A 58609-nucleotide genomic window follows, 5' to 3' on the forward strand; every position below is an offset into this window, starting at 1 on the left:
ACCTGAAGGAGGATCGTATAGTGAATTTTGGGAATCCTTGAGTTGGTCTCAAGGCGTGGACGTAGGCTAGGTGCCAAACCACGTTAATATCGCCGTGTTAAGTTTCTTTTCTCTCATCTCTCTTTTATACTGCTCATTCATTACTATTTGCTGCATTTTTGTATTGTGATTTTATGTGCTTGTTCTTGGCAAGATTTTTGTGTTTGTAAAAAATTTGCATATCTGCGAAGAACGTCTATTCACCCCCCCTTTAGATGCTCAACTGGGCCAACAAAAATGATGAATCAATTTGAGGTCATGTGACATAATATTTTTTCATCAAATAGTTTCTAGTAATTTTATAATCAATTCATGTACTTCTAATGAAGTAATTAAGGATCATTTACTTGCTAAAAAATTATTTTTTTTAATTTTTTAGTTTTTTGAAGAATTAATTTTAAAAAATATCGTACTCTTACTTCCTTCGCTTTTTCTATATAAATTTATAAAAAAAATAATAATAAGATAATTTTATTGTTAGTTAAAAAATGTTAAATAAGAAAAAACAAAAAAAGTTTAACATACCCCAAAACTTCTAAAACTTTATTTCATGCATTCAAAATATATTTTGAGAGGTACTATTCACACTCTCAAAAATACCACTAATACTTTATTTATTTCATATAATAAAATCACAACTTTTCTTTTAGTGTTTTCACTTGTAAGAAAAAATTAATACCTCCCTAAAGTTTCAAAAATGCTATAGACCTCCCATGAGATTTCAAAAATGGTATAAACTTTTCATGAGATTTGCCAAAAAGATACATAAATTTTCTTAAAAAAAGTTATCTTTATTCAAAATAAAATGAGAGGTTTGTGTCTTTTTGACAAATTTCAAGAGAGACCTCTGAAATTCTTGAAATATTAAGCAAGGTTCCTAAAATTTTTGAAACCTCTGGAAATGTTAATGTTTTTTGCCCTTTTAAAAATTCAATTGACCTTCCCCAGGGTTTGAAAATTACCACAACTTTCTTTGAGATTGATTAAAAAAACACAAACATCTTCTCAAAAAACTTATTTTTTTATAAAATACAAGGGAAGATTTATGTTTTTTAAAAAACTTAAGGAGAGGTCTCTGTAATTCTTGAACCCTTAAGAGAGATTCTTAGGTAGTGTTTGGGAGCACGGATTCCGGGTCTTGAATTTAAATTTGGGTGAATTTATATAAATTTTAATACAATTTATACTACATTTTATTCAAATCTAACACAACTCTAAATCTAAAGCCTTTCAAAATATAGGGTTAGAATTTTTGAAACCTTAAGAAATGTCAGTATTTTTTTTGTCAAATTTCAAAGGTCAATGTTTTCTTGTCTTTTTTTTTTTTTTAAATGCAAGTCATGTAATAACAAAAAAAAAAAAAAAAAAGAGAAGAAAATAACAAGTTAACAACCTAACTTTGGCAACTTATTAGCCACTCAACGAGTTTTTTACGTAATTATTAAGAAAAAAACACAAATATATAAGTGTGGGCAAATATTACAGTAATGTATCCAAATCGACTTTTCAAAAGTCAGCTTGGTATTAAAAAAAATAATAGTAAAAAACTTGCGCAACAGTCAGGGTACAAAAACCAAAAATAAATTGAAAAGGGAGAGAACTTATGTTGGCACCTGCAGCGGATAAGACGCATGGATAGAGCATAGAAAAGTTAAAAAAAAAAAAAGAAACATTAAAGTAACCAAATTGACTTTTCAAAAGTTGGTTTCTGTGATGTTAGCGTGCAGTTTACGTACATAGACCAGGATTTGGACAAGTAGGGGAAAATTGACTTTTGCAAAGTCGATTTTCTCAATTTTTTAACTTTTTATTTTTATTATTTTTTGCTCTGAATTTTCATGATATCAGCGTGCAATCTGTGCATAGTTACACTAGGCAGAAAATTGACTTTTCAAAAGTCGATTTTCACACTTTTTTCTTTTGTTTTCTGTGCATTGATTGACGCATTGTCATTCAACCATCTCGTCGCCTAACACCTACGCCGATACGTAGGTTTTTAATTTTTTTTAATAGATAATCGAATTTTCAAAAGTTGATTCGATAAATTTTTGTATTTTTTATCCCTATCTTACATATTTATGTTTTTTTTTTTCCTTAATAATTTCGTAAAAAACTGGCCACTCAACTGTCACATTTTTTTAAAGAAAAAAGCAATTGTAATTGAGTCAGAGTTCACTTGCCCAGCAGGGAGTGTAAAAATAAATAAATAAAAAAGGCACGTGTGAGCACGTGGGGTTAGTGTAAAGGATTTTGGAGGCGAGTCAGGAGAGTACGCATCATCGCCCTGATCAAAAGCACACAGCTAAGTGGTCCGATCAACAATTTTAGTACTTTACAGTTTACAAACCCCCAAAAATCCCTAACTTTTCATTGAAGGCCTCGCCATTTTCCGCCGGACCACTCTAATCTAATGGCCTCTCACCACCACCATTACCACCACCACAACCAGAACACCCATTCCTCCTCCGCCTCCGCCGCCGTATGCTGCTCTGGCTGCGGCTGCGGCTGCGGCTGCGCAGCCCCTCTGCAGTCCCCCCCAACAGAGCCTCTTCTCCAAGCCCTCGCCGCTTACCTCCTCCAGCAACAAGTCCAACCTCCTCCGCCTCAACCCCACCTTTACTCTCACTGCCTTAAACCCCAAACCCACGCTCACCATCAGTATCAACATCAACATCAACATCAACATCAACAAAAGCATCGTTTTCACCGAGAAGACCCCCAACACGCCCATTCTTCCCTTGTCGCCGCCCTCGCCCGCCGCATCGACTCCCTCGAAGCCTCTCTCCGCCATCTCTCTTCTTCTCCCTCTCCTCCTTCTCCTTCGTCTTCTTCTTCTGCTTCTTCTTCTTCTTCTTCTTCTTCCGGTTTATGTTATCGACCGTCGTATTCTCTCCGAGATGCGGCAGCTCGGACGATACAGACCCACTTCCGAGCCTTCCTTGTTCGCAGATCGAGAGCTCTCAGGCAGCTCAAAGACCTTGCCTTCATCAAGTCTACTCTCAACGCTCTCAAATCTTCTGTTTCGGATCAGACTCACCTCGATTCATCAGCTCTTAAGCACAAGGCCATGGATTTGCTCCTCCAACTCGACTCTATTCAGGTAAAATCACTTCGCCTGTCCTTTTTGTTTCAGAGTAATCTGATCTTAATAAAGAGATTTGTTTTTCTTGTTTCTTCTTTTTTATCTTAATTTTTGCCTTTTGGGTTTGTTTGTAGGGCGGGGATCCGATGATCAGGGATGGGAAAAGGTCGATTAGTAGAGAACTGGTTCGGTTTTTGGAGTTAGTTGATGGGGTTTCTGTGAAAAGACGCGAACTTCCCGCCAAAGTTGTGAAGAACATGAGATTGGCTCAAAACGGCAGGAAATCTAGGGTTTTGGTGGAGAAATTAAGGGAACCAAGCAAACAGATTCGAGGATTTTCTAGGGTTTGTGAAAATGATGATGAAGATGTGGAGCTCGAAGGGTTTCACCATGCAAGTGATGACGAAGAAAACCCTGGCGTTGTCGTTAACAGAACGCATGGGACTCTGGTAAAAAGATCACGGCTTCAAGCCAAGGTAAAGAAAACTGTGAGCTTCGCAGAGAATGGGGATCTCTGTAGGGTTTTAACTAGCACTTATGAGCCAATTTCAAGTGGGGATGTTGCCGGCATTGATGATGAGAGAGAGCTTGCAGAAAATCTTTGCAGGGAGTTGGAAGAAACTACGGCTGTTTCAAGAGGTTCGGAGGATGATGAGGAAGCTCCCCAGAGCAGTGATGGTGAAAGAAACCGTAGAAGAAATCTGAGAAGTGGAAGCAATTATGAAATTAGAGGGCATTATCAGGGTCCAAAAGAGAATTTTGTGTTTTCTGCTCCTCTGCCTGTGAAGATGGAGGAGTCCAGTGCTGATTCGATCAATAATAAGAGAATAGCTCTGAAGATGCGACAAGAAGGTGCCATTAACCCTGTTTGAATTTTTGTTCTGCAAATTTTTATGGGTAGTGGATGGAAATTGAGTTTTCTGTTCCTCAATTTTTTTTTTCTTTTCTTTCTTTCTCTCTCTTTGGGCGTCTGAGAATAAGGTTTTGTTTGATGTAGATGTGTTTGTGAACTGAGAGAGGGGGAACGAGGAAGATGGGGGATTATGAGTGTTGTGATTCTTGTGAATGCAGTCTTCCCCTTGAATTTGTAAGGCTATTTATGGCCATTGAATGATAAGTCACAACAATGAACATTGTTATCAATTTCATCCCTAAATTAGAAGGGGATGTTGGTTGAAGGATGCTCCTTAATTTCTTAGCAGAGTTAGATGGGAGTCTCGATCTGGTGCAAGAGAGAATTTTTGGGAATAGGAGTTGGGAATCTCCAGGCTCTTGGTTTGGTTAATTCAAAATTTTACTAAAGGAGCATTTAAGAATTATGATAACCCAATATGCTCACAAAAATTATTTATTTTATTTGAATTCTTATGAGAATGACATTCTATTTTCAATGAATTGATATTTAAAATCAGAAGAAGATAGAAGATAGATACATAAGAGTATATATATATCAAAATTAAATTAGACAATCATAATTGTTTTTTATATAAATTATAAAATCATTTTGGTTCTGAAATACATATTTGATACGTTTAATAATTTCTCCACTGTTGAGTCAGGATGTTTTGAACAGAACATTTCAAACCTAACCCACCTTATTTAATTTGCCAATCAGGCTTGGAGTGAAATGGTCTGATCATATATATTGGCGGAAAAGGATTCATACAGCGGATCTCAGGACTAAAGTTTGATTTTGTTGTTATTATTCTTGTAGGCTTGATTTTGTTGTTATTATTCTTGTAGGCTTGGAGTGAAATTAAATTTAAGGAATGAAATTGTGTTTTTGGTTTGGTTTGCAAAATGAAAAGATAAAATCGTATTGAAATACGATTCTTGTGAGCAGAGGAATCATGAATCTAATCCAAATGGACCAGACCTGATTTCAGTCAATGAAATAATAGGAAGAGAGTAAGGGAAGACGGCTCTCTTAACTGTCCGCCATTCTCATCGAATCAAATTCATTTTATAATAAAATAATAATGATAAATGCTCTGATAATAACAAGAATAATATTAATAATAAAAAAGGCTAAAATAATTGTTACTATTATTTTAAAGATAATAATTATTATAAAAGTAATTAAAAATAACAATAACTAAAGATAACTACAATAAAATTTATTATTGTAAAATAATTCTTGCTGTCAAAATTTGTCCACTAGAATTTGGATCAATAATGACTTTGATCACTTGCCGAAAATGACAGAAAAAATGGCTTGAATGACTTGTGATGTACCTCAGGGAATCACTATGATGTTTAAGTCAAAAAATTTGTGAGAATTATATTATTGCAATGGTAAAGAAGTGAGTGCGAATGGGATGAGATGTTTTACTTTCCTAATGAGGGATTTTTTTTTCTTTTTTTTCTTTTTTATTTTTTATAAGCATTTTAGATATTTCGTTATTGATTTCCATACTAATAAATATTTATTTAGATCGTAAGTGTTAGACCAAATAGTCAAAGGTCTTTCATTCCTACTATGTTTTGATGTTATCAACCCATTAGTTGCTCTCAAAGTCACTAACGTTTCTCTAAGATATGTTTCAGGTATACAGGATGGCATCTGAACCAACAAGTAGTCAAAATAACTTATATCATGACCAGAAGCACAAGTCTCTTGAAGCATTCACGAACAATACAACAAATGTGCAAAAGTCATTTGAAAAATGAGTGTGTAAAATAAGAGAGATTTTATCTTGTAAATATCTTGTACATAAAGTGAAACTCAATACAAAGAGCAAGAAAAGGGAAGTATCATACACGCACAACAAAATACTAGATAAGCCATTTTTTAAGTATATAAAGAAAACTCTCAAAATAGACAAAAACCTTCTTAGAAACTTAAAAGGATAAAAATTGGAGAAGGAGGAACTCGTCGACGAACACAGGGTTTTGTCGACGATTTTAGTGCAAACTTCGTCGACGAACACAGGTTTCTCGTCGACGAAAAGATACCGAGGGGCATCTGAATTCAGAATCACAACTCGTCGACAAACACAGAGCGTCGTCGATGAATTAAATGAAGGCCTCGTTGACGAACACAGGTTGTCGTCGATGAAAATATACCAAGGGACATATGAATTCAGAATCAGCAACTCGTCAACAAGCACAAGTCTTCGTCGACGAAATTGTTGAAGAGCCCATCGACAAACACAGGGCTTCGTCGATGAACGTTGGGCAGCAGCGAACATTAAATGCTGTGAATGGCTATTTTTGAATCTTGTCTTATGTTCATAAATGCCCAACGGCTCTCCAGCGTTGCCCTCATCCATTCAATGTATAAATAGGAGTAAAAGGCATTTTACAAAATACCTTGAGAAATCATATTGAAAGAAGAACATTGATTGGTGTTGTTATCTCTAGGATTTACACACAAACTCACTTTCCCTCTTCTTGCTACTCTTAGTATTGCATTCACTCTATTGACAGATGATCTTGAGTAAGGAGTTTATTGGTTTAACTACCTCAAGGGAGTATTCAAGCTTACACTTAATCTTCATTTACCATTTTGTAAACAAAGGCTCTTTGTGGGCTGTTTTGGGTGTCTCTAAGTGAGCACCTTGTTGAAGCTCTTTGTGAGCTAGTGTGTATTGGCTTCTTCGCCTGAAGGAGGATTTTAATGGATTTTGGGAATCCTTGAGTTGGCCTCAAGGCGTGGATGTAGGTGGGGTGCCGAACCACGTAAATATCAATGTGTTAAGCTTTTCTTCTCTGTTATCTCATTCGTATTGTTATTGTGATTTGCTACATTTCCTTTCACTCAACAATTTTATGCACTTGCTCTTGGTAAGATTTTTGTGTTTGTAGAAAGTAATCTCAACACCGAAGAAAGTCTATTCACCCCCCCCCCCTTTAGACATACTACCAGGCCAACAGCAAGGATTACATTTTGATTTTGTGTATGTTACTAGTGAGTAAATATTGATGTATTAATCCCTACTTTAATTAGTGGGCGTTACCTCCTTTCCATTAATCTCTTGATGTCTTTTCTTTTTTTGATCTTTCATAAATTAATGCTGAGTTTGTCAAGGTCTCTTTTAGATTATATAAATCATAATAACAAGAAGAACAATAATAATGAATAAAGGCAAAAATAATAACAATGACTATTTGGAAGATAATAATTATTATAAAAAATAGTAATAACAACAATAAAAAATGATAATTACACTATATTATAAAAAAAATTGTAATAAAACAAAAATAACAACAAATAATAATAATCGTTGTTATTATTATTATTATTGTTGACTTTTTGTGTCATGCCCCGAACCTTGAAATGAGACTTAGGGATGAAAATGTAACATAACTTGTCCTTGTATCACACAAATCATCACAGATACAATACTAAGGATGAGGGTTCGACCCCGTAGGGTTCCCAGGCACCCTAAACACATCTAAATATAATCACGTACGCAGCGAAAAAAAGGTCATCTATACACACATATGTAGTACCATACCAGAGCCTAAATAAGAGCAGAACATGACTCTATCAAAACGTACAAATGGGTGCCCAAATACATCTCAAAATAGCAAACCACTAAAAATACAGTCCTAGCACTTACCCAAACGCTAAACGCAGTACACCGACCACTGCGCTCCCTACACCGGGACGCTAGTTTCTGTTACTTGAATGACCTGTAAAAATGTACGTACAACAGGAGTGAGACACCTCTCAGTAAGGAAGAACACATGCTATATCAGTGTGTGACATTTGAGTGTTATCATGATACAACATACACACAGTTAAATGCAGTATAGTGCTAGTTTACACAGTGCATACATGCACACATACACATACACATGATCAGCAATCCTAGTGTCGTCACACCCTTCGGCCCAAAGCCGGTCTGCGACAATCCAGCGTTGGCCCGTAGCCAACCCGCGAAGCACGGTGCCACCAGCACATGGCTAGTCCTCGACTCCTATGGCATCGTACCGGTGCATAATTGGTGGATCCACATCCTTCGGTTTGATCTGCCAGAATAGGCTCACGCCCTCGGATATAAAGCCCGACACTCTTGCCTACATTGTAGGCAATAAACACACGCCCTCGGATATAGAGCCGGACACTCTTACCCACATAGCAGGCGGTAAAATACACTCTCGGATATAGAGTCGGAAACTCTTGGCTACATGGCAAGTGATAAACACATGCCCTCGAATATAGAACCGGACACTCTCAGTACCTAGAACAATTTCAGAACCGCGTTCCTACTAGCATTTCAACATATCACACACACATGTATGCTCATATAACCAAAAAAACCACACCCATTTGGTAATCTAAATCATGGTTTTTCAAATAAATACAGTTCACACAAGTCAAGGCACGGTCATCCCAATATCACAGTATAAATCACACGTATTCTCGGTTTTCAACAAAACCAGGGATGTAGCCCATTGCCCCTTTTTTTCCAAAACTGTAATAATGAAAAACTCATAATTTTCCCCATTAGATCCCCCCAAGTGAGTAGCCAAAACGCACACAGTACCGTGAACTACAGTTCCACCGAGTCTGATTTCAAAAATAACCAATATAAACATAGTTCTCCTTACCTTTTTCCCGAATAGCCAATCCCAAACTCCAAGGTCCCTAAATAGTGAATCGAGTTTCAAAACCTACAATCGACAGTATAGAATATACTCAAAACATAGTCTCCTACAAAACTATTGGATCAGAATTGAAAACCGAGCCTTACCTCGATTTTACACCGAAACTCAAAAATCTCCGAAACGAGATTCCGATCCGTAGAAATTGTAGAGAATCCTTCCATGATCCTCGTGGTAACTTCAGATTTTCGATTCCAGCAACGATCGGCGAAGAAATCTAGAGAGAGAGAGAGAGAGAGAGAGTAGGGAGAGGTTTAGATAGAGAGAGAGAGAGAGAGATAAGGTTGAGTTTTCTTAGCTTGGAAGAAATGAAAAATCCTATTTATAGCCCTTTGACCCGACCCAATTCATCGACGAAATGGTGTTCTCGTTGACGAATCTTTCACTAAATTTGTCGACGAATTTGTGGCCTCGTCGATGAATCTGGGATCTCCGGTTTTTCCGAGAATTCTCAGCTTCTCCTTGTCGACGAGCCCCTGAATTTCGTCGACGAGAAGAACAAAGGCTTCGTCGATGAAATCTGACTTTGTCAACGAAATATGCCAACTCCTAATTTGCCCCTCTCTTATTTATTTTACCCATTTATCACGGTTCAAATTCTTACATTTGAGTCTGATTCCGTTTTGATCATGACAAATCACTTGTATCTTATGTGTGTATTTAGTACTTGAACATGTTTATAATTCTTCTATACACACATAAGGGAAAGGAAAAATGGAAGCCAAGAGAGACTTAATGTTGGAATTGGTGTATTCCCAAGATGGGGGGTGAATTGGAGATTTAAAAATTCTAGGTCAAATATTTTGCAATCAGTATATCACAACCTAGAGTCTGTCTAGAACAAGTATTGAATTTACAGATAAATGAAGAAGCAGTTGATTTGCACAAGCATATGCTTCCAGTATTTCCAAACAATCACAAATAAAAATTTAACATTTTAATGCATTAAATTTAGCACATAAATATCACTAAGCAAATACCCCGAAAGTAAAGCAGATAAAGTAAGAGATAACACCAGATATGTTATCGGAGTTCGGTCGCTCAAGCTACACCACTTATGAGGATTTCACTAAATCTTGGCCACTTACAGGTGGAGCGGCACCAATTACACTATCCTCTCCCTACTGGGTGAGAAAATACCCCAGGTCACATTCATATGGCTGACCCTAACCTTTACAATCCACTCCTTCACAGGGCAGAGTACACCCTCTTCAGGCCACGCCTGAAATACAACAATCAGTACAAATTTGTGTACAATACAAGTGTTTCTATACTAAGCAGATATGTACCACAATATAACCAATGCACTCTTGTATGATAGAGATTTATGCTCAATGGAGATTATATACTTAATCTCTTAAAAAGATATGCCAATCAAGTAGTATAAGAGATGATGTTAAGATTGATCTTTGAATCAAATAGATATAAGTCAATAATGGTATTTCAAAGATCTATACTTCAAATAACTTTATCTCCACAAAATATTTTCCAGTAATAAAATCAAGAGATAATAAAGATTAGCTTCTCAAAAATATTTTTGCAATAAACACAAAGCCTAACCTCTGAATCTTACAACAAAGATGCAAAGATTCTCAAGCTGAAGAGTTATCCCAAGATAATATTTATCAATGAAATAATTTGGGATCGACTCAAGCTAACTCTAAAAAAAAATAATTTCAACAATAATGAATGAGAGAGTATACTAGCTTTGAGGTATATGTATGAAGCTCACAAATATACTCACTCTTCAAATTGCAACAATAATACAAATAAAGAGGATGAAATAAATGCTCTCTTATCAAAGATGATTTTGCAAAGAAGAATCAAAGAGAGTGTGTATATTATGCTTGAAGAATCTAAGTATATAGGCAATAAAAGATCAAAAATTTCAGAGAGAATTTTTGCTTAATCAAATTGCTAATCTCTAACTAATCAGGGCAAATGAAGGGGTATTTATAAGTTTCCTAAAATTTATTACCATTAGGGATAATACCGGTATTTTGGAAAAAATTAATTAAGAATTAACCCCTATTTTGTGTGGTAAAAATAAGCAAACTCGAGAGGTTCGGTCGCCCGAAGCTATGGACGGTCACCCGAATAGACAGTGAATTTGGAAAAATACGAGGGTTCGCCGTGCAAGGTGTTAGTTGGCCGAGCCACGGTGATTTTCCAAACCTTCGTAGGTTCAGTCGCCTGGCCTTAAGGCTGGTTTGTGACTCATAAGGTTTGGTCAACTGTGGTCATTTTGAATTAAAAGACCGATCAGCTGAGGGCAGTGGAAAGGTCAATTTTAAAGGCCGGTCGATCATGGAAGTCACGTTCAAACTGGGTCGATTGACTGAACCTTGGTCAACAAGTTGACTCCGGGCAAACAGTGCTTTGGTCAACCAATGGATTATAACACAAGATTGGGCGGTCAACCAAGGGCATTAAAAAGATACTATTTTGCCCTTAATTTGATCCAAAAAATCCAACGTCGGTCTACCAAAGCAATTTTGAAAAAGATTTTAGGTGAAAGGTCTTGTCCTTATGGTCAGTCTATGGCCTTTGAGCATTAAAGTCCTATCTTGCATGAGATGCAGTTATTACAAACCATAATAATTATTACAGACCCAAAAATATAATTGCAATTACAATAAAGAAAAGTTGCCTTAATTCCCTTTTGCTCTTCATGTAATGACCTGTTTATTTTACCCTTTTTTTTTTCCATGATAGTAAAAACCGATATACTAAACCTAGCAGATCATAATCAACTTGAATCCGTGTGTACCAGGATACATCAGAAATACAACATGGAAGCCTAAGCAGCAAGAAACATAAAATCATATACATCTCATAATACCATTCAACATAGTACCAGAGTTTACTATATCCATTGTATACATAACAAAACAATCAAAACTAGTCCTAAGGTCATCACCCAAAAATCCATTTGACCCTAGCAAAAGACTTACCCTTCAGATAGGGTAGGACCAACGAACTCTAGCGTTGTGGAGCTTTATCCGCTCTCTAATCTGGTGCTCCTGAAATGTTCATATAATTTGGAGTGAGACACCTCTCAGTAAGGGAAATAAACTAATATTAGTATGTGACAACATGAATGTTTTCGTGTTGTACGTATAATAGTATATGAGCATACTTGATAAAAACCATATGTATCATATCTGGGAAAACATATATAAACATAACAAGGTATAACATACTGAATTTCCATACGTATAAATCATCTCATAATATTGTATGTAGAAAATATCTTGGATGGTTAGCTGACTGTTGTCATGTCTTACCCCCACATGACTGAGTTATGTGACCCAAAGGCGGGACCTGACAATGGCTGGCCGACCACTACCAAGTCAAAAGCAAAAGTCTATAAGTACGATGGGTCTGCCAGACCTAGTTCGTACACCAGGGGCGCCAACACTACAATAAACCACATCAACTATCCATCCTCCTGCTGCGTCGTACGACAATGGTAACACTAACATCATAATGATCATGATCACATAGCTATGGTACCGTGCCCGTGAAAGCCTAAATCAAGCCAATCAGGTTCTGATAACATATAACATATATTCAAATGGTGATACATGGTTATTTCATAATAATAATTGCCAAGTTAATATCATCATATCATTTTGAATACATAACGTGAAAATCATTGGCCTTTGCGCTGACATTTTGTATTTTATCAATCATGGTCCGTACACCGTATTACATATCAGATAAAATTCTCGGCTCGTACGCCGACATATCATATAAAAGGCTCGGCCCATACGCCGGCATATCATGTAAGAACATCTTTGGCCCGTATGCCTGTATATCATATAAAACTCATGGTCCGTACGCCAATATACCATACAAAAACTCTTGGCCCATATGCCGGTATATCATAGTAAAATTTTGTATCATTTAATATTTTCCCAGAAAACAATAATTCATAATAAATTCTACTCATGCCACACAAAATGGGTATTACACATATTTAAAACATATAATCATTTACAGCAGTATTTTCCCAAACATAATGCTAATATAAATTTATTTTCTTGAAATTAAGTGTTGTAAAATTATACATATATTTTCTATGAAAACAACTGACTTAGTTTATCCCCTTACCTGATTCCTGAAAAGCTCTTAAAATAAACTAGTCCCGCACCCGCAGGGTTCCCCGTTCAATACCCTGTAAACAACATTTCTCAGAACTAAATTTCAGTATTTTTCCATATACAACATTTCCTTATAACTACAGAAAGACCAAATTTTAAATAAAAAGTCTTACCTTGAATTTGGGATGAATTTCAAGGTAGCCCCACCAACGATTCACTCCAGTAGATTTGTAGACAACTTTTCCAGGAGTGTCGTGGTGGCTTCAGATTGTCGAACCGGCGAGAATTCGGCCAAAAATCTTAGAGAGAAGGGAGGAGGGACGAATTGAGGAGAGAGAGAGAGAGAGAGAGAGAGGAATTTTTGCAGGATTTTTGGCCAAAAATGAGGATTAGGCTTATTTATACACTAGCCTTCGTTGACGAGGTCAAGAAGGAAGTTCGTCGACGAATGCTCACTCTTTGTCGATGAAATTCAGAACCATGGTATATCCTCTCGGTATCTTCTCGTCGACGAGACGAGCCCCTTATGTGTGCTCGTCGACGAATTCCCTATGTTCGTCGACGAGACTTTGTATAATTTTCTTCTTTAATTCCTTCTTCCATTATTTAAATACCATAATTTCTCCGGGTCAATACACTTCAAGTGTCATCTTGTGGTGTGAGCATTTGGTTCTTTATGGCATGAACCGTATCTTTACCATCCATACGTGCTAAGGTTAATCCTGTACAAAATCTCAAGGCATAGATAAAATATAAAGAGATTTGTCATTATCAAAACAGGAAATGACTCATAGAGTCAACACTTAAAGATCATATCGTCTGGCGTATTCTATGGAAAATTGAAAAGCAAAAGAAGTGAAGACATTTAGTTTTAAGATTGTATTGTATTTATTTTTCATTTGTATTTGCATGTCTTGTTTGGTATTATAAAAAGTTCAATGATGACCGTAGATCGACCTTAGGTACATAAACTTTTCATGAAAACATTTGTCCAAAACAAGTCTTTCAAAAACCCCTTCATGTTCCTTCCATCTCATTGATGAGCAATTTTCTCAATCAATCACTCATTATCTTAAAAAGTGTCCAACATAAAAGTTGTGGGATTTTATTTTAGCTTTCTGTTGATACTAAGAGCATTTGATTTGGAGTTGCATAGAAAACTTTATATGTAAAAAACTAAAAGGTCTCCGCACAGAAAGCCCAAACCACTCATCGACCAATGGTGGTCACTAGTTTACTAGAGAGGTTGACTAGTCAACTAGTGTTGTTGACTAGTCGACTAGTAAATCTAGTAGCTAAATATATTTCTCAGCCCAAGTCACTAGTCAACTAGTGAAGAGCACTAGTCGACTAGTCGTGTCACAGAACTGATGCCAACAGTTAGAAAACGACTAGTTTTCAAAGAAAATCACTTTTAAATGAGCCAAACAGTCATATAACGACTACTTGGGGATTTTGCCTACAAATACCATGCCCACAAGACTTAAAATGATTTTTGTGCATATTGATTCGTACACTCATACACTTGGGCATATTTTTCATCGTTCTTTCAAAAATCAAAGAGCAAATACTCTCTCTTACTCTCTTCTCTTACAAATTCCTTTTGAGAGAAATTATTTTGGTTCTCTTACACTCTTTTTTTTTTAAGGTCATATTTGAAGAACATCTTTTAACTCTTGGAGCTTTTATTTTCATATCTACCCTCATATTTTTTTTTTTGCAAAAATATTTTTGAGAGGCAAACCCTAACTTCTCCTATATTCATTTTGAAAAATAATTTTGGAGAAATATATAGTTGGGTTTAAATCTTTGAAATTCTTATCATATATTTTGCTCGGAAGCATTTGGGTATTTGAATTTAAAAAGGTCAATCATGTTAGAAAAGAAAATCATTTTCCATACTCTCATTGCTTTACTTGGAAACTGTTTTTTTTTTTTAGATAAAAACACATATACTCTATTGAACTTTACATTTTATCTTGTGAGAGTGTTTAAGGATTTCATTGAACACATTAGCTTATTTGAGAAACATCTTGTTGTACGCAAAAATATTTTTTTCATATCTCTTTGTATTTACGGTTCAGGTACAGAACCAGGATCAGGTGTGGGGTATCGCCTGAAGAGAAGGACTCCATCATATTGAAGGAGTGGTTGTAAAAGGGGATTCCACCATGTAAGGAGAATTTTTAAGTGACTTTACTCCACTTGGTTGAGTGACCTAAATAGTGAATCTTCAAGTGGGTTGGCTTGAGATGAGAACATAGGCAGGGTTTGTTCAACTTCGTAAAAACCTGTGTTTGCATCTTCTTTCCCTACTCGCTTTAATTTTCAGCACTTGCATGTTTATATTCATTTGTTGAGATTGTTATTTATATGTGTTAAATAGTGTATTGTGATTGATTGAGAAATAATGAGATTGCTATACTTGTTTTAAATATTTGCACACTTATATATCTGCTAAATTGGTGATTGATTAAAAAGACCCTAAGTTGTGTTATATTGGCTGCGATTTTAGAATAGAACACACTTGACCTAAAAATTTTAAAATATCCAATTTACCCCCCCCTTCTTGGGAATACACCATAAATCACAATTATTATTATAAAAACAATAAAACTAATAATAATTGCAATAACACTAATAATAAATGAAACAAATAATTATCATTATTTTAAGGACAACAAATATTTCAAAATTATAATAACTATAAATAATTACTATTGCAATAGTAATTATTATTATAAAATAATAACAAAAAGAACAATAATAATAAAAAGGAAAAAATAAAAACTATTATTTTAAGGATAATAATTAGTATAAAAATAAAAAATAATAATAGCAAAAATTTAAAAATATCAAAACTAATAAAACCATTATTATAATATAAAATAATAAATAATACAAAATTAAATTATTATGCATTAGAAATTTTTAATAAAAAAATATTATTTTTAATTTCATAACAGAATCCATTGAAGAATACAAAATATGTTAGAAAGAAATTGAATTTGAATTCATATCCTCGTTAGAATTAATACTATTTCTACCTCGAATCCATTCCTCATTTGATTCCTCTCATGCTTCAATTTCATTTAGCAAACCAAACAGGATTAAATGTTTCAACATAAGACTCAGCAGCAATAAGTTCGAATCCCAAGTTGAATTTTGCTTGGATTTTTTTTTTTTTTAAAAGATGGTGGCAGATCTCAAATTGCGTATTAATTAATGGTGCGATGCAGATAAGATGACACAGAAAAGTGAACTGTTATTTATATGATATATACACGAACAAAGGAATCTTTGCAAAAGCCAAACCTCTCCCATACGTTTTGTAGAGTGGACCTCTCAGCAGGCACTCAACAACAAATTCGCTGAAGAGATTCCATGCTTGACATGCTCACATGCTTGACAAAAAATTAATATATAAAACAAGTAATCTCTTTGATAATAGGTCTGAAAAACTCCCAATCTGCTCCGGCCTAGCAATCACCGTCTACAAAGATGCTATAATCCAGGACTGAAAGAAATATCATCACAAAAGTAGTAACCTTAAAATATCATTAAATTTTGTAAAGATAGGGTAACAGGGCATCAAGCCCAACTTAAGTAACCCTCAAAGCAAATCACCTCCGCTAACATGGCAAAACCACTTCACAATCTCTGAGAATCTCTCTCTCTCTCTCTCTCTCTCTCTCTCCACAAAATCAGTAAGAGGCCGAGATATATACAACATATATCTGAATTCTGAAGAGAACACATCTTCAATTTGAACTTTGAAATATGCTCCACATGAGCTTAGAGAGGACAGAAATTCTAATCTACATGCTCACTCGTTAAAAAAAAAAAAAAAAACTGTATATATGGTGTCTGGGTCTGAATCCTTCACCCACCAGCAAGGACAACTATCATGTCCAGGGCACTTGCATTTTAGTGCATAACCTAATTCTCTTTGATGACTGCTCCAATATGTATTTGGATTCATATAGGTTCTCAGGAGAAGATTTTCAAATTTTAGTTTTCTCATGATCAAGAGGAATCAATTGAGCATGCCAGTCTCAAGTTATGGGGCATTTATAGCATTTTTCTTTGCTCCAATAATTTTAATCCTAGCTTCCCTTAAAGCACTTAGTGCAACTTTAAAACTATGGTCAGATGCCATTCCTTCCTCTGCACATTTTATAGCTTCCTGATACAAAATATTGTACTGAGAGTTCTTGCCCTTATGAGAATTACCTTGCATGTTAGCACATGGCAACACGTCCAGCATGACCTCATCCTTCGCATTTCTTGTCCATCGCTTCAGGATATAATGTTCCGGAAGCATAAAGACATTTGTTGCTTTAAATACTGCAAGTACATGTCTGCATACGATCCCTTCAAACTCAAACATCTTACAACTACAACTTGCTCTTTGTTCAGAAATATTAGAAGCCACAAAGTATGCTTTATGATGTTCATCAAATCTGGCAACTTCATAGGTGGTGATTGCTCCTTCATCCCCACTTTTTTTCACAGCCAGAATCAGAGATTCAAAAACTTCATCCTGAAACATAGCAAACATCTTTCTCGTGTAAACCTCTGCAGCTTGTTTTTCCATTGGAAGTGGCGTCTTTAGAACTGGTTTAGCGTAAAATGTTTCAAACTCTGCCATTGCTTCTTTTTCGTATCGATCATCCAAAGCCTTCTCATACTGTTCTGCAAAATCTTGTAAGGTAGTTCTTGCATTCACGTAACCATCAAAAAGTGAGTTTACCCTTCCACTTCTTTGTGTAGCATACATACCAGCAAAGAAAGTATCTTTCATGTAAGTTGGGACCCATTCCCTGCGATCAATATAAAGCGATTGAAGCCATTCATTTCCTCTAAGGTTGTATTTATCTAGAAGTGACTCCCAAGAAGATTCAAATTCTTCAGGGGTCTCACTCTTATTAATGCTTTTATCCAATTCCACTAGAAACGTCTTTGGAAGTGCACTGTATGCATGTCCCATTTCTTGTGGCATTTTGCTCGTGATGTGCCACTTGCAATATCGATGGCTTGATTCCGGGAAAACCCTTTCAACTGCCTTACCAATGGCTGAATCATAATCAGTAATTATTAAGCCTGGCTGCCGTCCAGACATTGCTTCTAGCCAAGTTGTAAAAAGCCAAATGAATGTGGATTCTGTCTCATCCGCAAGCAGGGCACAACCAAATAACACCGACTGTTTATGATGATTTACTCCAGTAAATGGCGCAAAAGGCATTTTATATTGATTCACTTGGTAAGACGTATCAAAAGCTACGACGTCATAGAAACAATTGTAAGCTACTCTTGACCTTGTGTCAACCCAAAAAACACTGCTCAACCGGTCTTCTTCATCCACCTGTATTGCATAATAAAATGCAGGATCCTTTGCTTGCATAATCTTGAAAAACCCCAGGAGACCTTGAGCATCTATCCCAAAGTTACTTAATCGCCCTCTTCCAATATAATTAACGTGATCCTGTGCAGGAAACACCATCCTGCCAAGGCTGTTACAATCTTCATTTGAGACAGTCATAGGAACAGCGTTTGTACCCATCCCAGATGAACCATTAAGATTACTCCAACTATTTTTTGGATCATATTCTTGTCTATGAGAGCGAAGAAAATGACGCATTGCCGGAGTCACTAGCTCATGATTATGGTTCTTCTCTAACTTTGCTACATACCATTTCGCATTGTTTCGCCTCCTGACAGTCATCAGTGCCTTGCAGCCTTCCCTTGTAATTGGCCGGGTGCGCCGCCTCTTCATTTCATCCCCTGAGTCCATCTTTTTTGCACGTTTCTCTCGGCGAAAGCCTTCTTTTGAGCAACAGAACTCTCTAGAAATTATTGAGTTATCTTTCTTTGACCGGTAATATGAATTCACACGGATGCTAAATCCTGTCTGCTTAGCATATGCATTGTAAAAATTCCTTGCATCCTCTTCAGAAGTGAACTCCATATCCAAGCTTGGCTCTAAAACTCCACCTGTTATATATTGATTGAACTCAGAGTCCTCCTTCTTTGCATCATCCAACACCATAGGAGCTTCAATATCCTCGATAACACAATCCAACACCATAGGAGCTTCAACATCCTCGATAACACAACATTCATCGCCTTCATCTTCCAAAGCCACATAAGATGCCACAAGGTCTTTTGCATCGTCAGTGGAAGGCTCCTCTTCCATATTATTTTATCAATCCTATAGTGCATCGAATAATGAAAATATCCAAAAATGCTTAAGATTTAGCCCTAATATTCATAAATGACCATCACTTCAAAATTCAAAAACAAATAAATGGTGCAAACAATATAAACATTAAAATAATTCATTAGAATTCCCTCCCAATGCCCAAAGACAGAGAATCGAGAACAATCAAGCTACTTAAAAAACAATTTTGGTCCATTGGACAAACGAATAGTGATCCCCTATCATATCAACCAACCTAATGGGCAGCCCAGAAACACGAACACTCTCACAATGAACAAATCTCATCCAAAGTTCTTCGAATCAGTGAGTTTCTACGCTAGATATCCAGAAAACACCCAGGAAATGTTGGACCCAGAAAGCCAAATCAAAAAGCAACATCGAGTATGAGCAAAACCCAGTTCTCCCTATAACTTTCCTCCAAATCAATCATTTTACTAGGAGAAAATGGTTCACCTGCCACACATTAACAGATTAACTTGCTCCACAAACCTCTACCATCAAATAAACAAAAACCCAGAAAATTTTAAAAAGAAACGCGCAAAAAAATTAGGATAAAAAACCCAAAAAAAAAAAAAAAAAAAGACACAAACTAAATTAGAAGGGGCTCAACCAGGAAAAAAAAAAAACACAAAAAAGCATTTGTCAACAACTAGAAAACTAGGGTTTGAGTGGGTGGCGGAAGCTAGAGAAGTCCGTATGGGAGTGGAGCGTTGATTACCTTAAAATCCTTAATGTTGATTTTAGTCTTTTAGATGGAACGGCGCGGAGGAGGATGGTAGGCCGAGGACAGAAAGAACGATCTGCTTTCTCTATGATGGACGGGAATAGGAATCCGAAAAAGCGAATGGTAGCCGTTTAAATTTAAGATCCACCGAAGGTACAAAGGCTAGGCTTGTAGTCTGAAGTTATCTCCTACAGCATTAACTTATCCTTAGCTCATCGTACACATGGGTGCATAAAAGGGTGAGCTCTTTATAAGCCTCCAAGCTCTGAATTCTTAGAATTTTTGAGTCTTTGAATTTTTAATCTAAATTTTGATTGGTTAAAATATTTTATTTTCAAATGTTATTTGTCACCTATTGATAAAATACATTTTAAAAATTTAATAAAACAATTTATAATTATATCTTGTTAATTTTACTTGTCTCATTTATTAATTTTTCAATGTCAGTGAGTCTTTTTTAAGAAATATAAGACATATACCTTGATTGGTTATGCATACTAAGCTTCCCTAAAGCTTCTATCATGAGTTACAGTATGGTGCCGCACTAGGGAGAGAACGCTAATCCGTAGGTTTGTTGTCGTATCAAGAGATTTGAAGGGCTTATTGGTGGCTGTGATTCCTATGTAAAAAAACAAAAAGATCATATGCTTAAAATTTGTGCAAAATATTGTTTGTAAATATTTCATCTTCCTTTTACGGTGATACTTTATTTTTATTTTTTTTTTGGATTCTATGTTGCTTCAAGAATACGTATTTTATTTTTCATTTTAATATTTAGTTGAAAAGTTCAACTGAGTTAAGATCGTTAACTGTGTAAAAATTTTTGGTTTTTTGTATTTAAAATTTTGATTTTTTTTTCTCTGTTAGTATGAACGAAGTGAGGCTAATAAGGCAAAGAGTTGGGAATTGAATTCTATTGGCAAACAAGGTAGAGCGTTTCACACATATTTTTTTTTACTTTACATGATTTTGTAATTTTTTTTCTTTATCCTATTTAGTTGAAAAAGTCAATCAATGTTAAAGTTGAATTAAGATAAATATTTGATCTTTAAATTTTTTTCATCCAATTGAAAATATAAGGAACTTGAATTTCAAATTAATTAGAATATCAATTTTTCGATATTATTTGGAACTATTTAGTTGCTTATAAAACTTTTGGATGAAAGACTAATAATTTTCTTTTAATGTAATCTACACATTTGATTCAGTTTCTCTCTTATTTCTCTATTTTTTGATGGGTAGAAGGGATTTACTCAATCACTGGTTGTGATTGAACTCAGTGAGGAATTGTAGTGACCCGAAGAATAATAACATTTTAATAATAAGGGGGAGAGAAAATAGATACAGAAACAGAAGGAGGCAGTAGGCTTCGTCGACGAACACAGGGTTTCGTCGATGAAGGCTTTAAGGATTTCGTCGACGAATACAGGACTTCGTTGATGAGAAAGTACCGAGAGGGGTTCTAAGGCAGCTTGAATTTCGTCAACGAATACAGGGCTTCGTCAATGAATTTAATGAAGGATTCGTCAACGAAGTGACGTGTCTCATCGACGAATCTAGCAGTATAAATATTTGAAAACCGGGATTTTATCTCATTTCTAGCGCCTCTCTCTCTCTCTCTCTCCTACGACTCTCTCTCCCTTATCTCTTCGTTTTCGGCCCCACCAATCGCCGGATCGACAATCCGAAGCTACCATGACGCTCCTAGTGGAATTTTCTACAAGTTTGCCGGAGCGGATCGTCGAGAAAACGAAGTTGGATTTCATCCTAAATTCAAGGTAAGGTCTTTTATTGAATTTTTGACTTTATGGCAGTTATAAGAAATGTTGTAGACTAAGAAATACTGATGCTTTGTTCTGGGACATTATGTTTTCAGGATGTTGAATTAGGAATCCTGCGGGTATAGAGCCAGATTTTTATAGGGGCTTTTCAAAATTGAGGTAAGGGAAATATGTTATGTTATGAATTTTTATAAAGTTATTAGAGAATTTATAAACATATATTCATATCAGTTTATTATATAGTTTATACATAATATGAGTTAAATGCTTGTGTGGCCTAAAGTAGATTTTCATGAGATAAAGAATTTATATAGTCTTGTGATGTATCATACTATACTGAATACACAATTATTGACAGTACATACAATTTATATAGTTTTTCCAGTATATGGGTTTACACAGAATATATAGATATAGATTTATATTTACAGAGAAATGTACATGCTTAAACAGCTTTTATAAGAATAGTTTCTTGAACAGACACGCACACACACACGCACACACACACACACACACACACACACACACATATATATATATATATATATATATACATATACATGCATACATTATTATTTAGATTGGTATTTATACGACAGCTTTATACAGAATTTAGTATGTCATGTTTCCTATTACCGTAATATACAGACAGAGATACAAAGGTAGCATCAAGATGCTACAGATGCAGTATACAGTTTTACAATATATATATATATATATATATATATATATATAGTACATAAAGATAGCGTTACAATAATTTTGGAAACATGATGAAAACAATAAAAGAGTATATATGTATATATGTATATAGTATCAGATCGCTGAGGAAAGATACACAGACAGATACAGATTACAGAGCATGGTACCGTTGCTAGATACAGATAGAGTGCAACCACATATCTTAGATAGTATGTGGGTACCGTCAGCCGTGCTCGGAGAGTATGCAGCTCCCCAATACACTAGGTTGAGAGGGCCGGTTTGACGAGGTAGTAGCCAGTCCCGAGCTTAGGAGAGGATGCAGTTTGGCCAGGCTGAGGTAGTGTAGAGTATGATGACTTATCTGGAGGGCCGACCAGATAGAGTCCCTCCTACGGGTTGCACAACCCTGTCATGAGGGATCAAATCATGACGTACAGAGTCCCAGGGATAAAAGCACAGTTTTATATATATATATATATATATATATATATATATATATATATGTTTATAGTTTTACAGTATATGATGAGTATAGTATGATATTACCAGTATGAAAAGTAGAAAAAAACAAACAATACAATATGTTTTAAATTGTGAAAGAAAGATATGTTTTACAGATGATTTATTTCATTGCAGTTCAGTTATTATTTTTAAAAGTATCCTTAACTTAGTTGCCACACACTAGTGATAGCATATTTCCACTTACTGAGCGTCGACTCACCCCATTACTTTAACATTTTTCAGGTGAGCCAGTGAGGCGAGCAGATCAGGCTCGCGAATAGAGTGTAGCTCAGATCACCCTGGTTATAGGGTGAGTTTTTTTCAGAGTGGTGTATGTTTTTGGATAGATGACACTAAAGGGATATTTTTGTATGGCTTGTATATTCTGGATTCTGGTATTGTACAGTTTATGTATAAATGGTTTTATGATTTGTGTTTCTGCTGCGTAGGAATGTTTATTGTATATATATATATAAAAGATAAGAATTTTGAGGTCGTTACAATTTGGTATCAGAGCCTAGGTTGCTAGGTTCTGTAGACTCTAAAGTGCAGCAGAAAGCAATACTAGAATATAGGAAAGAGATTTGAGGTTTTGACCTGTGATCTGGATACAGGATTTCGTGGTTGTTTATGTGTTTTTCCTAGGGTGACGATTCCAGGAAAATCATAGTAAACTGTCGACGAGTCATGAGTTTAGGTTACAGGAGTGGATTTTGGGGCTAGAAGTAGAAGGGATAGTTAATAGAGGATTTGGAGTTTTAGTTGAGTAAGTTGGGTCTGTAGGAAAATAGAATTTTGAAACTGTGTTCTATGTGTTTGCAGGATGGACCCAGGGGACAATAGTGCTCACGCCAGTGGGAATGATGGAGCGGGTCCTTCTGGTGCAGTTGGTGGAGATTCAGATGCTGTGCTACGCAATGTAGCTCAGCAAGTTATAGCTGAGATAGCGCAGAGCTCTAAAGAGCAGGGAGGTCCATCCTCAGCTCAGGGATGTACCATAAAGAAATTCATGAAGATGAATCCGCCGTGTTTTTCTGGAGTGACTGACCCTGCAATTGCTGAGAATTGGATGCAGGAAATGGAGAAGATCCTAACAGTACTTCACTGCACTGACAAGCAGAGAGTTATGTACGCTACATATAAGCTGGCAGGGGAGGCTGAGAGATGGTGGACAACCACCAAGTCGTTGAAGGAGCAAAGAGCTATACCAGTGCAGATGACCTGGGCCCGAATCAGGGACATGTTCTTTGATAGATATTATCCTGTTTCGATCAAAGAGGCTCGAGTACAGGAGTTTCTGAGTCTGTCCTAGGGGTCGTTGACTGTCCCATAGTATGCGGCGAGATTTATTGAGTTCTCTCGCTTCTACCTTTATATTGTCCCAGATGAAGCAAAGAAGGCTAGAATGTTTGAGAGAAATTTGAGGCAGGATATTTACAGGCAGGTGGCAGTACTGAGGATCCAGGATTTCTCAGAGTTGGTTGACAGGGCCACTATCGCGGAGGAGAGTCTATCTGGAGAGACAGAGGCACAGAGTCAGAAGAAGAGGGCTGCGCCCTCGAGTTATCAAGTGGGTCCAGCCGAGGCCCTTGGAGAGGAGGTAGATCTGGTGGAGGCCAGAGACAGATGGTAGAGCACAGGGGATTCCAAAGCGGTCAGCCTCCCGCCACTTGTGCCAGGTGTGGCCGAAGACACCCGGGTGAATGTCGATTTGGGGAGAATGTTTACTATCGCTGTGGGAGACCCGGTCACATGACACGAGCATGTTAGATGCCGTTGGGTTATGAACCGGCTCCCAGACCATTTCGGGGTGGATATCAGGGGCCCCGCGGTGGTCAGCAGAGCAACACTGCACCGGCGAGGGTTTATGCGTTGACACCAGGAGACGCTGAGATGGCTGGGGACGTTGTCACAGGTACTTTTACTGCTTTACCATATAGCATGATTGTTTTGTTTGATACAGGTGCCACACACTCTTTTATATTGGTGGGATATGTGAAAATAGTTGGAATAAAGACCCAACCATTAGATGTAGAATTGTCAGTGGGCACGCCGATGGGATCTGTGATTAGATGCAGGAGGGTACTTTGGAATTTTCCAGTAAGTATTAAGGAGAGAGTGCTGCTAGCCGAACTTGTGGTCCTAGATATGCAGGGGTTAGATGTGATACTGGGCATGGATTGGTTAGCCATTTATCACGCTAACATAGATTGCCATCGAAAAGAAGTAATTTTTTAGACCCCCAGGCGAGTCAGAGTTTAGATTTACGGGTTCGTGTGTGCGTTGTTGACCTTATAGGTCACACCCTGGTTTTGATAATGACAAATACAATTGTATTTAATAAATATCTAGTTCATGTGCAGGTTTATATTAGCATATCTTCAGTGGCACGTGAAAGCTCAAAGCTTGAAGACAATTTCATTCTCTTAATTGTAATCATTTTCAGTGAAATTTGTTTGTAATAGTAATTAGGGTTCTTCGGTTTGTAATAAGCTCACACACACATCACATGCATGATTTAATTTGTAAGCTCAAATCGAACCATAGAAAGACCTTAGGGTGAACCTTCGGTCGACTGACACCGGACTTTTTCGGTGTTTTCAAATTGGACCCCAAGTGACCCCAGAACACACACATATTCACATATATTTGTTAGGCACTTAAATAGGGCTTTATTATGTTAAGACGGGATCGAAATGCACACTTGGTGCACTTTCGGTCGACCGGACGAAATAGTTCATTCTTGGCCTGGTCGACCGAACCATTCTGGTCGACCGAACCATCCCTGGGTCAACCGTTGACCTAGGTCCTGGTCGACCGAGACCATGTAGTTCATTTGACCCCGGTCGACCGAACCACCTGGGAGTCAACAGTTTGACCTCCCGATCGACCGACCAGATTTGTACTTCAACTACCTGGTCGACCGAGGGGTCTTGGAAGGATTCCCAACGGTCTGGTCGACCGAGCCATGTAGTTCAAAAAGGGCTGGTCGACCGAACCTTGGAATTTTGGAAAATCGCCTTCCTCAGTTGACTGGCCACTTAGTTCAAAATAGCCCTGGTCGACCGAGCCATTTGAGTCCTGGTCGACCGAACCATTTCTGGTCGACCGGACCTCTCAGGTTGCTCCTATTTTTACCGCTGTTAATAATTTTTTAAACAGGGTTAAAATGTATTAAACGTCATTTAACTTTTCTAATAATACCCAATAGGTCCCCAACGGTCATATTTTCTCCCTTGCCTATATATATATATGAGTTCATTTGGGATAATTAGCCATGGGATTAAAAATATTGATTAAGAGAAATTCTCTGAAAATCCCAAATCCTATAATACTCATATCCAATCCCCATTCACTCATGCTTACCTTCTTCAATCTCTTAAATCCTCTGTAAGTCGATTAAGTGTTTATATTTAATAGGTTTGCTCTCCCATTCATATTTGATTGATTTATTTTCATTGAGAGCTAAACCTAAGTATTCTTAGGAGACTTTGTTAATAAGTCTACCCTAAGAAGACTTTGATAGATCTTCTAAGATTTGCACCTTCATTGCAACATCTTAAGAAGATTGTATTTGTTTTTGGTTGCAAAACATTTTCAAAATACATTCAAATATCTAGTGTGCTTTGTCTTGATAAATCTTTAAAGAGATATTTGTTTGTGTGAGAAAAATCTTTGTTGCAATATTCATTGATTTATATCCATAGTTGAATACAAAGATTAAACTCTTTTTGCAAACAAAACTTATACATAGCTAGAGCTTCATATACATATATATATTGAGAAAACTTGTTGATTGAAATATATGAAGTTTGGATAATATCTTTGTTTGAGCACTTAGATTGAATAGCCTGTGATACAAAGATCATTTAGGTTTGCACTCTCACGTACTCATTACAACGATAGTAAATCTATTTGAGAGTTGACATCTTAGACCACATTGAGCTTACATATTGAATCATACTGTGGTGTTTGTAATTGCGAGTATTTGGATACACATCCGCTTTACTTGAAAGCCTATTCATTGTACTATTTGATTGTATTTCAAATACTGTTGTATTTCCAGGCACGGGCCTGAAGAGGGAGACTAGCCCTGGAATAGTCCCGGATTGGCTTAGACCCGGTTAGGAAAGCTAGGTGCGTCGCCCTGTTAAGGCGTGTAGGTTGAGGTCAGCCCCGCTAATTGACCTGGTTAAGGTTGAGGTCAGCCCTGTGTTAATTCGACCTGGTTGTAAACGGTGCCGCTCCACCCTTAAGTGAGCTATTAGTGGAATCCTCTAACTTGGGAGCTTGAGGCGGGGACGTAGGCACGGTTGGCCGAACCCCGATAACATATCGTGTGTTTATTTATATTTCCGCACTTTATATTTACTGCACATGTATGTTATGGGTGAATGATGCGTATGACTTAAATTTCACATTATATTTATCTACGCATTTGGAAATTGAATAGATAGACCCTAGGTTGTGTATATACTGTTGTAGGATAGATTAACCTAGGAGAAAAAGTTTTAAATTCCAATTCACCCCCCCTCTTGGGAATACACCAATTCTAACATGCGTGCTTTGCCACAGATGGTGTAAGTTATTCAAGTGAGGAGACTGTTACAGGAAGGTTGCCAGGGGTATGTTGCATACATAAAAGAATTTCCAAAAGAAGTTTTGAGACAAGATGACATACCAGTAGTGAGGGAATTCCCAGATGTATTTCTAGAAGAATTTCCTAGTTTGTCGCCAGGCCGTGAGATTGAGTTTATTATAGATTTGTTGCTGGGGTCCGCACCAGTATCTAAACGCCGTACCGTATGGCCCCAATCGAGTTAAAAGAATTGAAAGACCAGCTACAGGAGTTACTGGATAAAGGTTTCATCAGGCCTAGTGTGTCACCTTGGGGTGCGCCAATATTATTCGTGAAAAAGAAAGATGGAACCATGAGGTTATGCATTGATTATAGGGAGATAAACAAATTGACAGTCAAGAATAAATACCCTCTCCCTAGGATCGATGATTTATTTGATCAGCTCCAGGGGACCCAGGTTTATTCTAAGATTGATCTGCAGTCAGGCTACCATCAGGTGAAAGTCAAGGCAGAGGACATTTCGAAGACTACTTTTCATACCCGATATGGGCATTACGAGTTCTTAGTGATGCCATTTGGGTTGACTAATGCACTAGCGGTTTTTATGGATTTAATGAATCGGGTATTCCACCAGTATTTGGACCAGTTTGTGGTTGTGTTCATTGACGATATACTGGTCTACTCGAGGAGTTCTGAGGAGCACGAGTATCATTTGAGGCTGGTGTTGCAGGTATTGAAAGAAAGGAAATTATATGCAAAGTTCAAGAAATGTGAGTTCTAGTTAAGGCAGGTTACTTTTCTCGACCATGTGATCTCAGAAGCAAGAGTATCAGTTGATCCGAGCAAGATAGAGGCAGTGGTGAATTGGGGGAGGCCAGGAAATGTTTAGGAAGTCAGGAGTTTTCTGGGGTTGGCAGGTTATTACCGACGCTTTGTGGAGGGTTTTTCTAGGCTATCAGGTCTATTGACACGACTTACGAGGAAAAATGTAAAATTTGAATGGACTGATGACTATGAGCAGTGCTTTCAAGAGTTAAAGCAACGGTTAGTTTCAGCTCCAGTACTAGCTATTCCATCAGGAGAGGATGGTTATGTGATATACAGTGATGCTTCTTTGAAGGGTCTTGGGTGTGTGTTGATGTAGAACGGCAGGGTTATTGCATATGCGACTAGACAGCTCAAAGAATATGAGAAAAATTACCTTGTCCATGACTTAGAGCTTGCTGCAGTAGTTTATGCTCTCAAAATCTGGAGGCATTATTTAAATGGTGGGAAATGCGAGATTTTCACAGATCACAAGAGCTTGAAATATTTTTTCACTCAGAAAGAATTAAATATGAGACAAAGAAGGTGGCTAGAACTTATTAAAGACTATGACTGCACGATTAGCTACCACCCAGGAAAAGCGAATGTAGTGGCAGATGCTTTGAGCAAGAAATCAGGGGGACCATGCTGGCAGCTATGGAGATTCAGCACTCGATTCTAGTGGACTTGGAGAGGCTCAGTATAGAATTGGTGGAGGAGAGTCCTTAGGCAGTTTATGCCAGTTTGGTGGTTCAGCCTACACTTTACGAGAGGATTAAGGCAGCTCAGGGTGATGATGCAGAGTTGGCAGCAGTGATGGCTAGAGTACGTGATGGTCAGGCTGAGGAGTTCAGCATATCAGATGACGGAGCTCTGCAATTTCGTTCTAGGCTATATGTTCCTACATATACCGAGATCAGGAGGACTATATTGGAGGAGGCTTACAGATCCCTATACATGATCCATCCCGGCAGTACTAAAATGTATAGGGATCTGCGAGAGTATTTCTGGTGGAGTGGATTGAAGAGGGAGATAGCTGAATTTGTTCAGCAGTGCTTGACGTGCCAGTAGGTTCAAGCTGAGCACCAGAGTCCAGTAGGAAAGTTGCAGCCATTGTTTATTCCAGAGTGGAAGTGGGACCACGTTTTGATGGATTTTGTTACGGGATTACCACCGATGCGGCAGGGATTGAATGCAATTTGGGTAGTTGTTGATCGTTTGACGAAGACTGATCATTTCATCTCTATTAAAATTGGTTATTCCATGGACAGATTGGCAAAGATATATGTTCAAGAGATAGTTCGTATTCATGGAGTACCAGTATCCATAGTCTCAGACCGAGACCCTCGGTTTACTTGACGATTCTGGAAAAGTTTTCAGTAGGCTATGAGTACACAGTTAGCTTTTAGCACTGCTTTTCATCCCTAGACTGATGGTCAAACTGAGAGGACCATTCAGATATTAGAGGATATGCTTCGTGCTTGTGTGCTTGATTTTGGGGGCAATTGGATCCAGTACATGCCGTTAGTGGAGTTTGCTTATCAGGCTAGTATCGGCTTGGCTCCATATGAAGCATTGTATGACAGGAGATGTCGTTCTCCTCTTTTCTGAGATGAAGTAGGTGAAAGGCAAGTTTTGGGTCTAGATATAGTACAACAGGTGTCCGACAAAGTTCGATTAATTAGAGAAAGAATTAAAACAACACAGAGTCGGCAAAAAAGTTATGCAGACACTCGCCGTAGAGAATTGGAATTTGATGTGGGAGATCGAGTATTTTTGAAGATAGCTCCTTTGAAAGGAGTTATGAGGTTTGGAAAGAAGGGCAAGTTGAGCCTTAGGTTTATTGGCCCTTTTGAGATACTTGAGAGAATAGGGTCAGTTGCCTACAGGCTAGCTTTGCCACCAGCTTTGGCTCGTATTCATGACGTGTTTCATGTTGCCATGTTACGGAAATACGTCCTAGACCCATCCCACATTATCAGTTATGCAGAGATAGAGCTTAAGGATTCGTTGGCATATGAAGAAGTACTAGTACAGATTTTGGACAGGAAGGTTCAGACTTTACGTACTAAAGAAATACAGTTGGTAAAAGTTTTGTGGAGGAACCACGCTATAGAGGAAGCTTCTTGGGAGCTCGAGGAGCATATTAAACATAAATACTCGCAGTTGTTCCAAAAGGTATAGAGGTGCTCAGGTAAAGCATGATAGTTAGATAGACTTCCTTTTGCAGGTACATGTATAAGATTTTAGCTAGTAGATAGTTTTTAGTTTTATATGTGTAATCTCCCAGAACATAATATGTAACCACAGTATTCCTCCGCCACAAGTGAGGGCAGGTAATAAAATAAGTAAACCCCTTTTCTTCCGTAGAATGATGAAGTGTATGAATGGGATCCAGCGAGTAAATTTCGAGGACGAAATTTTATAAGGAGGGGAGAATGTAGTGACTCGAAGAATAATAACATTTCAATAATAAGAGGGAGAGAAAATAGATACAGAAACAGAAGGAGACAGTAGGCTTCGTCGATGACATTGCATTTTGAAGATAATATTAAATAATCATAGTTGCGGGGAATTGCCAAGCTTTGTCGACAAACACAGGGTTTCGTCGACGAACACAGGGTTTCTTCGACGAAAGGATTTCGTCGACGAATACAAGGCTTCGTTGACGAGAAAGTACCAAGAGGGGTTCTAAGGCAGCCTAAATTTCGTCGACGAATACAGGGCTTCGTCGATGAATTTAATGAAGGATTCGTCAACGAAGTGACATGTCTCATCGACGAATCTAGCAGTATAAATATTTGAAAACCGGGATTTTATCTCATTTCCAGTGTCTCTCTCTCTCTCCTACGACTCTCTCTCCCTTCTTTCTTCGTTTTCGGCCCCACCAGTCGCCGGATCGATGATCCGAAGCTACCACGACGCTCTTGGTGGAATTCTCTACAAGTTTGCCAGAGCGGATCGTCGAGAAAACGAAGTTGGATTTCATCCTAAATTCAGGGTAAGGTCTTTTATTGAGTTTTTGACTTTATGGTAGTTATAAGAAATGTTGTAGACTAAGAAATACTGATGTTTTGTTCTGGGACATTGTGTTTTCAGGATGTTGAGTTAGGAATCCTACGGGTATAGAGCCAGATTTTTATAGGGGCTTTTCAAAGTTGAGGTAAGGGAAATATACTATACTATGAATTTTTATAAAGTTATTAGAGAATTTATAAACATATATTCATATCAGTTTATTATATAGTTTATACAGAATATGAGTTAAATGCTTGTGTGGCCTGAGTAGATTTTCATGAGATAAAGAATTTATATAGTCTTGTGATGTATCATACTATACTGAATACACAGTTATTGATAGTACATACAATTTACATAGTTTTTCCAGTATATGGGTTTACACAGAATATATAGATATAGATTTATATTCACAGAGAAATGTACGTGCTTAAACAGCTTTTATAAGAATAGTTTCTTGAACAGAGACATACACACACACACACACACACACACACACACACACACACACACACACACACACGGATATATATATATATATATATATATATATATATATATATATATATATACATATACATGTATACAGTATTATTTAGATCGGTATTTATACCACAGCTTTATACAGAATTTAGTATGCCATGTTTCCTATTACCGTAATATACAGATAGAGATACAAAGGTAGCATCAAGATGCTACAGATGCAGTATACAGTTTTACAGTATATATATATATATATATATAGTACATAAAGATAGCGTTACAGTAATTTTGGAAACATGATGAAAACAGTAAAAGAGTATATATGTATATATGTATGTAGTATCAGATCCCTAAGGAAAGATACACAGACAGATACAGATTACAGAGCACGGTACCGTTGCTAGATACAGATATACTGCAACCACATATCTCAGAGCGTATGTGGGTACCATCAGCTGTGCTCGGAGAGTATGCAGCTCTCCGGTACACTGTGTTGAGGGGGCCTATTTGACGAGGTAATAGCCAGTCCTGAGCTTAGGAGAGGATGCAGTTTCGAGCTAAGGTAATGTAGAGTATGATGACTTATCTGGAGGGCCGACCAGATAGAGTCCCGCCTACGGGCTGCATAATCCTGTCATGAGGGGTCAAATCATGACGTACAGAGTCCCAGGGATAAAAGCACAGTTATATATATATATATATATATATATATATGTTTATAGTTTTACAGTATATGATGAGTATAGTATGATATTACCAGTATGAAATGTAGAAAAAAACAGACAATACAATATGTTTTAAATTGTGAAATAAAGATATGTTTTACAGATGATTTATTTCATTACAGTTCAGTTATTATTTTTAAAAGTATCCTTAACTTAGTTGTCACACACTAGTGATAGAATATTTCCACTTACTGAGCGTCGACTCACCCCATTACTCTAACATTTTTCAGGTGAGCCAGTGAGGCGAGCAGATCAGGCTCGTGAATAGAGTGTAGCTCAGATCACCCTGGTTATAGGGTGAGTTTTTTTCAGAGTGGTGTATGTTTTTGGTTAGATGACACTGGAGGGATATTTTTGTATGGTCTGTGTATTCTAGATTCTAGTATTGTACAGTTTATGTATAAATGGTTTTATGATTTGTGTTTTCGCTGCATAGGAATGTTTATTGTAATCATCAGTGTAGGTGAGGAAGTATTAGTTCTGTCCATTTGAAAATGGCCTCAATAGACCACACACGTCTATGTGTATTAGCTTGAGTTGCGTGGTAGATCTCTAGTCGGTATGCTTTTCGAAGCTATTTTTGTGTTACTTGCTCAAAACACAACTTTCACATATCACATTTGGATGCTGGATGTTGGGTAAGCCTTTCACCATCTTCTTGCTTCCCAACTATTTCAAACTTTCAAAGTTCAGATGTCCGTACCTGAGATGCCATAGCCAGTCTTTGTCTTTAATGATAGCGCTTGAACACCTTAGTGCATCATGTTGAATGGCGAGCAAATACATTCGATTCCTTGCCATTGGTACTCGAGTAACTAGCTTTCCTTGAGTGTCTTTTATCACCATCTTCTTATCTCTAAGGCTAATTTGGTAGCCTTTGTAAGAACTCGAACCGTGATAAGTGGGTTTAAATAATAAGAGAGGGGTAAAATTGGTATTTGAATAGGTTTTGTCGATGAAACCAGAGTTCGTTGACAAAGTCTTTGTTCTTCTCATCGACGAAATTCAGAGACTCATCGACGAGGAGAAGCCGAGGAGTATCAGAAAAACTAGAAATCCCAGACTCGTTGACGAGGCCACCAATTAGTCGACGAAGGCAATGGAAAATTCGTCGACGAGTGCGCCATTTCGTTGATGAAGTTGCCCGGGTCAAAGGGTTATAAATATCAAATTTCATTACTTCTTCATTAAGAAACTTCAAATATCTCTCTCTCTCTCTCTAGAATTCTCCCTACCCTCTCTCTCTCTCTCTAGATTTCTTCGCCGATCGTTGCTGGAATCGTGAATCTGAAGTTACCATGAGGATTGTGGAAGAATTCTCTACAAGTTTTATGGATCGGAATCTCGTTTCGGAGATTTTTGGGTTTCGACGTAAAATCGAGGTAAGGCTCGGTTTTCAATTCTGATCCAGTAGTTTTGTAGGTAACAGTCTCGTGAGTATATTCTGTATTGTGATTTGTAGGTTTTCGAACTCGGTTCGCTGTTTAGGGGCCTTGGAGTTTGGGATTTGCTATTCGGGGAAAAGGTAAGGGGAACTGAGTTTATATCGATTATTTTTGAAATCAGACTCGGTGGAACTGTGGTTCACGATCTTGTGTATGTTTTGGCTACTCATTTGGGGGGATCTAATAGGAAAAACTATGGGTTTTTCATTACTATAGTTTTGGGAAAAAGGGGGCGACGGGTTGCATCCCTGGTTTTGTTGAAAATTGAGGGTATATGTTGATTTATACTATGATATTGGGATGGTCATGCCTTGACTTGTTTAAACTGTATTTGTTTGGAAAACCATAATTTAGATTACCAAATTGGTGTGATTTGTTTGGTTATATGAGCATGCATGTCTGTGTGATATGTTGAAATGCTAGTAGGAGCGCGGTTCCGAAATTGTTCCAGGTACTGAGAGTGTTCGGCTCTATATCTGAGGGCGTGTATTTATCGCCTACCATGTAGACAAGAGTGTTCAGCTCTATATCTGAGGGCATGAGCCTATACCGGTAGATCATGCTGAAGGGTGTGAATCTACTAGTTAGCGTTGGTATGATGCCATGGGAGTCAGGTACCAGCCATGTGTCGGTGGCGCCGTGCTTCGCGGGTTGGCTACAGGCCAACACTGAATTGTCACAGACCGGCTTCGGGCCGAAGGGTGTGACGACACCAGGATTACTGATCATGTGTATGTGTATGTGTGCGTGTATGCACTGTGTAAACTAGTATTGGAATGCATTTAACTGCGTGTATGTTGTATCATGATAACACTCAAATGCTACACACCGATATAACCTGTGTTCTTCCTTATTGAGATGTGTCTCACCCTTACTGTATGTACATTTTTTACAGGTCCTTCGAGTAACCGAAACTAGCGTCCTGGTGTAGGGAGCGTAGTGGCCGGTGTACTGCAGTTAGCACTTGGGTAAGTGCTAGGATCATATTTTTGGTGGGTTGCCATTTTGAGATGTATTTGGGCACCTGTTTGTACGTTTTTTATGGAGCTGTGTTTTGCTCTTGTATAGACTCTGGTATGGTACTGTATATGTTTATATAGAATGACATTTTTCCGCTGCATATATGATTGTGTTTGGATGTGTTTAGGGTGTGTGGGAACCCCACGGGGTCGGACCCTTATCCATTGTACTGTATCTTGGGATGTTTTATTGTATATAGGGACAGGTTAGATTACATTTTCACCCTTAGGTCCCATTTCAGAGTTCTAGGCGTGACAGCTTGGTATCAAAGTTAACCAGGTTACTAGATCTTGTAGACTTGGTTAGGCGTAGTTGTGAGTACATACTAGAGTATAGGATGTGGATATGGGTAGAGTTGATTGAGGGTTGTTTGGTTGCTAGACCGAGATTTGTTGACGGTATTCCATGTTTTTCCTGGGAGGACGATTCCAGTAAAAGCAGGGCAGATCATTGATGACTTTCGTGTCGGTGTGATAGGACAGACCTAGACCTGGCAGGGAGTAGTTAACACGATTAGTGTAGATCATGGTATTAACTGTATGTGTTGTAGGGATACTGATAGATTCCTATTGTGTTGCAGAATGGAGCCCAAGGATAATAACCTCGGAAGTGGCTCCGAGGAGACAATGAGTGATGAGTCCCCTTCGGTGCCTCAAGGTTTGACGAGGCAGGTATTACGGGAGATCAGGCGGAGTGTGAGGAGACGTGAGCATTCTCCTATTGCTACGGGGTGCACCATTAAGAGGTTCACACGCATGCATCCTCCGACGTTCTCTGGAGGACCTTTCCCAATGACAATAGAGGACTAGATAGAGAAAACTAAGAGGATTCTGGAAGGCCTGCACTGCACGGATAGGCAGTGAGTCCTCTATGCTACTTTCCAGCTGTCTAGGGAGGCGGGTCGATGGTGAACTGCGGTTAGTCTGCTGGAGAAGCAGAGAGCCAGTCCTGAGGAGATGACGTGGAGCCATTTCAAGGAGGTGTTCTTTGACAGATACTTTCTAGCTTTCGTACGTGATGTGAAGGCAGGTGAGTTTTCTGCTCTGACTCAAGGGAGTATGACGGTGCAGGGGTATACGGCTCGGTACATAGAGCTGTCCCACTTTGCACCATATTTGATTTCGAGCGAGTATGAAAAGACTCGGAGGTTCGAGAAGGGCTTGAGGAAGGATATCGGCGAACTAGTGGGTATGCTTTAGATCCGCGAGTTCTCGGTGTTGGTGGATAAAGCCACAGTGATCGAGACAGGTATCCGAGAGGACGAGGTGGTTCAGGAATCAAGGAAAAGCACAGTACCTTTTGGTTCTCAGATAGGATCTCGTTAGGCATCATGGAAGAAGAGGAACAAGGGCTCGGGTTATCGCCAGAATACCGAGCGCCAGGATACTCAGGGGAGTTAGACTAGTGGTCGTTGTACCAAGTGCCTTAGATGGCACGAGGGTGAGTGTCGGTCTTTTGATGGTAACCGCTATAATTGTGGTCGACCTGGTCACATGGCTCGTGATTGTCATGCACCGAAGCGAGATGTACTTGCATTTAGTGGGGACCGAGGGAGCAGTTAGATACCTTGGGGAACCATTCAGATGAATACAGTTTCGGCCAGAGTATACTCTCTTACTCCATCGAACGCTGAGCATGCAAGGAACGTGGTGACAGGTACTTTATTGTTACTTTCAAATAAGGCTTCTATTTTGTTTGATTCGTGTGCAACCCATTCTTTTGTATCTGTGAGTTTTATTGGACGGTGCGGGACTGAAACCCAAGACATGAATGAGGTGTTATATGTTACTACGCCATCTAGAAGTGTATCTTTCTGTAGGAAGATGTTGGTAGGCTGCCAAGTGGAAATTCAGGGAAAGCTGCTACCGGTAAATCTTATGGTATATGACATGTCGGGATTCAATGTCATTCTGGGGATGGATTGGTTGTACTCCAGTTATGTTGTGATCGACTGTCGTAGGAAGGTGGTAGTTTTCAAACCTCTTGGGGAGTAGGAGTACGAATTCGTGGGATCATGTGTGCGTCTAGCACCACAAATTCTGTCGGCTTTACAGGCAAGGAGGCTACTTTTGGACGGATGTCAGGGGTACCTAGCTTGTATAAAGGAGCCGCCACGGGATGAGTTGAGGCACGAGGACATTCGGATAGTCAGCGAGTTCCCGGATGTGTTTCCAGATGATTTACCTAGTTTACCTCCAGATCGTGAGGTGGAGTTTACGATAAAGTGGCTGCCTGGTAAGGCACCGATCTCTAAAGCTCCATATCGGATGGCTCCAGCAGAACTTCGGGAGTTGAAGGAATAGTTACAGGAGTTACTGGACAGGGGTTTCATTCGACCTAGTGTTTCGCCCTGGGGAGCTCCAGTATTATTTGTAAAGAAGAAGGATGGGTTGATGCGGATGTGCATTGATTACCGTGAGATTAACAAGGTGACTGTGAAAAATCGCTATCCTTTACTTTTAGATAACCTCTTTAACCAATTGCAGGGGATGCGGGTCTTTTCAAAAATTGACTTGTGGTCAGGATATCATCAGGTGAGGGTCAAATCGGAGGATGAAGCAAAAACAGCTTTCCGAACCAAATATGGCCATTACGAGTTCTTAGTCATGCCTTTTGGGTTGACGAATCCTCCGACGGTGTTCAAGAATCTGATGAACAGGGTTTTCCATGAATACCTGGATCGATTCATGGTGGTGTTCATTGATGACATTCTGGTATACTCAAGGAGTACGGAAAAGCACGTGGAACATTTGAGGTTAGTATTACAGGTTCTGCGGGAGAAGAAGTTGTATGCTAAATTGAAGAAGTGTGAATTCTGGTTGACTTAGATTGCGTTCTTAGGCCATGTGTTTACTAGGGATGGTATATCAATGGATCCTAGCAAGATTGAAGTTGTGGTGAACTGGGTAAGGCCGAAGAATATGCAGAAGGTTCAGAGTTTTCTAGGACTGGCGGGTTACTATCGTCAGTTCATAGAGGGTTTCTCTAAACTGTCTGGACCTGTAACATGATTGACTAGGAAAGGAGTACAGTTTGAGTGGACCAGTGATTGCGAATAGTGCTTTCAGGAGTTGAAGCACCGGCTGGTTACTACTCCAGTGTGAGATCTTCACTGACCATAAGAGCCTCAGGTATTTCTTCACACAGAAGGAGTTGAACATGAGGCAGAGGCAGTGGCTAGAGTTGATTAAGGACTACGATTGCACGATTAGTTATAACCCGGAGAAGGCTAATGTGGTAGCTGATACGTTGAGTCGGAAGTCAGGGCCTATGGCTGTATGTGCGGTTGTAACTTAATGTCACATCAGATGGGATTTGGAAAGCTTAGGTATAAAGTTGGTGGTTGGTGATCATCAGGCTTATCTTGCTAGTTTGGTGATCCAACCAACTTTGTTTAAGCGTATGAAGGCCGCGCAGGCTAGTGATGCAGAGTTGTTAGAAGTTATGGAAAAAATATAGCAGGGACTGGCTACAGAGTTTAACATCTCTGAAGGGGGTGTGTTGAGGTTTAGGGCCAGACTGTGTGTTCCAAACGATGACGAGGTTAGAAAGACGATTCTAGAGGAGGTGCATTGTTCTATGTATACGGTACATCCTGGTAGTACAAAGATGTATTGGGACTTACGTGAGACCTTCTGGTGGTCTGGTATGAAGAGGCAGATTGCTCAGTTCGTGGAGCAGTGTCTGATGTGTCAGTAGGTGAAAGCTGAACATCAGAGGCCAGCAAGGCCGTTGTAGCCTTTGCCTATTCCGGTGTGGAAATGGGAGCATATTTCCATGGATTTTGTGACCGGTTTGCCACTAGCGCTTCATGGGCAGAATGTTATTTGGGTGATCGTGGATAGATTGACGAAATCTGCTCATTTCATACTGATGAAAGCTGGTTATCCTTTGAGTAGGCTAGAAGATTTGTATGTGCATAAGATTGTGAGAATGCACGGCGTACCGGTGTCCATAGTATCGGATTGGGATCTGAGGTTTACTTCTCAATTCTGGATGAGCTTGCAAGAGGCATTGGGGACGAAGCTTACTTTCAGTACAGTGTTCCACCCCCAAACTAATGGATAGTCGGAAAGGACGATACAAATATTAGAAGATATGTTGCGAGCGTGTGTATTAGACTTTCGTGGTAGCTGGATGCAGTTTATGCCACTTGTGGAGTTCGCTTATAATAACAGCTTCCAGTCTAGTATCGGTATGGCACCGTTCGAGGCTTTGTATGGTCAGAGGTGTCGATCTCCTTTGTGTTGGGATGAGGTTGGTGAACGTCAGGTGTTGGGACCTGAACTCGTGCAGTGGACGTCTGAGAAGGTGTGTTTGATCCGGGAGAGAATTATAGCAGCTCAGAGTCGGCAGAAGAATTATGCGGATGTTCGCCGCTGTGAGTTAGAGTTCGAAGTGGGAGGTAAGGTATTTCTGCATATTGCTCCGATGAAAGGGGTGATGAGATTTGGGAGAAAGGGCAAGCTGAGCCCAAGGTTTATCGGACCATTCAAGGTACTTGAGCGAGTGGGTCCAATAGCCTATAGGATTGCATTACCTCCAACACTTTCAAGGGTCCATGATGTGTTTCACGTATCCATGTTGAGGAGGTACGTGTTGGATCCTTCACATGTTATTAGTTATGATGAGTTGGAAATTGGGGTTACTTTAGCATATGAGGAGATACCTGTTCAAGTTCTGGACCTTAAAGTTCAGAAGTTTCGTACCAAAGAGATACCGTTAGTGAAGGTATTTTGGTGAAACCATGAGATTGAGGAAGCTTCTAGGGAACTGAAAATGAAAATACGCCGGAAGTATCCACGGTTGTTTTGAGCACTTGTAAATGATCCTACTGTGGGTTGGGATAGGCGGTTAGTCGTCGGGAGTGCATGTGTATTGTGAACTCCTGAGACAGTTGTATATGTAACCACGGTATTCCTCCGCCATAAGTGAGGGTATGTATGTGTATGTGTATGATGGGGCTACGCTATAGTGGTCGCCAGTTTTTCTCTAGAGTGGTATATATGTGTTTGATTGTATGTATGAGTCTGTGAATGAGAGATGGCAAATTTCGAGGACAAAATTTTTGTAAAAAGGGGAGATTGTAAGAACCCAAACCGTGATAAGTGGGTTTAAAAAATAAGAGAGGGGTAAAATTGGTATTTGAACAGGTTTCATCGACAAAGCCAGAGTTCGTTGACGAAGTCTTTGTTCTTCTCGTCGACGAAATTCAGAGACTCGTCAACGAGGAGAAGCCGAGGAGTCTCAGAAAAATTGGAGATCCCAGACTTGTCGACAAGGCCACCGATTCATCGACGAAGGCAATGGAAGATTCATCGACGAGTGCGTCATTTCATCAACAAAGTTGACCGGGTCAAAGGGCTATAAATATCAAATTTCATTACTTCTTCATTAAGAAACTTCAAATCTCTCTCTCTCTCTCTCTCTCTCTCTCTCTCTAGAATTCTCCCTACTCTCTCTCTCTCTCTAGATTTCTTCACCGATCGTTGCTGGAATCGTGAATTTGAAGTTACCATGAGGATCATGGAAGAATTCTCTACAAGTTCTATAGATCGGAATCTCGTTTCAGAGATTTTTGGGTTTCGGCATAAAATTGAGGCAAGGCTCGATTCTAAATTCTGATCCAATAGTTTTGTAGGTAACAGTCTCGTGAGTATATTCTATATTGTGATTTGTAGGTTTTGGAACTCGGTTCCGTGTTTAAGGGCCTTGGAGTTCAGGATTTGCTATTCGGGAAAAAGGTAAGGGGAACTGAGTTTATATCAGTTATTTTTTAAATCGAACTCGGTGGAACTGTGGTTCACGGTCCTGTGTATGTTTTGGCTACTCATTTGGGGGATCTAATAGGGAAAATTATGGGTTTTTCATTACTACAGTTTTTGGGAGAAAAGGGGCGATGGGCTGCATCCCTGGTTTTGTTGAAAACCGAGGGTATATGTTGATTTATACTTTGATATTGGGATGGTCATGCCTTGACTTGTTTAAACTGTATTTCTTTGGAAAACCATAATTTAGATTACCAAATGGGTGTGGTTTGTTTGGTTATATGAGCATGCATGTGTGTGTGATATGTTGAAATGCTAGTAGGAACGCGGTTCCGAAATTGTTCCAGGTACTGAGAGTGTCCGACTCTATATCTGAGGGCGTGTGTTTATCACCTGCCACGTAGGTAAGAGTGTCCAGCTTTATATCCGAGGGCGTGAGCCTATACTGGCAAATCATGCCGAAGGGTTTGGATCCACCAGTTAGCACCGGTACGATGCCATGGGAGTCAGGGACTAGCCATGTGCCGATGGCGCCGTGCTTCGCGGGTTGGCTACGGGCCAACATCGGATTGTCGCAGACCGGCTTCGGGCCGAAGGATGTGATGACACCAAGATTGCTGATCATGTTTATGTGTATGTGTGCGTGTATGCACTATGTAAACTAGTACTGGAATGCACTTAACTGCGTGTATGTTGTATCATGATAACACTCAAATGCCACACACGGATATAACCTGTATTCTTCCTTACTGAGAGGTGTCTCACCCCTATTGTACGTACATTTTTAACAGGTCCTTTGAATAACCGGAACTAGCATCCTGGTGTAGGGAGCGTAGTGGCCGGTGTACTGCGGTTAGCGCTTGGGTAAGTGTTAGAACTGTATTTTTGGTGGGTTACCATTTTGAGATGTATTTAGGCACCCGTTTGTACGTTTTTTATGGAGCTGTGTTCTGCTCTTATATAGACTCTGGTACGGTACTGTATATGTTCATATAGAATGACCTTTTTCATTGTACTGTATCTTGGGATGTTTTATCGGATACAGGGACAAGTTAGATTACATTTTCACCCTTGGGTCCCATTTCAGGGTTCGGAGCGTGACAGCCTTTCTCCATAAACTGTTTGAGACTAAGTATACTAGTTTTCATGGCTGACACATAGTACACGTTGGAGATAAAAGCATGATCTCCATTCTTCCATTTGATTAGGACATTTCCTCTTTCTCGAACTGGGATTTTGGAGAGATCACCAAAAAAGATCTCCCCCTGAACTTTCTCATCAAGTTCAATAAATAGATTCTTTCTGCCAATCATATCTTTGTTGGCTCCAGATTCGAGGTAGTAAACACTTTGGTCTTGGGTTGATGTAACGCCCCGACCCGTTACGTGGCCCGGTTGCTATTTTAGTGACGTCTGTGTACCTTATACCTTATTCCTCATATATGAAACACATATACGCAGCGGAAATAAAATACAAAATTCTCAAATTATATTACCAGAGTTCTAACTATCTTTATACACAAATATCTCCATTTTCACATAATTACATCCTATAAAACTATACAAAAATAAAATCTCTGTCTATACATACCACCTACAAAAATTTAAACCACTAGCTCGGCTCCTCTAGCCTGCTAGACCCGATCCTTAAGATTTCTTGAAAAAGATAGTTTGTAAAGTAGGGGCGAGACACAGTTCAGTGAGGGAAAAACTAAGTTAATGTTAGTGTGTGGCCAGCATGCATTTAGTGTACATAAAATAACCAGTTCACTAGGTAGATAAACACATTTATAAAAGCATTCTTCTTTTACACTCACACAAACAATTAGCCGAGGATAGGGAAAATTACCTGCCCATACAAGTAACTTCCCTTTGCTCTAATACCATTATTGCTACTGGGGCGCTCACCTTTCTCTGCAAGCCCTCGTAGTTATCTTATTAATTATTTGTATTCATATAAATTAACAGATATGAATATAAGACACTCCTTATGACAAAACGTCATTTACTTCCCCTATGGCACGGGTTGTGCGACTCGAAGGATGGACTAATGTCTTGGGGATCCACCCAGACAATAGTCTTCTGTACTCTCTGCTAACAAACTCCGCAAGTATATGCAGCTCTAGCTGCTAGTCTAATTGCCCCTACCCACGGGGGTACATTCACCTCGCGTAGGCAAATCGGACAAGGCCACCCTACACCTCTCAACACAGGTGTGGGTGCACACGACCACATAACAAATCCCTAGTAATGGTACTGTACCCACATACACTGGTCCTGGGAATTCCTAAAATATATCATGCAATTTAGATAATAGAAATCACCATTTAAAACATCAATTCACATATGTTTCCTGTTATTCCAAAAACCTGGCCCCAGGCCACAAAATACAACTCGGCGTATAGGCGTCAATTAAAACTCGATCATCGGCCATCAAATAACAATCCTGGACCTTGGCCAATTAAACAATATCTGACCATTGGCCGTTATTTCAAATTCCTGCATTTCATAAACAGTTCTAGTATTTTCGCAAGCGTTTCCAATATTTCTCAAACAATTCAGTATTTTATAATTTCCAACCCATTCAGATCATATGCCACACAATTTCACATTTCAATGCACTCATATATATATTCAATTGTACATCGTTCATTTTATACAAAATTACATATCATATATCCTAATTTTGTAAAATGAATTAATCCGAACGGGGTTTTTCGAAAATAACTTCTGAATTCTCAAATCAAGGTATATATATAAACATAACAATTAAATTAGTTCAAATTCCATAAAATTACTAACTTAACTTAATCCCCTTACCTGACACCTAAGAAGTCTGGTAAAAATTCCAACCCACACCCAGAGCATTCAAAACTCCAAACCCTGAAATCACATTATCCCCAATAAAATCAACTCAACCCCAAAATTATAATTTCCTTAATATTCTTAAGCTTACAAAATTCCCAATAACTATTTAACAATTCCTAAGCCTATAAACTCCAAATAAATAATTAGATTCCCAAAAATAACCAATTTGCTTATTTCCCTAAATCCCACTCTCGCTTTGGAGTGGTGCCTAGGACCCCTTAATTGAAAATTTGCTCCAACCAAAATGACGATGATCTAGACTAAGATCCCATGGTGGTGCCCGATCGTCGATTTAGCCAAAGATTTAAGGAGAAATTAAGGAAATAGAAGGAATATACCTTTCCCCGTGATTAGGGCCTACGTCGCTCCCACGGCAAATCTGCTCTGGTAGGAATGTCGGTAGCAGAGATAGGAATCCAATGGTATTTTCAATTTTTCGATCGGCCGAATATTGGCCGAGAAATTGAGGAGAGTGGGAGAGAGGAGATGAGGAGAGAAAGAGAGTGGGATGGAGAGAGAGAACAACCTCTCTGTTTCTTAATCCTGAAGGATTTGATATCCTTCATGTACATATATATATATATATTAATAATTTAATTTAATTTAATTTTTTAATTTTATTTATTTATATTTTTTACATTTCCCTACATACAATTTACTGGGACATTACATTCTCCTCTCCTTAAAAGAATTTCGTCCTCAAAATTTGTTGAATACAACCCCAAGTCAACTCTGTCATTAACCCAATAAGTTTTGAGTTAATCTTTTGAACAAGTCCATTAGAATTGACAACTAACATAAATTGATAGATTATACATCTTATCCTAACACACTTTACTTCGATACCAACACTCAAAAACTTCAAATCCCATCTCCAACCTTCCAAAGATCTAACATCAACAGTTCCGGTTTAGCATATAATTGATGCTCTCATAATATTTGTGAAATTAACCACAAGTGTTATTCATGCTTCTTAAGTCTTTGAATACCCCAAAAATCATCCATAAAAATTGTAATGAATTGATCCAAGTATGGTTGAATTACTTGATTCATCAAAATTAGTGGTAATTTAATTGCAAATCATTCTTCAAAATTTTTGGAATTTACCAATTAATCAAATAATCCACCAACTCCTGGAAGTCAATACCAATTCTTAATGTAATGTGATTCAACTTCCAATAATTAATGCATAACCTCGAGATCCCATTATATTTCTTAGTGAATAACACAGGTGCAACCTGTGATGATATACCAGGTTGAACAAATTACTTGTCGAGAAAATCTTCTAGTTGCACTCTAGCTGCCTTAGTTTAGTTAATGTCATTCCATATGAAGTAGTTGACATAGGGTTCGTTCCTAGCACCAAATCAATATTAAATTTAATCTACTCTTGGAGATAGCATCGATAAATCATCTGGGAATAGTATCTAAAAATTCATCACCTATGGGTAAAGAAGTTGGGATTCGTTAACTTATATATTTCTTTCATTGCTGTTACAACCCCATACATGTGCCCACATTCTATCCTTTCACAAGCACTCAAGATGTCAAATATGAGAGCTTGTTAGTTAGAAAGAAAACCCTCACTCCATTTGGATTTCTAAATACTATTTTATTTTGAAAACAATTAACTAGGTGCATGATAAATAGATAACCACCAATGGTTAGCCTCATATTTAAACAGAGAACTTACATTGATGACTCATACTCATCAAGGACCATAACTGTTGGGACATCTTAGACCAGGATGTATAATCATTAGCTTGTCAGATCAAATGTATAAAAGACACTTCAAACTCCTATCATAACTTGTGATTTGTTTGAGTAAAAATTATATGAGTTTCTAAATATTCCCTGAAATTCTAATCATCCAATTCCTTTTCAATGACATACTAATGCATAGGCTCACACTTTAAAATCAAGGTAAAGTATTATTTTCCTACCAAATTGGTTTCTAAATTTATTATATTTTTTTCTCGCTTCAAATAGTTTTTAAGACTCAAATTCTAACCTATGTTGGCAAACGTTGAATACCAAAATATAGTTAGAAAAAAAAAATCCTCAATGAAAAACATGAATTGCAATTATGGCAAGTCTAAGTCCTAGTATACTAACTTCAAGTCAACCATTATCTTGCTTCAGTGACTGGATAAATATGCAACAAACATGTATCTTGGTTTTTCGGTATAAAATACTATACATATGGATTTGTTTAGTTAGTTATGTTCAGTGATTGAACATTCTCTAGCAGCATAAATCTTGTGTGAAATGGACCAGGAAGGAAAGGGTGATATTCAATTATGCTAGAGAGTTGCTAATGGTAGAATGAAGAATTTCATTACAGAGTTGGAGTTAGATTCTGAAGATGGCTTTAAAAGCCACAATCAATTACAAACAACAACTAAAGATTTCACATTAGTCTGTATACAAATCAAATCTTAACCGAGCCTATGCCTAAGCGGTTAAATTGGCGTCTCATTGCCAAGTAGGATTTGCACAGGATAGAGTAAAAAAATAAAACTCCAGGTCCTAGCATGTATGGTTTTCCCTCTTGATAGCAGTTTGCTAAAGGTCTGAGTATCATTATGATGTTTCTTCTAGGTAAGTTGCTAAATATGATTCGATTTGGTGTTATTTGGCTCATAGGATCCTTCGGAATACTTGACAATGTGATGCCCATGACATCTTGTTCTCATGTTTGTTTCCAGATTATGGTGATAACATCACTTCTCAGGAAATAAAGAATTTCCCTAAAACATAGGAGTCCAATTGTTGCTCACTAGTATCTTACATTCTTATGGGCATCTTAATTTTATGATTAAAATGTCCCCACTATTTTGGCCAACTTATGGAAATATGAAAATATGTAGTCGATGTACATTCTCATCGACCCATCTTTCTTTTTCATAAACAATACCGGCGCTTCTCAGGGTTACACGCTGGGCCTAATAAACCCTTATCTAATAATTCTTGTATATGTTCCTTTAACTCTTTTAATTCTGCTAATGCTATTTTGTACAATGCTTCAGAAATCGGAGCTGTTTTTGGAACTAGATCAATAGTAACCTCTACCTCATGATCAGGAGGTGGTCCTAGAAAATCCTTAGGAAATACATTAGGAAAATCCCTCACTACTGGGATATCCTCTAATCTCAACTCCCCTTCTAGTGACCCCTCGAGGTGCTTGATTACCTCCTCAGTATTGATGCTGTGGAGGTGGATAGTTCAATGTCGGGTGGCTCAAGAAATTATCAAGTCGCCTCCATGAGCCCTGACTAGTGCTGGTCTGAAACCCCTGAGGTAATGGCCTATTCTTATGGTTTACGGCTCTCTCCTCCTCATGAATACTGGTCTTAATTACCATGGCCTTTTCCACCAACTCAGAGAAACTCTGAGTCAACAACACCACCACCTGTGCACGTATTCCCTACCTTAGACCTCTCTTGAACATTCGATTTTTCCTTGGCTCATCTGGAACCATATGAGGAGCAAAAAGGAATAGTTCCTCGAACCTAGCCACATACTGCTATATAGTCATGGGTCCCTGGGTCAGATGCAGGAACTCCTGAGCCTTCACCTCTCGGGTGGCAGTAAGGAAGTATCCATTGAAGAAGACCTCCTTAAAACGGCTCCAGGTGATAAATGTATGCCATGAATGCTGTTCCTCAACCATCTTCACCGATCTTCACCACCTCTTCGCTTTCCCTACCAATTTAAAGGTGGCAAACCGCACCTTCTACTCCTTTGTGCACTCCAGCACACCCAACAGTTCCTTTATTTCCTAAACCCAATCTTCAGCTGCAACCAGGTTCTTTCCTCCTACAAAAATTGGGGGATTCGTCCGGGTAAACTGCTAAAAAGTGTAGCCCCGACCAACCGGTGGCTGATCCTACTCTCTAGAGTCCCTCCTGTTCTCCTTCCTAACCTGCCACGCTATACTTCACAGCACTGTCGAAGCATCGGCATCATCCTCATTGGAAGTATCCACATGATTATCCCCTTTAGCTACGATGTCATTTCCCCTAGAATCCATCTCGAAGATAGGATAGAAACCGATTTCAAAACTCCTCATTTATCATAATTGAAGCAAGTAGGAAATGAAGAAACTACTAATATGTATGAATTCTCAGTTTAAAGATTCATTCCCCTAGTTTTTTCGCAAAACCAACAAGATATTAGTCTCCAACATAACCCCGCCTCCACACACGTACTCGACCACCCTTATGTCCCAACCAAAATTTCTAAGCTCCGATCTCTCAACCCAAAAACGAAACCATCGATGGATTTACCATGATTTTCCTAAAATTATCAGTCCAGGAAAAACACAGAAAATCGTCAAAGGAACTCCACCTCTAAGCTTCTAGACCAAAACTCAACCTAATATGTAACGACCCGAAGAATAATGATATTTAAATAATAAAGAGAGAGGAAAATGGAAACAGTAACAGAAGGAGGCCGCCAACTTCGTTGACGACATTGCATTTTGGAGGTGATAATGCCAAGAAAATTTCCCAAGCCTCGTTGACGAACACAGGGGTTTTGCCGACGAGGGTTCTTCAGGATCTCGTTGACAAGGTCCCGTCTTGTCGACGAGAAGATACCGACAAGGATTTTTGGAAGCCTGAAATTCTTCGACAAAGGTGTAGGTTCATCGACGAACTTTCTACAGGACTCCCCGCAATATAAATAGTGCTAAACTTAGATTTTACACAGAAAATTTCAGCTGAGAAACCCTATCTTCCTCCCCTATGGTTTCCCTTCCAATTTTCTTCAATTTCGGCCCCATCAATCATCAGATTGACGATCTGAGGCCACCACGACGTTCCTGGCAGAGTTCTCTTCAAGTCTGCTGGGACAGATCGTCAAGGGAATCAAATTGAATTTCTCCCCAAAATCAGGGTAAGGTCTTTTTGTTGAAATTTGGCTTCCCAGCAGTTGTATGAAATGCTATAGAAGTAGAAATAGTGACATTTTGTTCTGGGATATATGATTTTTAGCGTGTTGAGTGGAGATTCCTGCAGGTGTAGGACCCGTCTCAATAGGGGTTTTTAGCAGAAAACAGGTAAGGGAAATATGCTATGCTAGGTTATTTGAGTATGATTTCAGTATAAAATTATAAATGTTCCACTAGAGTATTATTCACAGCAGAGATTTATACAGTTTATCAAGTATGATTATTATGTTTTAAAATTACTGTGTGACTTGAGAATATAGATATAGTACAGAAATATGTTCTACGGTATTTTCCTAAGTTATGTTTTACAGAATATATAGACAGTGGATATGTTTTATAGTAATTACATAATACCATGATTATATAGTTGATGTAGATATAGTGTACAGTACCATGACATATAGTTTTACAGTTTATTTCAAAAAATACAGTTGATACATATACAGTTCATCACAGCGTCATGGTTTATACAGTTATTATAGAATCATGGTAAAACAGATAGTTGTATATAGAGATGTATTATATAGTATCAGACCCTGTTGGACCATATAGTTTACAGAGCACGGTACCCTAGCTACATACAGTATATAAAGTGCAACCACCTATTCAAATAATACGTGGTATAAAGGTCGATCGCATAGAACCCACGAGTGGATAGGCTCCCCATTGGATATGGGTTGAGGAGGGCTGATCAAATTAATGGAGTATAGTGATTTATTCCTGGTTGGCCAACCAGCGTAGATCCCGCCTACGGGCTGCATAACCCTATCATGAGGGGTTAAATCATGACACACAATTATCCATAGGGAAGTTTTCAGTTATTACTATGTTTATACAGATTTACAAAGACAGAAAATATATATATATATATATATATATATTTATTAGAAGTATTTTGAGTAGAAACCTAAAGTGTAGAAATGTTAAGCAACAAGAAAAATGTGATGGTTTATATTACTAGTATTGTATTTACAGATTTAGTGATACATGATTATATAGTAATAGATTTTCATAGTATTGTAACTCATTTGCCACACACTAGTAATAGCATATTTCATCTTATTGAGCGTTGGCTCATTCCATTACTTTAACATTTTTCAAGTGATCCAGGTAGGCAAGCATACCAGGCTCGTAGATAGAGGGGCCTCAATATTGCCCTGATATTAGAGTGAGTATTTTTGGGAGTGTTTTGTATAGCCCTAGCTAGTTGAGGGTATTTTTGGAAAACAGTCATATATGTAAATTTTGGGAAACATTTTAGCACTCTGGTATTGTATATAATTATATATGGTTATATTATTTGATTTATGCTTCTCACTGCCTAGGTTATTGGTTGGGTTTAATCCAGTTTGGTATCAAAGCATTATAAATGCTATAGTATATATATATATATATAACCCAGTTAAATAGTAGGTTGTTACATAATCTACCCACTCTCATCCTTATCCTATCTCAACCTATATTCTGGTAATTATCAATCATCAAAATCTACAAAACCTAGCAAACCTAGGCTCTGATACCACCTGTAACGCCCCGACCCGCCACGTGGCCCCGGGGAGCTACTTTAGTGACGTCTGTGTACTTGATACTTTATTCTTCATATATTAAACACATATACGCAGTGAAAATAAAATACAGAATCCTCAAAATATATTAATAGAGTTTTAACTATCTTTATACACAAATATCTCCATTTTCACATAATTACATCTCATAAAACTATACAAAAATAAAATCTCTGTCCATATATACCACTTACATAAATTTAAACCACTAGCCCGGCTCTTCTAGCCTGCTAGACCCAATCCTTAAGATTTCCTGAAAAGATAGTTTGTAAAGTAGGGGTGAGACACGGTTCAGTAAAAGAATGACTAAGTTAATGTTAGTGTATGACCAGCATGCATTTAGATTACATAAAATAACCAGTTCACTAAGTAGATAAAAACATTTATGAAATCATTCTTATTTTACACACACACACAATTAGCCGAGGATAGGGAAGATTACCCGCCCATACAAGTTGCTTCCTTCTGCTCTAATACCATTACTGCTACTAGGGCACTCACCTTTATCAGTAAGCCATCAAAGTTATCTTATTAATTATTTGTATATACATAAATTAACAGATATGCATATAAGACACTCCCTGTGACAAACACGTCATTTACTTCCCCTATGGCACGGGTTGTGTGGCCCGAACGCTGGACTAATGTCCTGGGGGATACACCCAGACAATAGTTATCTATACTCTCTGCTAATATACTCCGTAGGTATATGCAGCTTCAACTGCTAGTCCGATTGCCCTTACCCAAGGGGTACATTCACCTTACATAGGCAAATCGGAGAAGGCCGCCCTACACCTCTCAGCATAGGTGTGGGCATACACGGCCACATAACAAATCCCTAGCAACGGTACCGTCCTCACAATACACTGGTCCCTAGGGTTTCTAAAGCATATCATGCAATTTCGATAATAGAAATCACCATTTAAAACATCAATTCACATATATTTCTTGTTATTCCAAGTGAGCTCTAGCCGAGGGCCATGGAGAGGAGATCGCTATGGAGGTAGTAGGGACGGATGATGGGCTGTGGTGGTTTTCAGGGTGGACAGGCTACTCCTACCTGTCCTAGATGTGGCCGCAGACATCCAGATGAATGTAGGATGGTTAAGGACGTCTGCTACCATTATGGGAGACTCGGGTATAGATATTTGTCGTGTCAGGGTTTTCCAGCTCAAGCACCAGCTCCCAGACCATATCGGGGTGGTTATCAGGCGCCCCATGGAGGATAGCGGAGGAATACGACCTCAGTGAGAGTGTACACGTTGATGTCGGGTGACGCCGATGCAGTTGGAGACGTAGTTACAGGTACCATTACTGCTTTCTTATTTATAGCTATTGTTTTGTTTGATACGCTACCCACTCTTTTGTTTCTGTGGTATATGCTAAGTTAACGGGATATGAGGTACAGTTGTTAGATATTGGGTTAGATGTAGCTACGCCGACTGGGTCAGTGGTGAGATGTAGAAGGGTACTCAGGGGTTTTCCAGTAACTATTCAGAGGAAAATATTGCCAGCTAATTTGGTGATATTAGATATGCAAGGATTTGATATAATTCTGGGTATGGACTAGTTGGCTGATAATCATGCTAGTATTGACTGTCATTTAAAAGAAGTGATTTTCAAGCCTCTAGGCGAGCTAGAATATAGATTTCTTGTTTCACAGGTACATTCTTCGCCATAGCTTGCGTCAGCTGTTCAGGTGAGGAAATTGATCCAAGAAGGCTGCCAGGGATTTGTTACTTACATTAAGGAATCACCGAAAGAAGAACCGAAACAAGCGGATATCCTTATAGTTAGAGAATTTTTAGATGTATTCCTAGAAGAATTACCTGGTTTACCCCCAGAACGTGAAGTTGAGTTTACAGTGGATCTTCTACCAAGGTCCGCGCTAGTATCTAAAGCTCCTTATCAGATGGCCCCAGCTGAGTTAAAAGAACCGAAGTATCAATTGCAAGAATTGTTGGATAAAGGATTCATTAGGCCCAGCGTGTCGCCCTGAGGAGCACCAGTTCTATTTGTGAAAAAGAAAATGGAACCATGAGGATGTGTATCAATTACGGGGAGATAAATAAACTGAAAGTTAAGAATAAATATCCTCTTCCTAGAATCGACAATTTGTTTGATCAGCTCCAGGGGACCCAGGTTTATTCTAAAATTGACTTGCGGTTAAGTTATCATCAGGTGAGAGTGAGGACGGAAGATGTATCGAAAATGACATTTCGTACGAGATATGGGCATTACGAGTTCTTAGTGATGCCATTTGGGTTGACTAATGCACCAACGGTATTTATGGATTTAATGAACTGAGTGTTCCATCAGTACTTAGACCAGTTCATAGTTATATTTATTGATGATAAACTAGTCTACTAAAGGAGTTTTGAGGAGCACGAGCATCATTTGAGGCTGGTATTGCAGACATTGAGAGAGAAAAAGTTATATGCGAAGTTCAAGAAATGTGAATTCTGGCTAAAACAGGTTTCTTTTCTCGGCCATGTGATCTCTGAGATAGGTGTATCTGTCGATCTGAGTAAGATAGAGGTAGTAGTGAATTGGGTAAGGCCAGCAAATGTTCAAGAGGTTAAGAGTTTTCTAGGTTTAGCAGGCTATTATCGTCACTTCGTGGATGGTTTCTCCAATTTCTCAGGTTCGTTGACGCGACTTACGAGAAAAAATGTAAGGTTTGAATAGACTAATGAGTGTGAGTAGAGCTTTCAGGAGTTGAAGTAGAGGTTAGTGACTACCCCAGTGTTGGCTATTCCATCAAGAGAGGATGGGTTTGTGATATATAGTGATGCATCCCTAAAGGGGCTTGGTTGCGTATTGATGCTGCACGACAGGGTCATTATGTATACTTCTAGACAACTTAAAGAATATGAGAAGAATTATCCTGTGCATGATTTGGAGTTAGCTGCAGTGGTGTACGCTTTTAAATATGAGATAAAGAAGGTGGTTAGAACTTATTAAAGATTATGATTGTACTATTAGATACCACTCAGGGAAAGCGAATATAGTAGCAGATGCGCTGAGCAGAAAATCAGTGGGACCAATACTGATAGCCATAGAGATTCGGCACTCGATCCTGATGGATTTGGAGAGACTTAGCATAGAGTTAGTAGAAGATAGTCCTCAGGCATTTGTTGTCAGCCTGGTTGTACATCCTACATTATATAAGAAAATTAAAGCAGCTCAGGGAGATGACACAGATTGGCAGAAGAAATGGCTAGAGTGCGGGATGGTTAGGGAGAGGAGTTCAACATATCAGATGATGGAGCCCTGCGGTTCCATACTAGACTAGGTGTTTATGCAGATACTGAGATCAGGAGAACTATATTGGAGGAGGCTCACTGATCACTATACACAGTCCATCCCGGTAGCACTAAAATGTACAGGGATCTACGAGAGTACTTCTGGTGGAGTGGAATGAAGAGGGAGATAGCCAAATTTGTATAGCAGTGCTTGACGTGCCAGCAGGTTAAGGCTGAGCACCACAGACCAGCAGGATAGTTGCAGCCGTTGTTTATTCCAGAGTGGAAGTGGGACCACATTTCCATGGATTTTGTTATGGGGTTACCACTAGTGCGACAAGGATTGAATGCAATTTTGGTAGTTATAGATCGCTTAACGAAGACCACCCATTTTATCCCTATTAAAATTAGCTATTCCATGGACAGACTGGCAAAGATATATGTTCAGGAGATAGTTCGTGTTCATGGTGTACCAGTATCCATAGTATCGGACCGAGATCCTTGGTTTACTTCACGATTTTGAAAAAGTTTTCAGGAGTCTATGGGTACACAATTAGCATTTAGCACTGCCTTTCATCCCCATACAGATAGCTAGACTGAGAGGACAATCTAGACATTAGAAGATATGTTTCGTGCTTGCGTACTAGATTTTGGGGGTAGCAGAACTCAGTTTTTAGCACTAGTTGAATTTGCCTATAATAACAGCTACTAGGCTAGTATCTACATGGCTCCATACGAGGCACTATATGGCAGGAGATGTTGTTCTCCTCTTTTCTGGGATGAGGTAGGCGAGAGGCAAGTTTTGGGTCTAGAGATTGTACAGAATATGTATGATAAGGTCTGACTAATTAAATAAAGAATCAGTACTGCACAGAATCGGCAGAAAAGCTACGCAAACACTCGCCGCTGAGAGTTAGAGTTCGATGTGGGAGATCGAGTATTTTTTAAGATAGCTCCTCTGAGAGGGGTTATAAGGTTTGGAAAGAAGGGCAAGTTGAGCCTTAGGTATATTGGCCCTTTTGAGATACTAGAAAGAATAGGGTCAGTTGCCTATAGGTTACCTCTACCACCAATTTTATTCAGAATACACGACATGTTTCATGTGGCTATGTTGAGGAAATACGTTCCAAACGCATCTCACATCATTAGCTATGCAGAGATAGAGCTTAAGGATTCATTAGCTTATGAAGAAACACTAGTACAAATATTAGATAGAAAGACACAAGAATTACATACAAAAGAAATTCAGTTAGTGAAAGTTTTGTGGAAGAATCATGTTATAGAGGAAGCTTCTTGGGAACTCGAGGAGCAGATCAGATAGAAATACCCGCAGTTGTTCCAAGAGGTTCAGAGGTAATAAGGTAAAGTATAATAATTAGATAGTATTTCTTTTGCAGGTACATGTATTGATTTTAGTTAGTAGATAGTTTTTAGTTTTATATGTGTAATCTCCCAGAACATCGAATGTAACCACGGTATTCCTCCACCGTAAGAGAGGGTAAGTAATAAAATAAGTAGACCATTTGCTTTTATGGGATGATAGAAGGTAAAACAGATAGTAAATTTCGAGGACGAAATTTTATAAGGAGGGGAGAATGTAATAACTCAAGAAATTCTTCCCGGACTCATCGACGAACACAGGGGATTCATCGACGAGGGTTCTTTAAGATGTCGTCGACGAAGACCCGTTTCGTCGATGAGAAGATAACGAGAGAGGATTTAAGGCAAACTGAAACTTGTCGACGAGGGTGTGGGTTCATCGATGAACTTTCTATAGGACTCGTCGACGAGGTGACGTGTCTCGTCGATGAATCCGACCCTATAAATAGCTGAAACTCGAATTTTTGGCAGATTATTGGTGTAAGAAACCCCTCTCTTTCTCTAAAACGCACCCCTCCCCTTCTCTCTTCGATCCTGGCCTCATTTCTCGTCGGATTGAAGATCTGAGGCCACCACAACACTTCTGGCAAAGTTATTTGCAAATCTGCCAGAGCAGATCATGAGGAAAGTTGGTTTGAAATTCATCCCAAATCCAAGGTAAGATGTTTTATTTAGAATCTTCTTTCCCTACAGTTATAAGAAATGTTGTATATAGGAAAATACTGATGTTTGGTTCTGGGAGATGTTAATTTCAGGGAGTTGATCTGGGAACCCTGCGGGTATAGGGCCAGGATTTAGTAGAGGCTTTTTAGATTTAAGGTAAGGGAAATATGTTATGCTAACAATTTTAATATGTATAAAGAAGATTATGAATGTGTATTTACAAGCATGCAAATCAGATTATTTTTTCAGAGAATTATGAATATTATTTTTATAGCAGAATTACAGAAATTGAGCATGAGATTGTGTTTATTCAAATGTGTGGCATGAGTTTATTACAGTACAATATATAAATTTTATAGTATTACAGATTTTCAGATTTTTCAGATTATTAGAAACGAATGAGACTTACAGTATTTCACAGAAAAACATGATTTCTAAACCATAACACTTAGACAGTTTATTCATATAGATTATACAGTTATAGCATCAAGATGCTACAGTAGATTATTCAGAGATTACAGATATTATATATAGAGTATACAGATATTATATACAAATATTTTATTACAGATAATACAGACAGAAATCACAGATGATACAGATAGATATTATATATATATATCAGTCAGATATTTCAAATATTACAGCTCAGAATCATAATGTTATGGTTGTTTTCAAAATCATGTTAAAAGCAGTAAGATGATTATATATTTATATATGTATACAGTATTACACAATATCAGATCCCTGTGGAAATTACATACAGATATTTATACAGTAGAGCACAGTACTGTTGCTAGTTCAGACACGTGCAACCACATGACTCAGATAGTATGTGGATTCCGTCTAACCGTGCGAGGAGAGATTGTAGTCTCCCTAGCATGGTGGGTTGAGGTAGCTAGTTAGACGATGATAGAGGTTTGAGATGGCCCGGAGTGATTGCAGTGGGCTAAGATCTACATAGATCGATACATATTGGCAGATGATAGAGTAGTTTATATTATTATATTAGTAGTACCTTCAGATAGCAAACTCAGATACACAGTTATACTTTAAAGATTACATGATAGATATATATATTCTATACAGTTTATCAGTTTTTTTTCAGATTACGGTATTAGCATTATTTCAGTATTTTAAATGATTAACTCAACCGCCACACACTAGTAATAGCATATTTCCACTTACTAAGTGTTGTCTCATTCTAGTGACTTATCATTTTTCAGGAGATCCAGTTAGGCGAGAAGATCAAGCTCGTAGATAGAGATTAGCTTGTACTGCCCATACAGGAAAAGGGTAGGTATTTTGAGATACTAGAGTTTTGGGATAGTTTTCAGATTATAGTGACGTCACTGGATATTTTTGTACTGTAAGTATATTTCAGAATAGGGTAGTTATTTGGTATTTTATATAACAGTTCCCAGTTTTGTGTGCCGCTGCTTAGTGTGTATGATTTACAAAGATTCCCCAGTGCTCTTTTGGGCCTGGGATGTTATAATTAGTATTTCAGATAGATGATATTATGATATACAAATAAACAAAAAATATTAAATAAGTAGCAGGTCATTACACTATAAACCCTAAATAAATAATTAGACTCCCAAAAATAACCAATTTGCTTCTTTCCCTTGTCGCGACGTCTCGGGAGCGCGTGTGCCCCGGGCGGCGAAATAAAAATCAATTTTAATTTTCAAGAAAAAATAGGGAATATCGGAATCGCCACTAACCTTTTAGTGTGGTTAGAACACATGATTACTACCCCGTTAAGGGTAGAATCGGTCTACGTTACCAGAGCTGGGGTCGGGAGTTTGGTTACGCGAGGGGAAGGTACGAGCACCCCCTACACACCCGTTCTTACGAACGGTACCTAACTAATTTGGAATTATCTCTAAGTTAATCTAGTAAGTCTTTAAAATTACTCTTCTAGTAAATTTATTAATACACGTACAAAGTGAATAAATACATAAATAAATAAGTGAATAAATAATACAAAAATATATGTAAAATATAAATATTTACATATTCCCTCATAACTAAGGGTACGTGAAGCCCAAAGGCTAATACCCTAGCATTAAAATCATAGGAATTTACGTACACGAAAATAAATAGTAAAATAAAATAATAAGAGTAAATATCATAATACATAATACAAAATTTGAATATACCTGAGAAACAAAAATACTAAGAATATTTGATATTAATAATAATAAAAAGTAATAACGATAGTAACAATAATGAAAACATAATACTATAATAATATTCATATACTAATAATATCATATTAATATTGCAAGTTATACTGTAATAATAACATACAATGATACCAGAATGACACTACATAAATAATTAAAGTATAATAATTATATACTAATAATAATATCACATGGTCATAATAACGCTACCTCAGCATATGTATACATATATGTATGACAATAATAAATAACATGTACTCTAATATATGGTAATAATAACACGTAATTCAAATATATATACATACACTAATAGTAATAATACTATCTACTTTAACCTATATATATACTTGCACAAAAATGATAACACTAATAATACCGCGTACTAGGATATACAATATTAACACACATTTAAAAATATACATATGTATATGTATATAATAATTATAGCAATAATAATATTAGTAATAATAGGCATACCTAAATAATACAATATCTGCCTTAATATTAACATGCGATTAATGATGATATATATAATATGGAAATAATTAATGAAAGTAAAGAAACGAATCAATCCCACAATTAACATGTAAACTATACAATATGGAAACAAATGAATTCTAAAATTAGTACACAAACCATATGGAAACAATTGAGCCCTAAACATGGAAACTAATAAAAATCTTAAAACATGCTTAAATAATAACATAACATAATTACAACCCTAAATAGTAATATACTATTTATTAAATAAATATATGATAATAAGAAAATTAAAACTTTAACAATAATATTCAATCAACCATAATGTTACCTATTTAACATATTTACAATTCAAAATTTAAAAATTGAAACCATTAAAACTTTAACAATAATATTCAATCAACCATAATGTTACCTATTTAACATATTTACAATTCAAAATTTAAAAATTGAAACCAGCCCCCACAAATAAAAAGGAAACCTACAAAAGAGAGAAAACCAATTAGTATTTATAATGAATGCTACAAAAAAATCTAAACAAATATCACAATGATAAAATAAAACCGGTAATAACAATATTAAATCACGAAATATATACAACTAAACAATATAAACTACTTAAAGCAAGCGACCAATATTCACAACAAATACAA

At 38.0% G+C, this 58609-nt stretch overlaps 2 protein-coding genes across 2 annotated transcripts; one reads left to right on the top strand and one right to left on the bottom strand.

Annotated features, from left to right (window-relative positions):
- Positions 1-2337: 2337 nt before the first annotated feature.
- On the top strand, positions 2338-4264 carry LOC131147191 (BAG family molecular chaperone regulator 8, chloroplastic). Its single transcript, XM_058096964.1, has 2 exons — positions 2338-3139; positions 3256-4264. Exons 1-2 carry the CDS (start codon positions 2450-2452, stop codon positions 3991-3993), a joined length of 1428 nt encoding a protein of 475 aa, XP_057952947.1. The 5' UTR covers positions 2338-2449; the 3' UTR covers positions 3994-4264.
- Positions 4265-16085: 11821 nt separating this feature from the next.
- LOC131147202 (protein FAR1-RELATED SEQUENCE 5-like) lies at positions 16086-20007 on the bottom strand. Its single transcript, XM_058096973.1, has 2 exons — positions 19779-20007; positions 16086-19051 (listed from the first exon to the last, which is right to left on the bottom strand). The coding sequence occupies exon 2, from the start codon at positions 19034-19036 to the stop codon at positions 16901-16903; it is 2136 nt and encodes a 711-aa protein (XP_057952956.1). The 5' UTR covers positions 19037-19051; positions 19779-20007; the 3' UTR covers positions 16086-16900.
- Positions 20008-58609: the final 38602 nt, after the last annotated feature.

The sequence above is a fragment of the Malania oleifera genome, chromosome 1 (assembly GCF_029873635.1).
Source record: "Malania oleifera isolate guangnan ecotype guangnan chromosome 1, ASM2987363v1, whole genome shotgun sequence".
In the NCBI taxonomy this organism is placed as follows: Eukaryota; Viridiplantae; Streptophyta; class Magnoliopsida; order Santalales; family Ximeniaceae; genus Malania; species Malania oleifera.

Coding starts and splice junctions, on each gene's coding strand:
- LOC131147191 (XM_058096964.1), top strand. CDS start 2,450: ATGGCCTCTCACCACCACCATTACCACCACCACAACCAGAACACCCAT. Junction 3,140..3,255: donor TCCAACTCGACTCTATTCAG/GTAAAATCACTT, acceptor GTTTGTTTGTAG/GGCGGGGATCCGATGATCAG.
- LOC131147202 (XM_058096973.1), bottom strand. CDS start 19,036: ATGGAAGAGGAGCCTTCCACTGACGATGCAAAAGACCTTGTGGCATCT.